The sequence below is a fragment of the Ruditapes philippinarum genome, unplaced genomic scaffold (assembly GCF_026571515.1).
Source record: "Ruditapes philippinarum isolate M1 unplaced genomic scaffold, ASM2657151v2 ctg2285_1_1_1_1, whole genome shotgun sequence".
In the NCBI taxonomy this organism is placed as follows: domain Eukaryota; kingdom Metazoa; phylum Mollusca; class Bivalvia; order Venerida; family Veneridae; genus Ruditapes; species Ruditapes philippinarum.
The window spans coordinates 144,135-216,223 of NW_026865366.1; the positions used below are offsets into that span (position 1 = coordinate 144,135).

The 72,089-nt window shown below is 32.3% G+C and overlaps 4 protein-coding genes across 5 annotated transcripts; 3 read left to right on the top strand and 1 right to left on the bottom strand.

Moving 5' to 3' along the window:
- The first annotated feature begins 4,630 nt into the window (after nucleotides 1–4,630).
- Nucleotides 4,631–19,678, top strand: LOC132728758 (homeobox protein ceh-31-like). Its single transcript, XM_060714428.1, has 3 exons — nucleotides 4,631–5,649; nucleotides 13,418–13,632; nucleotides 17,927–19,678. The coding sequence occupies exons 1-3, from the start codon at nucleotides 5,247–5,249 to the stop codon at nucleotides 18,518–18,520; spliced, it is 1,212 nt and encodes a 403-aa protein (XP_060570411.1). The 5' UTR covers nucleotides 4,631–5,246; the 3' UTR covers nucleotides 18,521–19,678.
- An 8,081-nt stretch (nucleotides 19,679–27,759) lies between these two features.
- LOC132728756 (RING finger protein 37-like) lies at nucleotides 27,760–34,772 on the top strand. Its single transcript, XM_060714426.1, has 2 exons — nucleotides 27,760–27,840; nucleotides 28,873–34,772. The coding sequence occupies exon 2, from the start codon at nucleotides 29,109–29,111 to the stop codon at nucleotides 30,834–30,836; it is 1,728 nt and encodes a 575-aa protein (XP_060570409.1). The 5' UTR covers nucleotides 27,760–27,840; nucleotides 28,873–29,108; the 3' UTR covers nucleotides 30,837–34,772.
- Nucleotides 34,773–35,075: 303 nt separating this feature from the next.
- LOC132728757 (leucine-rich repeat-containing protein 40-like) lies at nucleotides 35,076–37,469 on the top strand. The gene is made up of 3 exons (XM_060714427.1): nucleotides 35,076–35,409; nucleotides 36,019–36,103; nucleotides 36,512–37,469. Exons 2-3 carry the CDS (start codon nucleotides 36,068–36,070, stop codon nucleotides 37,445–37,447), a joined length of 972 nt encoding a protein of 323 aa, XP_060570410.1. The 5' UTR covers nucleotides 35,076–35,409; nucleotides 36,019–36,067; the 3' UTR covers nucleotides 37,448–37,469.
- A 10,095-nt stretch (nucleotides 37,470–47,564) lies between these two features.
- On the bottom strand, nucleotides 47,565–58,083 carry LOC132728760 (RING finger protein 122-like). 2 transcript variants are annotated; one of them, XM_060714429.1, is made up of 6 exons: nucleotides 57,925–58,083; nucleotides 55,172–55,294; nucleotides 52,034–52,073; nucleotides 51,556–51,594; nucleotides 50,570–50,649; nucleotides 47,565–49,795 (listed from the first exon to the last, which is right to left on the bottom strand). In XM_060714429.1, exons 2-6 carry the CDS (start codon nucleotides 55,264–55,266, stop codon nucleotides 49,633–49,635), a joined length of 417 nt encoding a protein of 138 aa, XP_060570412.1. In that variant the 5' UTR covers nucleotides 55,267–55,294; nucleotides 57,925–58,083; the 3' UTR covers nucleotides 47,565–49,632. The 2 variants fall into 2 exon arrangements, with proteins under 2 accessions (XP_060570412.1, XP_060570413.1); XM_060714430.1 differs by lacking the exon at nucleotides 57,925–58,083 and adding an exon at nucleotides 56,188–56,275.
- Nucleotides 58,084–72,089: the final 14,006 nt, after the last annotated feature.

Below are 72,089 nucleotides of genomic sequence, written 5' to 3' on the forward strand. Positions count from 1 at the left end.
ATGGTGAGACGGCACAAGTTGATCCGGGCGAACTTGGTCTGCGTTTGTCGCATATGTGGCACATATAGCCATCAGTCTAAGAACTTACCATACTTTAAATACGCTCGCGAGCAGTACGCTAATAGGTTAGTCGTCCGGTTAGCAAAATTGGTGGAGCGTTTGTCTGTGAATCGAGCGAAACCGGTTCGATTCCCGGACGGAGCAGATCACTTTTATTGTGAATGATCATGAAATATTTTCTACGGTCATTCGCACTGTACCACTGTTCTAGCATGTACGGAAGTTATCAGTTAATTGCGAGAGTGAAGGCAACTAGAACTGGTAAACTGCTTGACAGCCTTGCCTGGTACCTTCATTTTTACATGTAGCGTTACTAAGTATTCAAGTATTCAATGAGAATAATACTTATTAAACTTGGGATTATGTTAAGCATACATAATTATTTCGAATTAAGCCGAAGACATAATAAATTCTATAACTCATTTATAAATCTTCTTTCATATTAATAATGACGTGAAAACAGGTTCTGTATGGCTGCTGTTATTCTCGGCAGGTCGTTTTATCACAGGAACTTGAAATTCTATCAATATTAATATATAATAACCAATAACCCTATCGTATAATTTTATAGAATAGGGTATTGGATTTATCATTATTTAGTTTTTGAAGATTTCAGTTCGTGGGTTTATTATATCATAATGGCTTCCAACATCGAAAAGATATTGTTTGAACATCGTGTATTATCGCCTTTCGTGTATTATCTCATTTCGTCTATTTGTACAGCAATCGTTCGTAGAATAGTGATATAAATTCTTTGACATGCATGTAATCCTTTACTAGGAACTAGTGTACAAATCAATTAAATTACTATTGCGCCGCTGCCATTTAACGCACGTGCCCGAAACATGTCTGACTCTCGTCTTGGGTGAAATCACGCGTGAAATCGCGATAAAAAAGGAGATAAAGCGATGTGGAGACTTTCTGTTTTGCGTGAAACACAGTGTTTCGATACGATGATACGGCTATTAAATAAATGTTTTAATCGGTAGAAGAATGAAAGACCACCATGACGTTTCAATAGAAAACCGTTTAAAATTCCAATGTGTTCTGTGTCTCCCAGCTGGCTGATATTCCAAACAACGTTGACTACGTCATTGAAAAGTACTCTCTAAAACGTTCAACAGCTATTCTTTGAATGCATTTTTAAAGCATCCTTAATTATTTCTCATTGCTTTGCTTTCAATAAGTGTATATAACTTACACTCGCGATTTGTAAAATCAGTTGATGCTTTTGTAAGAAACAATGTCCCCAAGGAAACCTTAAAACCTTAACTTATGCACATGGGAGTAAACATTCCGTGTTAGGTCTAAATTATAAGGTTATGCGATTTCTTTATGCTGTTGTTTTTTCCTTAAGGTATTAGTCTTATTAAAATCTTAAGTATTATTATTGGTTCGATGCTATACTAAATGTTAGTAAGCTAAATTGAAGACAAATTGTTTTATCTGCTATATGCATGTTTCACATTTTCATGAATCAAAACTTTTACATTTACATACAATGTTATATTTAAAAGATGCAGTTTGTCAAGTTAATTTCACTTTCGAAAAATATAGATTAATTATTTCATACTATATTTGAGACAATATGATAAAATGTTCGTAACGGATGTAGATAAGACGTTTCGGCTACATATGAATTTATTTATTTTCATGTTTTTAGAATAAATCCAATTACTCGTTTCGGGAGGGAACAGTGCCCACAATATCCACAATATGTTTTACAGTTACCCGGTGTTTTATTACATTCAACATTCTAAATCACTGACTGCATTTATGCATTTTGGTTATTTTTTCAAATATGAAATTATCTTCTTTATTCAAATTTTATTTCATCTTATAAAAAATTCAGGAAAGATATCTCCTATTCATCAATATATATATAAAAGTTATGTAGAGTTTTCTTATGCCCTTTTTACGGCATTCAAAAAATGCATTCTAATAATACATCTATACCGAAATAAATGATCAGGTGTAAGAACTTAAACATAAGATGTGTATTTAATAGATCCGCATGTTTGTATGCATTACATCAAATTGGAATCATGATAATGACGTCATAAGTATTTTTAAATAATGATTTAGAGTGCCGGATGTAGGAAGACTAAATCTCTTAACCGTCTTCAAACTTTCTCTCTTTTCATATTAAAGGCCTTAAAGCGTTCAATTATCTGTGTGACATTTTAAACGGTTTAGCAACGCGTGATAAATTGCCCATCTACTTGCTTAAGTTGTCATTTATTTATCTTAAAGGTGCCTAAATTGGCTGATAGAGATATTGCGGGTCAATATTTTTCATAAGCGGTATACATTACTGATAAAAGAATAATCCATTAAAGGCAATATTTTCATCTTGTTTGCTCACGGATGATATTCGCAAATCATACCAATAGTCCGTGCACTTTAATAGCAGATAAGCATCAACGAAAGACATTTGAAAATCGCAAGATATCTAAACGTGCGGAACACTTAATCCGTAAAATGTGTAACCAATTACTAAAGAAGAAAAATACTTAATGACTCTGTTGCTCAAATCGAGAATTGTCGCGCTGTCAGACCTGTTTAGAAATCATGCCAATTTTACTGAGATATCAAGTGTTTTCCAAACACGAGGTGAGGGCGGCCAAATTCCATAACGCGAGAACAATTACCCTTTAAAGCTCTATTAACGTCACATGGTTACTAGACGGTCTTTCCTCGACTTTTAATAACTGACGTGTATCAACATTTCATCATGGGTCCTATTTGCCTGGAATTGATTCTTCGTTTTTTGCCCTATCAACATATGCATATGATGTCTTGTGAATTGACGGTCGTAATTAAAAACACAATATGATTAAATGCTTGCCACGTGCGGAATGTAACCATTAATTGATATGGAATGGCTAACCATATTCTCTGCTGATGAAATATACTACATTACACGAGCATTCGTTTGGTATGAAAAAAGTAATACAAATAATAGTTGATTTTTAGGAATGCATCTCTAAGGTATATTCTCGTAGCTATTTCCCTTCCTTATTAACACGTGAACATTGTTGTGCTGGTGTTTCATTTAAATTGTGTTGTAAAGCATATGCAAAGTGCAAACTTAAGAATAAAACTCACCGGCTTTGTTAAATGAACGGTTTATTTTAACATATGTCATTTGTATAAAGCCAGTATGTTGAAGCACACCAGTTCAAATATTAACTTGTTTGAAAGAATATAATAAGACTTATCATGTAACTAATGTTTCGATGGATGTGAAAATGACGTTTTGGCTATTACTAAAAAAACAACAACAACAACAAAAAACAGTTGATTCTCATATATCAAACTACAGTATAAATGTTCAATCACACAGGTTTTTCTATTCCCTGCTTTTGCACAATGTCACTTGAAAAGGCAGCCATTTGTCTGAATTTCAATACTGAAAGTTTTTTTTATTACAAATGTATCACTTTTTTGACGACATGGTAATTAAGGAAATCGTCTATAGTACTACGGTCAAAAATCATACGCGCAATATTCAAGCGCTTAATTATGAATTTGTGAGATAAACGAACAAAAACCTAACAATATTTCTACAAATGCCCTACCGATCTGCCATCGGATTGTTTCAACATAGTTTTATCACCGTCGTGATGTTATTCACGTTATCTTTAATGTTCCAAAATTGACCAATTGATTTCATTATTAATGCTATCCTTCCAAGCCGCTTGACACATGGAATTGCTAATATTTGCCGCCTCCTTTTCCCCGGAGAGATTACGATGATATGGCCTTCTTTTTGACACGACATCTTCCTGATAATTAACATTTAATTTTAAATTTATAAAGTTAGATTGAGAGCCGTCTTTATACCGGATATTCCACGTGCATAATATCGTACGACATTTTAGTTTAAAATTATGTTGTTGTTTTTTCCGTAGAAATATAAGTTCAAAAAGTATGACGATTCACATATGTCTGTAAAGTTGTCCTAGGCATGTATTGAATTGTGTTAAAGATGAGCAGTAAACATCATTCATCGGAAATGTCTAGATAGTTGCTACAATTTTTTTTTTTTTTTTGAAAGTATAAGCGTTTTTTATAATTCCAAATACTTGCAGGGTCGGGATCGCTTTAACAATTTACAAACAAACAAAGAACAAAGAAAAACAGAACAAAATCCAAAAACAATCAAGAAAAAAATAATGAAAAAAAAAATAAAATAATAAAAACACGGCCATTTTTTAAACAACAATGTTGTAGACAATTATGGAATAGTTTTAATTGCTTCGGGAAATAAAACAATTACGTGTTTATATTGCATCAATAGGTTGTTAAAATAAATGATATTTTATATGTGATTTATTTATGATTAAGAATAATATATCTGAGATATAACTTCTATATGTGGACGTACTTCTGCTTAATCATATTAATAGATAGATAAATCAAAGAGCAAATAATATTCCGTTATGAGCGGCGATAAACATACCTTCACGTCTGGAGCGCCACTCACACCTATCAGAAACAAAAGTAGGCGGAGCTTAGTTTTCTTGATTGCCAGAAATCGGCGCTAGAGAACATTTTAGAGCTATCAATACACTTCTGGCAACTCCAGCTCATTTGCAAACTAATTGATTTATAGAAATTCCTGTGAGCTCCTTAATTTCACTTATTGCCATGGCTATCATTTAATCGATCTTCATACAGGGTTGATATTGCGGTGTGGGAATTGCCCCGGCTTTAACAGTTTAACACCAATAGAATTGTCGCAAACAAGTGTTACAGTATTTTCATAGAAAAAGAAATGAGAGAAAAATGCTACCAGCAATTTATTTTCATGTTAGATTGCTGAGAGAAATCTTCTTAATTGCATGCAAGGACACTGCCTTTCCTAAATGGATAATGCTGTTTGACTAAAAACCAGATGTGCTTAATTGGTGATTTTCAGGGCGCGTGGACATCGGAAAGGACTTAAGAAACGATTGAATGGTGTCTAAATAACTCTGATGAACAATTAAAGAGGACTTTATTTCAGGAAAAGCTTTAAAATAGAAATGTTACAGACAGTTTTCGGCATCGTTATTTAAAACAGCATTTAACTTATTTATAAGAAGATAAAGGATTAATACTACATTTGTACTTATTTTCAACTTTAAGAAAACAACAGTTATAAAAAGAGTGATTTCAAGTGATTTCTATTAATACTAGCGATGGAAGGACTTATCCCATACAGCCGGGGATTCTTTTATCCCCTGCCATTGTCACTGACCAGTGTTCAGCTTAACACCTGGCATCATCACGTGTACGACAAACCCGCGAAGACCCCTACACCGTTTTTCATCTCTAACATTTTAAATCTTGATCCAGAGAGAAAAATGAAATCGGACTCTTCGGACTCAAGTGACAGATCCATTGCTAGTGTTCAGGACAGAGCTTATATGTTTGCCAACTCTGGATTTAGTGGTCGTATGTTTAGTGCTCAAACTCGCTACCCTAATGTAGTGGTTCGTGCCGGAAGTCCGGTGCGACTCGGTGAAGATCATGATGGAACCAGGGTTCGAACTCAGTCACCGTGTAATTTTCCAAGGGACGGCGTAGAATCTCCTCAGGAAGGTATCTTTTTTTTCTTTTTATTCTTATAGTATCACCTACTTGAAAAAAAACAGCGTATCTATAGCTTACGATGTCAAAAAGGGGACTTCATTCGAAATTATGTATGGATAACTTAAAAAAAAATCCGTTTAAAATTCGAAATTGTGAAAATATAAGATTCTAAATGGAAAGCACAATCACTTATACATAGTCATCATTGCGTTTTACAGATCTGTAAAATTAACAAAATTACTTCATTGCATTTATCATTTAAAGATGTCAGAATAAATTATTAAGAGCAAAATACGAAACATTTTTTTATGTTGAATTAGTGTTTACTCTTGATGTACAAACCATTTAAATTCTTGAAATCTGTTTTAATATATAAGTTATATAGAACCTATAAGGGTTCTGTAGTTGTATTTAACGGATTTAGGGTATTAGTTGTTTTTTTTATTAGATACAATATTAAAATTTTTAGATTCCATTCTTGGTGTTTCATTTAGATGTGTTAAATACTGATTTATCAGATTGGTTGATTATTTGTTTGTCTATTTGTTTGGGTGCTTATTTTTCTTTCTTTTCTTTTTTTTGTGTGTGTTTTATTATAAATGCTATTCATTTATACATGTAGTTCTTGGCAAATTATTGCGTCTAGGTGATTTTTAATTAAAACAAATGCATTGAAGACTAAGCCTTAAAGACAAACACTTATTGAATTGTGTGCTATTCAAGTATATATTTCTACCTTTAAGGCCAATACCAGAAGAGGAATTAATCAAGTACAGTTATACATTTATATTTCCCTGTTGTAACGCCAGTTCTAATATCAATTCTTCATTATTTTATAATGTATGGTATATTATAAACTAACACACCATTAGATTAAGGCTAACCTTTTTTAAAAATAAAATATTGTGTTTTCCATAGTAAACATATTGGCAAATATACAAATGAAACAGTTTTAAAAGAATAGAACAGGACATTTTACGCATAGTGCTGCAAATTGCGTGGACACCCCATCACACCCTGCCCTTGGACCCCTGCAAAATGTTTCACTATCAAAATTATAGTTATAGAGTTATATTAGTCTATAGCAATAATTTTGATAGTGAAAAAAAAATATTGGTGGTTTTGTATTTAGTATCTTATAGTAAGCCTTAGTAGTGAATTATTTTTTTTCAGGGTTGTAGCAGGGGTCCAGGGGCAGGGTGTGGTGGGGTGTCCAAACACTGATACTGTCACCTGTGGCCTTTAACTCTTGTATTAACTCTTCACCTGCAGGCGGTACTGCGACCAGTGCATACTGAGATCAAGATTATGGTCTTGCATTCGTTATGTTATTATAGAAATATTTAAAAGCAGCATGCCTCTAGGTATATGCTAATTTTCATTAAAAATGAAATGAATTTAAAAGTAAAATCTTGTGAAGTGAATAAAGAAAGTGGTTTACTAATTGCAAACTGCACTTACCATTGTGCATAAATTAACATCAACGCACTAAATGTCTGAAATTCAAATGTGGAAAAATAAATACTTACAAGAAAGTATCAGTTTATGTTGTCACACTATACACTATAGGCACTACATTTATATGAAGTTAGTGCTAATATATAATATTAACATGTCTGGTGCCATCTAAGAATATTTAGTGAGAAGTAATCGGCACTTTTACAGCTACAGAGATTTAGATAAGTTTCAATATTCAAAAAGGTTATTCTATAGCAAATACAAATGTAACTTCCAAATGTCATGTGTGGTCAAATATTACCTAATGTACATATTTTTTTTAATGTGCGCCATTCGTTGAACCACGTGACCATATTTGATAAACTTAAAGCAACATGCCTATAGATGATGTTGTAAAAGTTAGTATCAAAATTTACAAGTGGTATATTGACTACACAGTGTTTTACTTGTTATTGATCTTTGATAATGATCCGAATTTTAGTTACGTGTTAATGAAAAGGATGAATAGAAAAGGATTTTAACGCTGTTTTTTTCTAGTCACGTGACAATTTATCAGCGTAAGTGACTTCATGGACCTCACGTAACAGTGTAACGCCATATTGAGTCAGCTAGAAGGATATTCTACTCACAAATCGCAAAAACGCATTTACAAAAAGAACACGTAAAACAAATTTCTGATAATAATCAAATTTCAATTTTAAACAAATAAAAACCATCCTGTATTCACTACATTTTTTCAAATTTTGATACTAAATATTTTGCTTAAACGTGTTTCCCTGTAACCAAGTGCGCACGTTCCTTATTTTTGAAGTAATTTATAAATGGTCAATACCCAGATGATACTTTAATGACACAATGCAAAAAGTAACACTATTTACTACATTTATCAATATAAGACTATTACTAACGGAATAAGAGAAATGTCTGCATATTTTGACATTCCAAATAACCAATGTTATCTTAAACCCTTTATTTGTACATTTGGCAACATATATCATATTTCCTCATTTTCTCAATTTTCAAAATTTGAAGAAAACAACAACAAAAACAAATGAAATAAACTGCTGCTAAGGACATCAGGGCATAAAAAACCCAGTTAAATAAGGAGTGTTTTAACTGTTTTTTATATAACTTTTTATGTAACACTACGCAGGTCATTATTTTTGCTGGCCAATTTTGTAGAAATACCTTTTTCTCCATTCCTTTTGTTACTTTTTAGTATTAATTTAAAGCTACACTCCCCCCAGATGAGTAACATTTTTTGTTCAAAGATTGAACTGTAGAAGGACATTAGAAAAAGTTTTTTTAAAAAAATCAAATATTCACTATCTTTGTGACGTTTTATATGGTCTTTGTAAGATCCCTTATTTAATAATCATATTTTACCACGTTACTAAGGGTGGAAACTTTTTTTTTTATATTTTTTACAGACCATTCGTAATATTTTCTATGATACATATAGTAATTCGCTAGTGCTTTAGACGTGCTGAAATCATATTACTTGACAAAGGTTTACTGCTTTGGACATGTTCCTAAATTTTCATTATCATACGAACGCATACATTACTAAGCATTTAAAGACTACCATACCGGCATATTCGACATGCTTAGGTTTATGGAAATAAAGCATGCACTGTAATAGTGAAAATATTGTCATGTGAACAAATAAAGTAAATTTAAGCACTAATAGTCCACAAAAAAGTCCATGTAAGTTACCTAAAATGTACCAAATAAACACAAACTGCTATCATACTTTTAATATGATATAGAAATGGCGAAACAAGATAGTAATAAGTTTACGCATATTATGCATATAGTTTGAGAAATGCTGCATGGATTGTTAACACTCAAGCTCTTGATGTGATTCTTTTCTAAAATTTGGACTTTTTTAGATCGTTCCTCCCTCAGTGGACGTGCAGCTTTAAGAACTTTTCACAAAATACAAAAACCAAGTCAATAGTTTCTTATCTGGAATTATCTTATTTGTCTCCGGTTCTATATATTTTAAATCGCCAATTGATTCCGACTTATGCTTGTAAAGCTCTGCTTAATTGACCTCTCTAATTTTATATTTTGAGTTATAATGCCGTAATGAAAATGATATCTCTATAATTCTGAGAATTTAAGTCCCCGGGGACGTGATTGTGATATGGTGGTAGGCATTAACTGCTAGTTAAAATCACGCGGCAGGACTTTAATGAGCTATTTACGAAAATAATTTTGATGGGCAAAGAGTACTGGTATTTTTGTTAATTTTACAGATCTGTAAATGTCAAGAGAACTTAGCCGACTACCAATAAGTTCTATTTATCTTGTTGAAATTAATATAGTGCGTTTAATTTCGGAATGCATATATATTTTTATGGCGGAATGCATAAATTTACTTCAATAAAACTTGCCATTTGCACATGACAAGCAACTTCTCCGCATGTCGACTCCAAAAATAAGCTGTTGGTGCAAATGATTTACAAAAAAACCTACTTCCTCAAAAATTCTTTCAAGATGAGAAATAAACCGGTTAACATATTATATTTTAGACATCTCAAACTAGAATTATTTAATATCATTAAGATTATTATGCAACGCATTTGAAAATATTCTTCTAATCAACATTGATGTTATATGTTCGATTATGTTTAATAAACTGAAATTAAAATTAAGTGATCAACTTTGTACACAGAACACTTACCAGCAGCTTGATAACGAAACACATGTTTTCTGTAACAATGTCTTCTTACAACTGTAAAACCGGAAGACTCAATATGTCTCTAACAATGTCTATCTGATTTAAAGATGTATTAGGCTCAAATTTGATATTAAAAAAAAATATTGGAAATTGCTACACAATTCCTTTGTAAAGGTCAAATTAACATGTTTGGAGTATATTTATAATGTTTTGAACTCTACACATTACAGGTAGACACAGTATGAATACATAGTGCAATTACAAAAAACTGGCATTTTTTTTTAAAGAAATGGCCAACTTTGCTCGACTAGTTATTGGGAATGCAGTTTCCAATACACAGTTTGTGCATTCTATTATTCAAATTAGACAAAATTAGTAAGAATTTCATGTACTTATATAAATTTCTGCAATTAAATATTTTACTAAAAGATGAGCCAAGTATATCTGTAAAACTGCACCAACCAGCGACGATATCCGGTGTTTGACTTTACACGAGAATAAGTTCTTGCAAATATAGTTAGTACTGGCTTAACATCCAGAAACTTGTTTTGTTATTTACACCAGAATATGACTGACATAAGAACATGATATTCTTAGCCGACGCTACATGGAATCTAGGAAATAAATAACTCAATAAATATATCATAAATGAAATAAATAATTTCCAGAAAGAACCTTCACCTTACTGGAACCGGAAGTGATTAATTAGCCTAGGCCTGCCATCAGTAAACAGCTCCAGTTATCGGCAATACTCGCATCAAATACATGGATTGTAAGCCTGCAACTCTGACATAGAACCACATTAACTGTGTTGTTTTAATAGTAAACTCAGTGTACTCATTGATTAAATACTCTCAACCAACCAAACATGACTCAATAATATCATGTGTTAAAAATATAAAAAAAATTGCTTTCTTCTGCTTGACAATCATGTTCGGATGTACAAAGTTTTATTACATATTTGATTACATATTTGATAATTACAAATTTTAGTTACATATTTGATAACATATTTAATTACACATGTGATTACATATTTGATTACATATTTCTGTAAATTTTTCAAAGGTCTAAACATGCAATTCATTTCAAAATGACTAATACGTGGTTACACAGTCTGCAGAATTTTGTCTTTGCGTTTTTTAGTTTTGTCTATGCTATAGAGCTTAAAATTGTTTTATGCATTGACGATTGTGGTTTGAATCAATGCCCTTTTGTTAAATTAAGTTTGATGTACAGAATTTATTCAGTATGGTTATGTAGAAATCTGTAAGCTTATAGACACTCTCCAATCTGTTCCTGGAACCAACTAGTACTGAGCAACGAGTCTAAAGTTTCTTGCTAAAGGAAACAATTTCTTGCCCCTTAGAAGGTTGGACCCACCTAGCTAGCTATCCTTGGATTACTTGTCTAACGTGTTAACCATTCGGCCATGTCGCAACCATCTTTGCTTAATATTCTGAATTTAATGCTTGGTTCATGTTATAGGTTTAACACTACTAACTACTAACAGTTGTCATGCAAACATCCGAACATTAACAGTAAAAGACGCATGCAATCAGACATGTAAACATATTTTTATAAGAAATCAACGTTAAGAAAAAATGTATTCATGATAAACGACATATAGTGATACTTTGCATTTTTCTTGCAAAATGTGGTTGATTATACTTTTAACTACCACATTACTAACGAGGTATAAACAAAGGTGGTGTTCGTGGATGTCAGGTATATAACGCTTGTCTAAATCTATGTTCGTAAACTGATACATTTAAACAATGCTTTAAGTTTTGAGTATTGCAAACGGCCGGTGATAGGGGGCATGGTAGATCATACACGCCCCTTTATCCCTTTATCCCCTGGTCTGGAAAACTTGCTATGTTGGTTTTGTCATGACGCGGCTCATATATTATAAACAGGATGTCTGTCTCGATCCGGAAATATTACTATTGGCACGACCAATACATTAATTTTCTTTTGTTTCCTTTTGAATGACTAAATTCCGAAGTTGCCAACGCAGTATGATCCAACGCCATATTTGTCACGTGATTTCGCATTAAAAATCAGAGTTTCTAAATCCCAATGTAATAAATGAGTAAATGATAGTCCTATGTTTTAGCCATCGACATATTTGGGTCATATAGAAAATAATGTTAAATGGCCACACGTGCTGAGGAAAATACTTTTGTTGCGTTTTTGCTTTTTTCTTGGTTTTGTGTGTTTTTCGTAATAATTGGTAACAAATTGAATTAATAACGAGTTCATATCAAAAATTGTTACATAATTTTTGTATTATTATACGTTGTATTATTATGTTACTGTGTCATTGTACGGCATACATTTATGCAAAATGTTTGAAACGGCAATCAAATGAGATATATATGACTGTTGACATGGTAACAATTTAACAAATGCCAACCCAATTAACAGGAAATATGACACATTTTTTTGCAGTATGCAAAAATACTATACTTTTTATATCTCAATTATATATATTCTATCTCAATTATATATATATATTAAGAGGATATTTTTTCGTTTGAGTGAAATATGGAATATATTTTCACGAAACATGATAAAATGCCACATATTTTCACGAGCCGGGACGGCGAGTGAAAATATGTGGCATTTTATCATGTTGAGTGAAAATATATACCATATTTCACGAAAACGAAAAAATAACCTTTTTATTTAATTTCATTATCAAAGAAAAAATGGTTACGAACCCTATTGCTTGCTACGCAACTGCAATTGTACAGCGCGCAGTAACATATTAACGCGTCTTGTTTTGCACGCGATATTTGGCGCTACATTGTGACGTCACGTAAACAACTGTTTAAACGTCTGTACAGCGTTAATAACTGAATTAAAGATATTGGTGTTCGGATTAATTTTCTTAGTTAGACAATTTTCTATCATTCTAGATAGTTTTCAAAGCAAAATTCAACAAAAGTTGTTTTGCATTTATCAGATTTTTCAAACAAATTGCCGAAAGAAGTCCCTTGAAATAAATATGAGTTTTGACTCCGCCCACTTTCATATTTATTTTTCATATTTATTTCTAAAAAATATGAAATATATTTGACTGATATAACACCATATTTCATGGGTAAAATTAAATAAATATATATATATTCATATCCAATCTTAAGTCATAGTTGTGCTTGCTGGATTGGCACTGAAGTTATAGCAAAGGCTTATCAGCGTAAAGACTAATATTTACATGCAGAGCTTAGATCTTAACTCATACGTGATCATTTTTTTTAATTGACATTGGTTTGAGCGGATTTCTATCCACCTATTTCTTGAATGTGTTTAACTATTTGACCTTTGTCAACTTGGGTGGTTCCAGTATTCCTACTTGAATAATGTATAATCACCCTCAGGAAATGGAGCCTGCTGTTTAAACTGGTCTTTTGACGTCTTATCTGTGATATGCAGGCTTCATAACCTCAGATCCCCTTTCAAAATTTCAACATTTTCAGTTTTGTCGTTTTGTGCGTTCTGTAGGGATTCTGTTTTTTATTTTTTTGTAATTATGTTTCTTCCATTATTATTGCAGTATTTCAAACACATCTTCCAGTGATAATTTGTTTAAAAATTTCAAATTCAAATTTTCGGCTTTTATTTCAGAGCCAGACAGGGGTATCAGATCAGCAGAAAAAAGACAAATATCATCTGATGACGACACTAGTGACGTCAATTCATCTCAAAAGAAGAAAAAAGCGCGAACGACTTTTACCGGAAGACAAATCTTTGAGCTCGAGAAACAGTTTGAGCAAAAGAAATATTTGTCGTCTGCGGAGAGAGCGGAAATGGCGTCACTGTTAAACGTCACTGAAACACAGGTAAACGTTTGTTTTGGTTCAAATTCTATCTTTGTTCTTTTAAAAATTTTCAGTATACAAATGTAGCTCTAAACATTTGCGAGCTTTATTATATACAATGCATCTGTCTGTTTGAACATTTCTATTATTGAAAACCAATTGCATTCACAGTAATGTATTTAACTGTAAACAATTTAGGCAAATTAAAACAATTTCTGAAATAATCTTTAAAGAAGAATCCTGTGTTAACAAATGCGTATAGTACAACTGCTGTAAAGGTAGATACATTTCTACATGCATTTTATTCCCGTTTTAATACTTAAGACGACTCAATTCAAAATTCAAGTGAAAGCATACAAAAGCGATTTTCTAAATCACAAACATATATATCCCTAAAGAATAAATATCTGCAATTCTTATTTATAAAATTGAATAAAAATGTCATCTTACGAAAGACATAACCGTATTTAAAAAACATTTGCACTGCTTTCAAATTTATACTTGAATACAATTATTACCAATGCTTTGCAGCAGTCATTTATTTACTGAATTGTATTAAAAAAGTACATAATATAAAATTAAGATGTAGTCTAACGTTAAGTCAAAAACTTTCAAGAAGTAATCAAAATCGGTAATGTATTATTTATATATGTGGATAGGGTTTAATTCGATATACAAACAAACATAGCTTATATAAGGTGCAAATAATATTGTCGGTTTTTGGTTGTTTTGAATAAGGCTGTCAGTTAAAGACTTTATGCTTAGATGGACAAAGAAAGAATTCTTTGTCTAGATGGACAAAGAAAGAAACCAACATATACGAGAAGAGTTCCAATTAAACAGTCCAATATGACGTTATTGCTCTATTTCGCATTGTCCCTTTCTTGAAAATAGCAATGATTTTTATCTACGAAAAATATGACGGTTTACTTTTTTACATCTTTGACTGTTAGTTGGTGGTATATGAGGGAACTTTGCTTACATTCAGCATAATATATTTGTGCATGTTGTTAAAACCTTCAATTCATATCGTCAAGTTAACTAAGAAAGAAATTTACACATTGCAAAAACACTTTAAAATCTACGAAAATTACCAAACATATGTCAGAATATAATACATTATAAATTGTACATATATCCCAGTGTACGATACTCCAAACAAATGTTTAAGTACATGTGCATAGGATTCTTAGTTGTATCGCTGATTATACAAATTTTACTAAGTTAACAATTACAACTTTGTTTGTACATTTTATTACTGATATGATTTTTTCTAAATGCTGCACAGTTGTTTGTTTGTTATTTTTGTTGTTGTTGTTGTTGTTTTACAACGACTCATACATTTAAAGACTTTCTTCTAAAATTAGTTCATACAATAAAGTATTGCAAAATATTAAAGGGCAGTATCCGGTAGCGACTATTTTCTACAATGGTCTATTCTAATAGTAAACACCTTGCGCCATAAAATAAGTGATTTACCAATATGTCTAGACAATAGATTGGTAATTGTTGTATTAATTAACACATTCTCTTGTTTCCCTACATTGACAGGCAATAAACGTGTAATTACTTTTGCACAATATATTCAGAACTAATGACTTCGTGTTAATACAAACATGAACCGCCCTGTGCTGACTGAACCAATCAAAGTTTGATTATTGGTATTCATCACCTACATCGGGCTAGCACTATGCGCATTTATTATTTTTAACAGAATGGCAGAGCCATTTAAACTGGGATATACCTACGACAATATAAGAGGACAACGTGGCTTATATTTTATGTGCATTAGAATAAACAAAACATAATTCCCACACATTACATTATTAGACACACTATTTAAACCTGTTTTTTTTTCTTTTTAGAATTTAATACTTACTTTTTAAGATCGTATACCATCCTGGCTTGTATATACTATTATTACTATTTTTCCCCTTGTTATACATTGCTTGCCATATATTATATTGTAGAATATCATCCTGAATTGTGCATGCTTTTATCATTTTAGTTAACTTTTATATAAACATATATTAGAGTGGAAATGGACATAAGGACATACTCTTCTCAAGTTCGGCTAACTTTAGAATTGTTCTCATAGCAAAAGTGTTCTCACTTCATGGCGGGAACTGTTAATGTCTCAATTATTAATTATAAAGATTTGATATCGTGGAAGTATAAAGTATTTCAAAAGCTGGGGAGGTACTTCTTACATAAACATTTTTTTTTTTACAAAATATGCTTTAAACTAAATATGAATATTCCCAATGATTATAAAGCAATCTATTTATAGTATGTATTGTAGTTTCTCCGACTTTTATCATTAAGCTGGTAACATGTAATGTATTGGTCATAATGACTTTACGTTAATAGTATAAATATAAACCGTTCGTAAACAGCTAAATCGAACCAAGCCTGAAACAACTGTGTTGTTTTGTTCGACATAATGATTCTTTAAAGACTTGTTTCTATTTTACTTCGGATGCAAATGTTTTACTCTCCGTAATTAGTTAAGATACCACAATAAATATAATTGTATTATTATTTATATGATGATATAATAAGAAACAACCAAGAATAGGAACAATATACGTTCTATGCTGTGGGTAAAGTGTTTGCATTTAGCACACGCATGTACTGAAAACATGCCTATCATATAGGAAGGTATTTGTTTATTCAATTAGGCTAATAGCATCAGAGCATGGTACAACAGTAATAAGATACATGTATGTAAATGTTCACAGTCATTTGAAAACTTTGAAAAAGTTCGAATAAACAGTAACATGCTTTTTAAAGGGAGACACATGCACATTTTTTTATTTCTTCGTTTTGAATTTTTCATTCATTATTCTGTATATGTCCATAAAATGAGTACACATGGCAGGCACAGGAACAAAACTTTTCTCCTTATTAAGAATAAAATGGCGGTTTCCTAGCTTGACCCACGCGGGTCATGTTAGAGCGTTAAGATTTCACAATAGTTGTCACAGTGAACTCTGGAAATGTTAAAGAACATGTCAAATAATTGGCTTTGACTTGTTTTAATCATATGATATCCACAATATCTGTTATTGTAACTTCAAGCCACATAATTTGTTTTAAAACTACTCGATGATTCTGCCAGCGTCTAAATTTCTTGCAACATATATAGATATATTAACGCTTCATACTCAAAATACATCAATAAATAAGTTTGATTATTATCAGGGATATCATATTGTGTTGGTTAAAAGAAAGCATCAGTTATCATTTGTTTGTTTAAATAGTGCGTGAACATGTAGTTCATAGATAAAAGTCATTTTTTTTTCATTTGTTAAACTTCAGAAAAAGGAAATAAAACGTACCTATATTAAAAATTGAATACCGACAATAAATAATTTGCTGTAAATTTCCAACTTATCATCTCTTAGATTCCTCGTAGAGTTCTTCTTTACTTTAAAGAAGCTATTACACGTCCCGTGGGGTAATTATTTCGTATCAAATTATAGTAGATAACGGGGAAAACTGCCTAATATTCTATCATAATAGTCTTTGAACGGATATTTTATCCAATTAAATAGATCTAAGTGTTCCCAAGGGCTCACTTAACAGTTACAGCGAAGATTTTGTTTACTTTATGAAGCGATTAGTGGACTGGGTACCATTCAATACGAGTCGCTGATTCAAATGGCGAAGTATCATGAGATTTTAAAGGGAATAGTCTTGCTTTAATTGTATATAAGTTCATAATTATTCCCGTGAGAGCTTTACTGTTATATTATGATACCGCGATGTTTCCGCGTTTCTTAAGACAGTACTCACATTATACGAGTGCAATACAGTTGTGTTGCATTGATGTATTTTATAAAGGTGCATAATGTAAAAAGGCGAGGGAGTAAATAATACGAAGGCAGAAGTAGTTTTCAAGAATCGGAGGAAAATAGAACATGTGTAAAAGAATAGAGTTAAACAAAAATAACCCCGCATAAACTCGTGCACAATAGATACTCAAATGTACGCGAATGTAATTCCTTTTGCCGTTTTGTGTATGCCATTTTAGGTCTTTTTTATAAAAAAAAACTATACAGTGTATATGATTTCTCTCTTTAATAATATATCATTTCAAATTGTCATCGCTCAAACCGGTGCTAGGGGCGTGAGAGATGTTGCACTTTTTCTTTTTCCCTCATGTACAGACTCAGTGAAACAGAGTCTGCAATTTTCATGTAATTTTATTGTTTTTAATGCTTCCGATGGATCACTTTTTCCAGATATTTATCCACAATTTGTTATTTGTACCTTAGGAGTAATAAAATTTTCCCCACTTTGTACATTTCAGGTAAAGATTTGGTTTCAAAATAGACGCACAAAATGGAAGAAACATGAAAACATAACAGCAACAGAAATCCCTGAGCATAAACTTCAGGCTGCTAAAAATCCTGATGTTGCGAAGGCAATACAGAATGCCGCTAAACTAAGGAAAGCCAAAGAAAGACTAGAACTTTCCAATTCAAATACAAACAAGAAAGACTCCTTAAATCAGCCTTTAGATTTTTCAATGGAAAGCCTAGGCAAAACAAAGAATACACATGACGATTTTACGGAACGTATTCGTGAGCAAGAAAATTATGAACGAGAAGACGGGAGCATAAAATCTGAAGAAAATGAAGAGGCAGAAAAAGACGACGGAGCGGAAGACGAATGTATTGAAAATGATATTGTTAATGACGAAAGCAATCACGTGACTGGTGCCAGTGACAGAATTTCAGATATTCAAATAGAGGACACAGGAAGACCAACTTCACAATCTTATGAAAATATCGAAGACATTAACAATGATAAAAATGATGACGATATTAGTGAAACAAACAATGACTCCGTAAAACTGACTGATTATAAAGAACAATACCCAGACTCTACGGTCATCTCGTGACATTTAGTTGTTAACTTATTATCTGTTGTCCTTTTGAGATGTTAATTTATTCTATAGACTCCGTACCAAGTAAGTAAGTTTGAATTAATCGGAAACGAAACGTGACATTCGTAAATAGAGCTAGTTCTCATATTATACACGATTTAAAAATGAGTAGCACAATCGTACAAACAAACAAAAATGACAGTTTGTAAGGAATAAAACTGGAATAATTGTTTTAATGATTTATCAAACTGTACAGACCCGGAGGTACTATCATTTTGCGCATGTGCAGCAGCATTAAACGAGGCCAATGCATTAAATGAAGGCATAAATCTCATCAAGATGATGCATTTAGTCAAAATGATTTATTTTATTTATATGTTGTACCAACAATTTTTAGGATGCAAGTCATATTTTATTCAAAAGTGCATGGACTCGTATAACAATGCGGCACTATTTTGAAAAAATAAAGGAAATAATTGTGTTGTGTGGTTTAATATGTGTTTCTCAACTCGCATAAGTGTGAATATCTTAATGCAGGGCTATTTATGACGTTGTTTACAGTAATGTTCTTGTTGTTTATAGCTTATGTTTTTACTGAAACAATCAGGAAATATGATTAGGCGATCTTGATTTTATTTTGCTTTATGTTTACATTTTATTATATTATATTACACAAAATTGGTAATCATCAAAAATGATAGTTTGCATATGAACAAAAATAAATCTATATTAACAGCTTAACTAACGACAATAATTAAACAAAACAATAATTATTAAATATTGTTATTTTGGGGTTTCTTTTGTAAATAAAAATCGTGATTTTAAATTCCTCTTTAAAGCAATATCTTAAAAAGAAATAATATTTTATCGTTGTGTTTTTTTGTTGTTTTTTTTTGTCAATTTTATTGATAGTTTTTTTAATCCGAAAAATCCGAGCATATCTATCAAATACGGAAATGTTTTGAAATCTAGATTTTGATCCTGGTCGTGTTGCTGGCCCTGTGAGCATATAGGGCATGTTGTTTAATATGTGTGGTTACAACATGATTACTTTGAGGTAGTATAATGTATTATTAATATTACAGTGTGTATAGCTGATCTTAATATTTGTTTTTGACTATTTGTTTCTGTACTCTGTTGATAAATTAATTTATTATAGTAAAACTTGATATAAATATATGAAAAGTAATTTTTATGGTGTAGTTACCTCCCATATAAATGTTCCTTAAACCCTGGAGCTTCGGTACTCAGTATTCTCGTATTATAATAACGCAATTGAATTTCTCGAATTTTGATTGGCTAAAATACTTTGTATACGATGACGTTAGGGTTAGGGTTAGGGCTAGGAACGGAAACGTCCATAAATTAATCACAATTTCTATATCGTAGACGATTACCTACATGTGTTAACTACATGTGTTACCTACATGTGTGCATTAAATTTATCTTTATGGTTTATTTTAAAATGTCATTCTAAAAATAATATTCTTTAACAAAATAAAATAAGTAAAATTTACTTTACTTTTTGAATTACTTTTTATTGCCCAGCGGTCATGTAGCCGTCGAACGGCTGACGTTATTTTATTTGCAAATGCCTTTTTATATGAACTTGTCGTCAGTAACACTTTGCGTATTATAAATTCGTTATACAAGTTGCAGACTGGATATTTTAAATTCGTTATATATGTTGCAGACTGGATATACGTGAGAATACAACCTTGCTGACACAACAAAAGCCTCGGCTAACGCCTTGAGTCATATTCATCTTTTTCAGCCTATATTCTCCCGTATATCTCGCCAGCAACTTGTACTACTAATATAACATATTTGTTTTTGATCGGGCGATGGCTGCTGCAGGTCATTGCGACACACAAAACAAGTTTTCTGGTGATACCGTGCTTGACAGATACATATGAGCGCCTTACCTTATTAATACCAGTCTAAGTTTATTACTCAAGATCGCTATTTCTTTTTATATCAGGACCGTTCGTAACTAAACAGGCATGGATTTAAAGACAAATGGTAGTCCTTTTAATAGCCGAGTAGAGATGGCTTAACGGTCACCCTTTCAGCATTTCAAACTCGTGAGTTCGATCGTCTTTATAAACAAAAGATTCCAGGCTTACAGAGTGGTTTCAACAAGTCTGCAACTTTCTTCAAACCAAGCTTAGAAACACAAACACCTCCTTAATATTGCGATATCTCTCGAAGTTTTGCTGAATTTATCAGCATTAATTAGTACAAATAACAAAAGAAAATCAAAACCATATAAAACTCAAGATACTTGTCGATAAAATGCCGAGCTTTGCTGATTTAAAATTTGTATTACATTATTTGACCAATTCCTCCAACACAGCCAATTATGAAAGTTGGCAAAAATAAAAAACGCAACTTCTGGGCAAGTATACAAGATATGTTACTAATGACTGGCGGGAAAGAGCTAATTGTGCGATAATTGTCTGCTATTAAGTTTTATTAACGCACCACTTTGAAATAGATAAGCAAATCACATGTTTTGTTAGGATATATGACCTGTTTTGAAATAATAAGAATGCGTTCTTGAACACTCATCTATTTCAATCAAATACACACGAAAAGTACAGTTCGTTTGAAAATGTATACATGAATGAATTTACTGAATATATTTCAAACCGGTATTACAAATGCCAATTAATTTTTAGTAGAATTTATTAATGATTATTTAACACATTTCTTTTGCGCGCATGCTTCACAAACATGTTTCTCTTTTTTTCCGGATGCTCCTGGCGTGACCCACGTTTCAACATGTCTTTAAACGACTTTGTTTCAATCATAAATCAATATCAAACCAATTATGTAATCTTTATTCCAATAATTGTCAACTTTTTAAATGAACAGGCAACCGCAAGCCACATTGTGTACATGCATATTGAAATTCTGTTCTCGACGTCCGTTCAACTTGATTCATACCGAAATTATTCTTTTACAAAACAAGAAGACTGTTTTAACCGAGTCATATCATAGTCGCATAATGCGGTCATAAACTGCTCATTTAAAGGCTCATTTACAGATCTGATAACTATCTTTAGTGCCAAACACGATTGACGAGTCGTGTAAATTTCCCCTTTCATGTCTTAATTGCTATTTTGAATAGAAACTAGCAGAAAACGCAACAGATAATGGTCTTTTGATTCCATCTCATGAAAAACTATATCATTTCGGTAATGGTTTTTGACGATTCATAACTCCATAAAAACTAAATATGCACGATCGACGCACGCCATTTTATTCCACACGAAAATATCATGCTATCTTTTGACTATTGCTATTCACTAGAACACATAAAATTTATTGTTATTTTTTATCTGATCCAATTTATATGACTATGCGCACTTAATATGTAGGCGATGTTTTTGTTGGCATATATATATGACAAAGGGTTAAAAAAACACTTTTGCTAAATTATCTTAAAAACACTTGATAATACAAAGTTGATAGCACTGTAGCGGTTTTATGACCTAACTTTATTTATTATAAAAGCTCTCGTAAAGAGCGTTGACACGATTGGTAATAAAATCGGCGATTTATTTTACGTTGCTTTCCATATACTAGTAGTTCATTATGCAGAACGGCTCGTGAATAAAATTGTTCAAATCCGTTCGTTTACACATTATGGATCTGGAATTTGGGCATGCATCTCTTATTATCAGTATGTTTGCTATAGTGGAATATAAATAATTGCAGTGTAAACTGGTTAAAGTCACTGACTCCGGATCACGTGTCCCTTACCGCTGTAGGTTCGACACAACACAAATGTTTGTGAGGTAAAGTGATGAAAATCACGGATATCATCCACGTATACTGTGCTCCTCTTAGTTCACGGTACTTAACGCTTTGAAGCAAGAAAGAAAATAACACATAAAACTTATGGTACAAAAATTGTCATAAGCTGTAACATATAGGTATTTTCTGATGTATGACACAAGGAAACAACAATATATTTAGTCAAAATCAGTTTAAATGAGCCAGACGTAGACCATATGACGGCCATTTTGAAAACACTATGTCATAATTTAATCGCGGTAATTGTGTTTTATTTCAGCTTTTTCATGTTTCAGTTAAAATTTCTACACGTTATTTTGCATAATTTTATATATTAAAAGTATCTTTACACAATATATTTTTTCAACAAACAAGAACATTTGGAAAATGATGATTGTTTCAGACGTATGCACAAATTTAACGGACTATTGTTGCTTTTTGCAGAAGTTTGTATAATGTTGTTCTGTTTTACGTAAAAATCTATAGATTAAAAATATGTTGCACAAAAACTTTGTTGTTTAGGTGTTTGAATAAAATATGTCAATTCTGACCAATTTTAACGCTGGTCACGTGAAAATATGCCATTACCGTGAAATAAGTGATGACGCGGAATTAGTGATGTTGAGTATATAACCACTGTAGAGCGGACCTCTATATATAGGACAGTTGACTCTTTACAAAACAAGTATCAATTCTTTCAAAAGTATGACTTCATAATAATTCAAACCTCTGTAGAGCAACACCTCTCAACAACGACCAAAATAATTGTTTCTAAAAGGAGGATGCTCATGTTGTACTTTATTTGATAAAAACTGCATGAATTCCATAATCTTTGTTGCACATTATATCATAAATAATTTTAGCCACTTATTGGTATATTGATACAAATCATCTTTTTATTTCTTTAATATAAAAATTGTAAAGCCGTAAAACAGCTTCAAGGAAAGTCACTGCGCATGCGTGCATCAGAACAAATGCATTTGTTTTACAAATCGTACATTATAAATGTTCGGACAGTATAATTTTTCTTTTATTAATACATGTAACAACCGGGCAAAACAAACCAACCAACCAACCAGCCAGTCTGTCAGCCAGCCAGGAAGCAAACCATCCAGCCACTCAACTAACTAACCAACCGATTGATCGATGCATCAATAAATTATGTCAACCAATCAATAAAATCTAATCGAGGATTAAATTATGAATTTTTACAATACAGATTCAATAATACTTAGAAGACAGATATATCTATTTATCGCCAAGGTAAGTGATTAAAATGATGTAACCTAGAACGTTACAATTATGTGTGGTTCTCAGTAAAAGTGTTAAATATAAAGCGACGCGACATTTATCATATTTTCATAACAACTATGACCATTCTTATACATGAATAAGTCATGGGATTTCATGCCCCGCGTAGTGAGTAACGGTACCGGTTGTGCAAATATAGTTTAGGCACACGTCTGACAACAAATGGCTCTTCCCAATTTTTATAAGATTAAGCCACCTTGTGATGTCGTTTAGATAATTCCCATGATAAAGATTTTAAATGTCCTGAAGCAATTGAAAATAATATCAAAATAAATGTGCATATTCTGAGATGAGAATTGCTGTGCACTTTTCATCGTCTCTTGAAAAGAAAACGGTTAAATTGCATTTCTATGTGCTAATTTTGTTTCCATTGCGCAGAATTTGTTAAAATGTTTAAAAGTTAATGAATTATTCCGAAATTAAATCAATCAAATTGCAAAAAATTGTGTCTCTTTTCAACATTCATAAATTCCTGAGTGTCCGAAAATACCGTAACAACACGCTTTATTTAATTGTCTACGAGTATTTGTTCCTTATTTCTTGAATTAAATTTACCCGCTGTGTCCCTGATAAGATACCGAGAGAGAAAATTCTTAAAGCTCTTTAATTACTGTTTACTACAAAGATAAAATATTAAACCTTCAGCAACGTCTTTTTGTCAAATTCATATCCTCTATCAGGCAATGTTCTCCTGATGATTGTGATAACAACACGGCACAATAATTCCTAGCAATTCATCAATTCATTAGAATAGCCATTAAAGGAGACATATTATTGTAACTATCATTTTGCGTGACATATCATTCCTTAGATCGATGCTAAACGTTTTCTTCGCGGCACATTGAATCTTTCCTGGATAATTAAGACTTGTTAAACGTCGACAAATGCAAGTTTCTCTGCAATAAAGCCGAGTGATTTATCGTGTTAGAGATGCTGTAAATGCGAGAAGCTTCCTCCGTCTTGCTTTTAGAATTAGCTAGAATTGCCTTCTATTGACTTAATTATATTATTACTACTTTAACTGCGTACTTGTTCGTGTTACCATCTTTTTATCACATCGTTGAAATATCGGGACAAGTGCTTAAAAAACAAAGAAGATAGAAAAACCTGTATTTTTTGTAAATAAATCAAATTGAATCTAAATACACGTGGGATTATTTAGAGGAAACGTGTTTCAGATGTTAGAAGCTTTTTATGAAAAGAAATATAAATAAGGATTGTTTTAAATACATTTCAGAACATCCTACAAAATATTATACATCATTGGCTATAAACTTGAGGGGAGCGGTGGCCTAGTGGTTAAAGTGCCTGCCTCTTAACACTATGGTGGCTGATTTGGTATGCTTTTGTGCGTCTAGTTGGCGCTAGTGCCCAATGGCGCGTTGTCGGACATTCGTCTTGTAGTCCTGTCGCATAAGACAACACGACAAAGCGTAAAACGGCGCGCTCTCGTCTTGTCTCTAGCGCGGCACGCCAAACGGCGCGTTTTCGTGCAGCGTGTTGTCGCGATGTCGCCCTGTCGCTTGGCTTATAAGCCAATCCTTCAATTTGAACCGAGCGACAATGTGACATCGCGACAACACGCCGCACGACAACGCGCCGTTTAGCGTGCCGCGCTAGAGACATGAGGACAAGACGACAGCGCGACAAAGCGCCGTTTGGCGCTTTGTCGTGCTGTCGCTAGCGCCAACGCGACGCACAAAAGCGTACCAAACCATCCACCATACAACACAGGTAATATCGGTCCGCGCACCATGATTCTTCATATGACACCAGTACTGGTTAGTTCCAGTAAGAGGACCCGAAAATTGTTTATATAAGTTGCAATAATTTGTTCAGGGGAGACACAGGCAAAATTTTCATATTTTCGAATTGAATTTTTTTTTCAATATTCTATAAAATGTCCTCGAAATGAATACACTAAGCAATCACATGAACAAAACTACTTTTCTCCTTCTAATGAATAAAATGGTGGTTTCCCAACATGACAGGTTAAAGCATTTAGATTTCACAATAGCTATTATAGAGAACTATGACAACGTTAAGGTACCTGTCAAAACGACTAAGACTTATTTCAATGTAATAATATCCACAATTTCTGTTATTATTATTTCCAAGATTTTTTTTCTAGTGACATGACTTGTTTTAAAACTACTCGGTGACTATCGGCGTCTTAATTTTGTTCAGCATATAAAGAAATTATACATTCAAGCCCAAAATATGTAGTATTTATACCAAAATTCATGCTAAGACTTTTGAAAATTCCATTTTAGTGCGATTTGAGTAAATAAGATCAATTCAATATTTCTGTCATCCATTTGCTCAAGTCTCCCTTTCAATAGATATGTTAAAACTAACTTAGCCTGTTGGCGGCAACTTAATTTACTCACGCCACCAATATCAGCTGTCTGATCATGGTCTGCACTGTTCACTATTCAGTCAGTACATATTTTGAAATGTTCTTTAAAAATTATAAATGGTTTTATTCAAGTTAAATAATGGACAAGTTCATTTTTTGATAGGGTTAAAGCTTATAGTAGTGTTTCGTTATAAAGAACTTGTAGCATCTAAACAATCTATGCCGTCACAATTTGACATGCGTCATCGTGTCGTAATTGGCATTTTCTAATGCAGTTAATACTTTCTGATTGACATACTTCGAACAAAGTTAGTCTTGGGTCACATGGCTTAAATCTAGTTATCTATTGATCATTAATTTCGATTACAAAAACATTTATATGTCGGGTCTAATCTTAAATATCGGTGTCATGATTTCTTTATCCGTGATTTTTTTTTAATTGCAGAAATCTGTATAATGAACAAGTATGTCAACTTTGACATGTTTCAACGTAATGGCAGCATTTTCTAATGCATTTAAAGTCTGTTGATAGACTTATTTTTTTTGAAAGATTTTATAAATATGGATCTATTTGTCTTACCTCTTCAACACATAAAACACGCCTATCTTAATATTTGTTGCCAGAATGAGTAGTTATAAACATGAAGTCAATAAAGCAGCGGTTCTTTGAAAGTCATTTTATAAGTTCTATTTGATACTTGCAGCTTCCAGGAATCAGTATTCGGGTTTATAACAGTTACTCAGCTTTATTGCAATATAAATGGAATTTGTACATACATGTATTAATTTAGCACCATTGCTGTCCGACTTTTCTTGCTTGATTTTACTTTTCTTTAAATTCTTACAGGGATCAAACGTACATAAATGTACATGTATATTAATAATTATTATGTAAACAGTGTTATACAAGATGGAAATTTTCCCATAAAAATATTGGTGTATGTTGTTTTCGCTTTCTTTTATTCACAGGGTCTTTAAAATTCTGTTTGAATGACCCTGGTTTATCTAATAATGTCCCAGGCTCCCTTTTTGCTTATTTGTATTATCGATGTGAACATTAAGCGTCTTTGAAAAAGTTCATATAATTTCCGGAAAGAAGATACTTTTACAAAATATAGGGTGGCGCGATAGTTCAGTTTGTTTGACCACTGGCTATCACTCCTGAGGTTCCGGGTTCGATCCTGGGTAACACATTGGAATTTTTCAGAGACACTTTCAGTGTTTCCCACCTACCTAGAGGTTTACTGGTGAGAAATCCAGGTAATCCTCGCATGTATCAGTGCTATACATTGGGCATGTAAAAAACCAATGGGTCTATTCAATAAGAGCAAGTTGATATATGTGACAATATTGTATGTGTTTATGTATATTCCCTGAATGAATCGATACGAATAGCTAGGGACTGGTTCCCGAATTCCCTTGTATCTTATAGCTGTCTCACAATTAAATACAATGTATATTTGCTTAGTGTAATCGTGAACGATTTTGAAGCAGTATGATGTAGATAAATGTTTAGGAAATAATATCAGTCTCAGCGGTGTTAAATCGGCTATTTAATTAAGACAGGTTGCGTAGGAATTGATTTTTTTCGAATCAAAACGACAATTTCATTATTTTCAATAATTTAGTCTTCAAAAACATTTTGATGAAGTTACGGTGTAAGTCCCTAACCAATTCAGTGTTCTGCAGGGTCCACTATGATAAGTATACAAGTAACTCAACTAAAGGAAGATCAAGGATGGAAATTATTTAATGGTATTCTACCTTACACTAGTAAAGAATTTAGTGGCGTTCAAACATTAAATATCGTACTCAATAGAAAAAAAAACAGGAAAAAGACAGAAAAAAACAAATATCTGAAAAGGTATAAAATTTATCATGTTTATGTTCTTGTAGAGGAAATAAGGTTTATTTCGTTTAAGCAGAATCATAAGTTCATTCATATTTATTTTATATTATTCGGTGTGAGAAGCCGATAAATAGGCAATTTAATACTCTATTCGTCCTCACTATATTTCGTACGTAAAATATTCGAGACTTATTGAAATGTAATAAGTGTACAAGCTAACAGTCTCAGTCAAGAATAATTAATAACTTTTAATGTCCTATTAAAATATTATGAATTGATGGAAAAAATCTACTCATATAATTTATATTATCATAATCTATAGGGGCCTATTTAATTTTATCGTTGTAGGTTAACCATTTTATTTAAGAATTAATTCTTGTATCTATCTAAAGTATGGATGTCACAGTAAGAAAAAATGCAAACCATTTCAACAGCGACCTAATAACCGTGTTAGACTTGGAACCAACCTTACTAAATAAGATCCTTAGATTTTTAACATTAAGTGATTTAATAACTTTGTTTCTTCATAACACAATATGACATTTAAATTGTTTGTGTTTTGTTGTACTCAAGATGATTACAAAATATGGCCGAATATGCAGTAATTATTTTTTGTTAGGGTGGTACTGTACAGGATCAGATCTGGAAAATACTTTGTTGAGTAGAGAATGGTCAATATATGTATTTAATATCGTGATATTCAGTGACAGCCCTGACTCACAGACATTTAGGGTGTAAAGCTCAAAAGGCCTTTAAAATCCAAATAAAATGTATGTTTTTCAATCCCAGCACATGCCCTTATCATCATTAAAACTTAATATAAGCTGTTTTGAAAAAAAATCGTATTTCACCGTCTATAAAATGATCCAGGCCCCCAAGTGTCTGTGCCCTGACTGTAATATAATTGAAATAATATTTTGAATGTCACATGTACAAATGTATATTATGATATTGGAACTTTTGAAAAAGCTATTTCATGTAAGTGAAACTTTAAAAAGCTTTCAAATTTTTATAACAATTGGATTATTCTATTTCTCATATTTTCAGGCTACAGATAAAGGGAGACAACCTATAAGAAATATAGAATGTACTCATTGGAGCAGCTGTTTAGTGTACACAAGAACTGCAAGAATTCAGCATGATTAATGTTAACTCAAACTTATTAAATATGAAGTGTTTTGAAAGTGCACCAAACATATATAATTAAAAAGGCTCATTTTTTTCCTGTTATTATTAAAGATCTGAACATTCTGTTTAGGCTGGACCAGAATAATTAGTGAATTATGTTGATAGACTTTTGCCATCACAGTGTAAAGTCCAAGATAAAGGCAGACAAGGTGTCTTTTGATGGGTACGAGGTACAAAACCTTGTATCTAGTAACCTTGAGAATAAGAGAAAGGGCTTCTTGTCAGACCATTTTATAAAACCACCAGTTAATGTAACAGTACAGTTCCCATGTAATGTGTGTATTTATAGAATTGTTATAGATCCTGTGATTGGTCAACAAAAGTCATGTGATTTGAAAATTTTCACAGCCGCAGAAAAAATGACTGATTCCTGGCTGTACAGTACAAATAGTGATAAAACAGTGAAAACAGATGGGGTCATTTTTAATTATGTAGGAAGTTCTACACAGACAGATCCTAGTGTGATTTGCTTTGTAAATAACCAGTTTAAAGAAAGAAGTTCATGGAGAATTGAAAACATTCCAGATGTAAAATCTTACCCTTGCGTTTTACAGTTGAATGCCAGAAAGCCAGGTGGACTATACAGTGCGAGCCATGTGACAGTTTGCTTAAGTCGAAGCATAGGTGGAAAATCTGCTGCCTTAAGAAGGCTTGAGATATGGGGAATTCCAGCATTAAAAGTCCCTGTTCCTGTGCAACATACATTAAGAAATGCTTACATTGAAGTGACAGATCCAAAAGAAATCAAGGGCAAAATTGCACCTCACAAAATTGCAAAGTCTTCAGAATTGAGTAATAGTGCCAGTGCTGATAAAACGTCTTGTGAAACTAATAAAATATCAATTGATGGAGTTTCAATACCGGATGATTTTATTGATCAAATTACATTTGATCTTATGACAGTTCCGGTACTTTTACCATGTGGAAAAAACATTGACCAATCAACTCTGGACCGTTTTGTAAACACTGAGGCATCCTGGGGAAGACTGCCAAGTGATCCATTCACAGCGGTTATCTTCTCTCCATCGTCAGGGCCGATAACTAATACATCACTCAAGGCTAGAATAGATAGTTTTGTGTTAAAACACTCAAACTCATTAAAAGTACCGCAGACATTAGGGCGGTCAGATATTCATAAGATGCACAAAAGCCAAATAGTTTCAAGTAAATTGGTAACCGAACATTTCTCTGATAAATCAACATGTAGGTACTCTGTGCCTGAAATTCCTAGAAGTAAACCCCACAATTTTCCAAATGTAAACAGTACTTTCACAAACAAATCTACATCATCGCAACAATCAAATACTATTGAAATTCATCCAATACTACCTCTGAGAAATGATACATATCTAAATTTAGAAACACCTAGGTCTTCATCTCTTAAAAGGAAGCATTCTGATGTAACATTGTTAAAATCACAACCAAATAAAAATGTTGATGCTACAAAAGACCATGTGTGTATAGATTTAACTAGAGTTACAAATTTTGATGAGACAATTAAAACAACGAAAAAACAAAAGTTGCTTAGTAACAGCCATGATAATGATCTTTCACAAAGTCTCGACAATGCTTTATTATCTACTCTTGGAAATCTGCCATCATTTACAAAGAAAAATCCAAAACAAGCAACTGTTGATCCAAAAATTCAAGAAACTCAGTGTTCTAAATGTAAATCAAATCTTACAAAATCTGACGTCATAAAATACAAGCTTGTGTGCGGTCATTTGATATGTAGGTTGTGTCTTGTTCAGGAATCAACTTCTTTTGTGTGTAATGTTTGTCAGACCAAGTGCCAGTCAAGCCAGGCAGTCAGAATGTTTTAAGGTGTTTTTTTTTCATTTAAAATGAAAACAATACATAGATATTTTTAAATTGTTATACATTTATATTGTATATTAAGTGCTTATTTTGGCAGGGGTATAATTTTGTTTATATTGTTGGTAAGGATAATTGTGCCAATTTAAAACACCACTTATTTTATACGCTACCATTATAAAGATTTAGGTTTTGTTTCAAAAGGTAGACAACTTATGGCATACTTATTAATTATACAATAACATTATTCTTGTTACGGTTATGTCCCTTGATTTCTATATGTTCAAAAATTTTGGAAAAAATACATGCATTTCTTTAACAAACTTTAATCTATAAACAAGAAACATATACATATTGAATTACAGAATACATGTTTTTTATTGTTATAGATATTGTTATATATAATAAGTACGTGAAACAACTGAAAATTCTATTTAAGTTTGAATTTTTCCATGTTAAAGAATTTAATCTATTTTAATAAAACACTTAATCTTAGTGTCTAACATACTGCATAGTGCCATCCTTTACAGTAAAGGAAAACATGCTTGTCTTTATTTCTTTAACTATTCTAAAGTTACATATTCTAATGAAGGGGTAGTAAAAATGATTCTGGAAACTACCAAACTCCTCACAGTGATTACTTCCCTTGGCAGAATTGTTATCTCTGTACTGATAAGGGGAGATTACTGCATAGGAGATTGGGAAACTACAGGTGAACCCTTATTATCTCACTTAAATATATAATAGTCACAGATTGATATTTCATAAAATATAAATCTGTGGTTTAACATAGGGTTATTTTAACCTGCTGCTTTTGTTTAATTAAATTGTCTAGCTTTGAATCTAGAATATTACATTGAATATTTATGGGATTTCAATATCAAAATACAAAAAGTAAGCCAGCACACAGTATAGTCTGGTTAGACTGCATAGAAGTGCAGGATGACCTGGCACCATACAGGTCACTTTCTGTACCAGTATGTTAAAGCTGCATGCTGACAGATGAGCCAAAATATTCTTGAGAAAAAATGTACTAAATGTAAGATAAGTAAAAAAAATATAAGATTCAAGTAAGAATTTACATGTTATGGATGATTAATTAAAGTCTTATTTTGCTGTATTTATCACCGAATTTCTGCTGCGTTAGTAATATACTAGTAATTTACATACTATTTTTGCTTATTTTGACCTCATTTTGGTAATTTAAGGGGATTTTCAAGCGCTGTATGATGTGTAAACTATTATGCTAGTTGGTGCTAGCTGGAACTCAAAAACTACTGAAGGGAATGGGTTGAAACTTCACACATATTTTAAAGTACATGTATAATAGAGCAGATTAAAGAAATATCATTGTAACATGTTACTTAATTTTACTGATATGGAGGCATGCCACTTTAATGACTAAAGAAAACATTCGTTTACCAAGATCTGATAGAGTACTTTGAATGCATGTGGCAATAAAACAGTCCTATGCTGACAAAATAGAGGCAAGCTAGCCCTGCACATTCATGCAGTCTGACTAATTTTCTGTTATCACTTAGTAAAGTCGTTTATTCAGTGCCAGTATGTGAGACCATTCATGTTTTTTCATAATGGTGGATGTATAGCATTGTTACATGGGTTTATAATGCTCCCCGAAAAATAAAAATATGCTCCGTCTGTCCGTCCGTCCATCTGTCCGTTGTCTTGTCCGGAGCATAACTTGAAAACCCTTGGAGATAATTTGTTTAAACTTCATACAGTGGTAGACGGCATTAAGGGGGAGTGCAGTGTCAAAGAACCATAACTCTATTTTGCCCGGTTTTTGAATTATCTCCCCTTATAGAAAAATCTTAAACTATAAGAGATATCAACATGAAACTTTGTAGGTGAATAGATCTCAATGGGTAGATGTGCAGTGCAAAAGAACCATAACTCTATTTTGCCCGGTTTTTGAATTATCTCCCCTTTTAGAAAAATCTTGTCCGGGACATAACTCTAAAAATATAAGAGATATCAGCATGAAACTTTGTAAGTAAATAGAGCTCAATGGGTAGATGTGCAGTGCACAAGAACCATAACTCTCTTTTGCCTTACTTTGGAGTTATTGCCCTTTGTTAATTTTAACACTTTGAACTTTGTCCGGAACATAACTCTAAAACTATAAGAGATATCAAGATGAAATATTGTAGGTAGATAGATCTCATTGAGTAGAAGTGCAGTGCAAAAGAACCATAACTCTGTTAAGCCTCATTTTTGAATTATCTCCCCTTTTAAAAATTTTTATCCAGGACATAGCTGTAAAACTATAAGAGATATCAACATGAAACTTTGTAGGTAGATATATCTCAATGGGTAGATGTGCAGTGCATAAGAATCATAACTCTGCCTTGCTTAATTTTAGAGTTATTGTTCTTTGTTCATTTTTACTTTTTGAACTTTGTCTGGGACATTACTCTAAAATTTTAAGAGATATCAACATGAAACTTTGGTGGTAGATAGATCTCATTGAGTAAAAGTGCAGTACAAAAAAACCATAACTCTGTTTTGCCCAATTTTGAATTATCTCCCCTTTTAAAAAAATCTTGTCTGGGAAATAACTCTAAAACTACAAGAGATATCAACATGAAACTTTGTAGGTAGATGGATCTCAATGGGTAGATGTGCAGTGCACAAGAACTTGAACTCTGTCTTTGCAAATCTTGTAGTTATTGCCCTTTGTTCATTTTTACATTTTGAACTTTGTCAGGGACATTACTCGGAAACCATAAGATGTATCAACAAGAAACTTTGTAGGTTGGCAGATCTCGTTGATTAGAAGTACAGTGCAAAGAACAGAAACTCTGCCTTGCCTAATCTTGGAATTATAGCACTTTGAACTTTTTCCAGGGACATAACCCTGAAAGTACAAGAGGTGTACTTCCTGTGTCCAAAACCTATTCGGGGAGCATCACCCGGCTCAAACCAGGCTCTTGTTATTACAGCCTTGCCATGCTTACATGCACATAATATTATGCTATAATACTATATGACTGTTTAGCTGTTAGTTTTATAGCATACATTACATTATACTTGTATATGAAATATTGCTTTAATTTTGTTACTGTTTCTTGTCCCAAATAGACTTGATATAAACATTGTATATTACATGTAGTAAATTTTTCGTTTCATGAAATAATTGAAATGCTAAAAATTATTATTCTGCAATTTTTAGGCAGGTTTTATCCATTGAGCAATGATTTGATGCATGCCCTAATTGTCTTTAAGGCAAATTATCATATTTATTTCATACAAGCATTTTCTGGTATTCTTTTTTAAATTTAAATATTTTTGTAGCAGATATATAAAAAAAAATAATAAGTTTTATAATCAAAGTAAAATTCTGAACGCATGATGGAGAATCTGATAGTGTTTTGCTATTCTTTTCACTAGTATTTTTACCTGTTATTTGATACAGTAACATAATTTTTCTAAGGAAAGTTAGTGGCTTGTACCAGGTTTCTCCACTTGACAACAGTATTACTCATTGGCACAATTTTTAAGTTTTCATAAATCTGGAGGTTTGCTGCTTTAGTATTATTTAAGTTAAGCTTATACTCCACATTGTTACATTGACTTTTTTTATCTTCAAACATATATATTGTAATTGAAATGTCATTTTTAGCTCGACTGTTTGAAGAATAGGAAGCTATTCTGTACACTCTGGATCAGTGTCACCCTTTGGTTAAGTTTTTTGGGTGAAAGTTGGTATAATAGGCTAATACTTTCTAAGGCTCATAACTCCTACATGGATTTTGACATAATTACAGGCCTTTTTGAAAATCAACTAAGAAAATTTTACATTATCCGGTTATTCGGGCTCTTGTTTCACTATCAAGCACTGAGAATAGTCAAGCACTATCTTACTGATAGCTCTTGTTACATTTATGATAGTGGACATTATAAAATAAATTAAAATGCATGTTTGTATTGTGTTTTCTGTTTATGATCGTAGGACATGATTACAGATTATATAATTAACAAACGATTACACAGAAACCAATTAATCAAATTTAATACAGAAGTAATATCTTGATGACAAGTTTTGTCAGAGGTTTAAAAACTTCAGGTCACAAATAAGTAAAATTGAAGAGGATTATTTAAAAAGTGATTAAGAGTTTCCTCAAGCAGTGTTAACATGCATGTATATATTAAGCACACGTATTTTTATTGAATTTTACGTCCTACCAACACAGTATAGGTGACTTTTCAGCTTTACCGGTGGAGGGTGACTTCAGGTGCCCCCTCTGTACATTATTCCAGACACAGACGGGCACAAAAGTAGAGTCACCGATGTTCCGTTAACCAGCTAAATAGGTATTTCACATGATGTAGAAACCGACATCGGTGCACGGCTCGAACCTACTGCGGTTTGAAGTACAAGACCTTATCGACATGTAATAAACACACGGCAGACATTAAAGGAGATACACGAAACGAAAGATATTGTGACATAGTTTGTTATCACGATTTTGATACAATGTCCCAAATAGTACCACACAGATAATAAAAGTCTATGAAAATTATTCGAAATCGTTTAGAAGCTCACCTCAAGTTTTAATAGTAAGTTTTTAGCCTTTTTTCAGTTGTCGTTTAATCTAATTTCTTACTACATGTATGTATAAACTGCATATTATGAGCTATTACTATAATTTAGTAATTAAAGAAATCAAAGTAAAACAAAACAAACAACAAAATCATGATCATTTGGAGTTGTGCAATTATTTGTCTATTGTTGAAAAGTCTCCAGCTCTTATTAGTAAAGGTTATATATGCAAGTTAAACTTCTGCAAGAATACGGTGGTGGGTTTTGGAGTTTACCCTCCGAATCTCGACCGCAAGCCACTTTGAATCCGTCATTATAGTTCAGCCATCGAATCGTTCCTTGGCAGGCTGTCGAGCAGTTTACCAGTACTTGTTGCCTTCTATCTAGTTGCCTTCACTTTCGCAAGGACCTGATAACTTCTGTACATACCAGAGCAGAGGGACAGTGAAAGAATTTCATGATCAATCATAACGAACGACCTGCACCGCCCGAGAATCGAACCTGGGTCATTTGATTCAAAATCCAACGTTCTACCAATTTAGCTAACTGGACGTTTATAATTAACACATTGTATAATGTTGGCTAATTAAGTACTAATTAATTATCTTCTTGACTGATAGTTTCAGAATACATCTATAGGGGGCATTCACATATTGACGTCAACACATTACAAACATGACAGGAGATATTCTAGCAGGAAAGACTTTACATGTACATACTTATTATCATTCTTACATATTGTTCAAATATCTTGTTGAATTTGCAAGCGCCCTAGAGAATCTCACGGACTTAAAAAGTCCGTAATAAGCTGTATTTAATAGATAATATTATATTTCTCGTTATTGCAAAACAAGCTTTAAATGACGATGCAAAGAGTAAGTACATTGTAGATACGTACTCAACGCCATTCACAAATTTATTAAATTCTGAGCAAAACCAATTACTGAACAGCTTTTCTGTGGTTCCATTATTTCTTTGCAACATTTGCCAAAATAAAAGAACGAAACTCGTGAAATATTATGAACAAATATAAAATAAATGAATAAAGGTTTATAAACTAAATTTGATTAATATTGCGCTATCATGTTAATAAAAGGTACGTGTGTTTTTTTTTTTTAGGTTTTGCTTTATATCATTTATGTACTTCTATCGACCGGTGCTTATCTACTGGACGAGCCAATCAACGTATACTCTCACGACTGTCTCACTCCTCAATCCTGCAAAGGTTGCGGCTACTTCTCATACTCGAGTCCAGTCCAGACGCTACACGATTACCTCATAACGTGCAACAAGGCCAAGTTATCTACATTTCCGGTCGTTCAGCCGATAATTATTACCCAGGACAGCGTTATAATAGACTTCAGTGAAAACTTTCTTACAAGCATTGAAAGCAATGTCTTTAGTAACGTTCATATTCAAGGCATGCCGAAAGTGACAATGAAAATAAGCACTAATGCAATCTCAACAATAGATGACAACGCTTTTAATGGAATTGGACAATACGTAACAAGTTTAGACCTTTCCAATAATCATCTTAGGAACATATCATCAGCTTTTGGGACGCTTCCTAACCTTAAATCCTTGCTTCTGAGCTACAACCTTATAAGTTATGTTGACAGTACGGCAATATTTAGCTTCAGCAATTCGTTAACAAAGTTAGAATTTGATTTGGGGAATCTTCCCTCGTGGCCAAAGGCTTTTAGCAATTTTACTGCCTTGGAACATCTTAAAATTGAACGCATGGATAAAGAACTAAATGGTCCAAGCATTTTCGATGGGTTTGCAAATACATTACAGTCACTGTCGTTGCTGTATTTAAACCGAGATAATGGTCCAAACTTCCGTGTAATTCCGCCAGCAGTTACGCATTTAAATGTGTTGGATACGCTGACCATTAGAGGCGAGGTGTATTGCACGTGCGACCTATTGTATCTTAAAAACTGGCGAATGCCTGGGTTCATCAAAGCAGACGGTAGTTACTTCCTTGGGTGCCACAGTTCAAGCGAACTTTTCATTGAATACGTTAATAAAACACTCCGAAATAATTGTCATTAAAAGACTATTAAATCATTAAAATACACATAGTTATAAAATTAACGCATTATTTAGGCATCTAGTCATATTCTAAAATGTGTATATCTAAACCTCGAAAATTTGATCTTATCGCTAAAGAAAAAAGAATGGTCATTTACAGAACACACCTTCCACACACATTCCATTGAATATTAATATCGCATCAGTGTTAATATGGGATTAGTTTTGTTTGTTTGTTTAGTTTAAACATAGTTTATTTCAAACAATGATACAAGTACATCATGTTGTTAATACATTTACAATAATTAGATACACGAATGAAAAAGGATTAGAGCCGAAAGCTATAAAGCTTATAAAGATCTTCTCCTACATATTTGTACAGTGCAGTTAAATTATGACAGTGTTTGCAATATTGTTTGAAACAGTGAAGTTAATTTTTAACATATTTGAAACGAAAAAAAAAAGAGAAGATTTTAGCTATTGTTCAAAAGATCTTTTTTAAAGAATATAAATAATTGAAAAGAATTAGAACGAAGGTAAAGAAGATTCATTCGGATAGGTCAAATTGGCAAATTATTTGCTCATGAAAATCGGTTACTTTCACGTATATATACATGAACTGCTTGAACAATTTTAGAATTAATGTCATGGCTAAGATTCTGGTCTCTGTTTGTTTGTTTATCTTCTGGTTTGTACGCCGAATTTTTACACAATTTTGGTCGTATTTTGGCAGTCGATCCACATAACCAGCTTCCCTCCATTATTGACCATTAATTTTAACTTAATTATCAGCACAATCAAAACTAACCCTTATCCCTCATGGACTCGAAAGTGCCTGCCTGTTGGTTTATATTGTGTTTTTGTCGGGATTATTTATACCCGGCGACACGGGAATAAACAGCATGGCTAAGGATATGGTATATATTATAATATGTTCATCCATATAACAAAGGGCATGCAGCTTCTTCCTAAATCACTAATGTACTTGAAATGTTTCGAGTGTAAAATTCGCCGATCCCAGCAAAAACAAATTCTGGTTGAAGCACTGTAAAAGTATGCTGGAACAAATAATTAGTATTCTGCTTCTGAAAGTTTTGCCATTCTCACAATTTTTGTTCGACAGGATAACGCCATTCACTCAATGGACATACTGGCTTCATCCCACACATCGATGAAACGTAAAGTCAACAAAAAATCATTTGAAGCGCATCCTTAGTATAATCTTATCTATATGGATATACAATAGCTTTAATTGACAACATGCATTAACAAGTTGAAATGCAAATTAACACGATGTCAAGGGCAATAACTCTCATTTGAAGCGCATCCTTAGTATTATCTGATCTATATGGATATACAATAGCTTTAAATGACACCATGCATTAACACGTTGAAATGCAAATTAACACAATGTCAAGGGCAATAACTCGAACAAAAATTGAAAAAAAATCGACAAGTAAAAACCCAGGTGCACATCTTCACGTGTTGATCAACATTCCTGTAAAGTTCGTTGATTCTAGCTCAAGCATCAAGGAATACATAACACAACATTTTGGATTTATTTATACTAAGGACAATTACTCTATAAATTCTTAATAAATCCACAAGCAAACACCAAGGTGCACAACCACACATGCTGACCAACATTTCTGTAGAGTTTCATGACTCTACATGTAGGTCAAATGAAATTTAAGCTATGTGCGGCACAAGCTGAAATTTGCAAATTTTAACTAACTTAAGGGCAATAACTCTACAAATACTGGCTAAATACACAAATGAAACCCCTAGAGGACACAACTACTCATGCTGACCAGCATTTCTGTGAAGTTTCATGACTAGGTCAAATTAATTTTTTTTCAGGTCAAACGTTTTTGGTTTTTTTAGCTATGTGCGGCACAAGTTGAAATTTGCAAATTTTTACTCAGTCAAGGGCAATAACTCTACAAAACTGAGTAAATTCAAAAGTGAAACAGCCAGGGGCACAACTACACATACTGACTTACATTTCTGTAAAGTTTCATGACTCTAGGTCAAATAAATTTTGAGCTACATATTACACAAATTGAAAATTTGTTACTAAGTCAAAGGAAATAACTCTGACAAAACACAATCCAAAAACAACACTTCACATGCTTATCAACATTTCTATAAATTTTGTTGACTATCACAAGCACTTTTAGAGCTACATGTGACACAATATGAGAACGGACAAGGGAAATTCTAAACCCCCATCCCCCTATGGTCGGGGCACAAAAAAACAACAACAATTGAGATAATATAGTTATTAATTGCATGTACAAGACATCAATTTGATCATGTCAACAAACAAAATGAAAATGGCACTCTACTGCTTATAAATCACAAACAAGTAAAGGTGTAGCACAAATTAATTTCACATAGCACAATAACAAACAAATATAGCTGTACATAGCATGGTAACAAACAAACAAATCAATTTTCAGCATTATGTAAGTAAAAAAAACGTTTTATTGTACATATGTATATGTTCTTAATAAAATATTGAGAAATAGTAATACATACTTTCATTTTCCTTATTTTCACTGTAAAAAAAAATTCACTGCAGTGAAACTCATTTTCTGTATTTGCACTTGTGTCTTGCAAGACTTATTTCTTCTAAATTCAAATCAATTTAATAATCGTAAGTTCAGAGGAAAGTAAAAAAAAAACCCAAGAAAACTGTGTTATGAAAAATATCATATTTCACTCGTGGCAACTGTCACTGGTGAAATTTTTAACATTAAATCACTCGATAATAAAAATAAATCCAGGTCCGTATTTATACAAAAAAAAAACACAACAAATTAATATCCTCTATATATGTTTGAAATTATAGAAAACAAAATGACAGTCTGTATTCAATGTATGTACACTACTGATTCTGTATTTTATAGTTATTGACAAAAGCCTTAACCTGCTAAATATTTATAATGGATTTGCTCTGCTTTAGGAACAGTCGATTTAAAGTTTAATGGCCTTTTAAAGTTGATTGGTACATACAATGGGTATATTTTCCATAAGTATTTTACATATTACTAAAAACAAAAGAAATGTATCAGTTGCAGATTCATACAATATTTGAGCCGCGTCACGACAAAACCAACATTATGCGTTTGCCACCAGCATGGATCCAGAACAGCATGCGCATCCGCGCAGTCTGATCAGGATCCATGCTGTTCGCTTACCAACCCTTTTACAAGTTACTGTAGCAAAACTGATAGTGAACAGCATGGATCCTGATCAGACTGTGTGGATGCGCAGGCTGGTCTGGATCCATACTGATCGCAAACACATTATGTTGGTTTTGTCATGGCGCGGCTCATATTGCTTGAAAAAATGCTGACAAAGTTCTAAGTGTGCTTGTATGAACAAAATAATCTTTTTGTTCTATAATATATTATTACTAGTATCTGATATATAAATATATGTAATATCGGATCATGTATCTCACACTTGTCAACAACATCAACGAATCTACTATCACAATGAAATGTTGTTTTCTAATTTCAAGAAATTTAGCATTAGTCTAAAATGGATACTGCCATTAAGCCTAAAATTCTCTTTTTTTATAAGCTTATTATTTTTGGTGTACTATTACAATATATGAGATAAGCATCTAACATGTTTTAATTAAATGATAAATCCATTATTAAAACATTATAAAACACATGTTTGCCATTTTTACTGGAGAAATAATTCAATAATTTCTGAGGCTATAATGTGCCTTTAAGTACTTCGTGTTATTTCAACTACTCGCCAACTATTTCCATGAAAAAAACCTCATGAAAGTTTGTCACCATGCAGCACTATCAAAATAAACATATTATAAAACCGAATTGAAGCTAACAACACACTGAAATGAATCTTTTTTTTCATAAGGAAAATGTAACATTATTGAAACTGGATGCCTAACAGATCTTATGCCATAAGGGATCCATTAGGTTTCATTATAACAAATGTAAAGCAAATAAGTAAAACAATCCAATTATGCCAATTATTAAGTATAACAGATTGCAATAATACATTACACTTAGAACAAGTTTCATGAATTATAGATAATCTGAACAAAAAAGCAACAATTTAATAGTTTAATGCTTTTGAATCAACATAAAAAACAGACCAATATTTATAAACAATCATTTATTATAAAATGCCTTCAATGTAACAAATTTTTACAAACATAACAATTTCTGACTAAAAAAATACTCACACACAAAACAAAATCATTCTAGACAAGAAGTGATAAAGTAATTTTATACAAGAGAGTCATAATGGCCTAACATCATACGTGGAGAATATCATTGATCATCTACTTGAGTACAACAATATACACTTTATAAAAACAAACAGATTGTCATCATAAGAAGAAGCTAAACACAATTATTAAAGAAAAAAAAATACAGTTTTCAACATATATTTTAACAAAATGAAAACTTTGACTAGAATCAAAATCAATTTCAGTTTATATCAGATTAAAATGCAGTTTTATCAAGTTAGAGTGTATCAACTATTTTATAGTTGAATATAGAATATCATAGTTGAATATAGAATACCAAAAGTTTAACTCAGTTAATTCATTATTTACAAAGTGATTACAGACTGAATCCGACTAATTCGACAAAGGTACCATGCCTTCTTAAAATTTGTTATTCAAGTTTCATTTCTAAGAACTACTTCACAAAAATTAAATTTATCAAGGTTCAAAAACAAATGCCATAAGACAGATTGTATTTGGACAGACTGTCATGGATATATGAGTTTAAGCATAAGATATGCGAAGTGTTTTTTACTTCTTTCTATAGACCTGGGATATAAAATAACCGGACAGGCAACAAGAGTAAGTGCAACGTTACCTGAATCATAATGTCTAGTCATCATGGTGGCATGCACTGCCATTGTGTTCTTATCAATCCTTGAAAATGTTTTTTTGTTGTTTTTTTAAGTTAAACACTGTACACAAGTCTGACATATTAACAGTACTGTCATATTTAAATAGTTTAACATGATGTTATGAAGATTTATCAATGAATGCAGTTTTTATAATACCAGCATTTAAACATTATACTAATTGATGGATTGTCAACTGAATACAAACACATGACCATTTATCTGTCAGTAGTTGCTAAGTCCCATTATATTACAGCCCACTTTAGACAGAATAGAACAGTCCTTCAGTAAAATCTGAATATTATTACTTTACAGATAAACATAAACAAAAATCAAACAAAAACACCATAACAAAATACACTTACAGTAAAACATACATGGTAATGACAGTGGAACATAATTTTAAGCCTGAACCAAATATTTAATTATATCACGGTATGTACAAATTATAAGCTTTACAAATACAGATTGCAATTAATAATGCTCATGGTTTTCAATAGCCTTGCCAGTTGCCAGTTTATGCTAGAGAAATTTTATTCATAACTACATTTTGTACATAGTTACATCACATAAAACCAAAAAACAATCATTAGTATAGAAGGCTCTTTTGCTAATATTTCTATTTCTCAAAAACTTTTTATTTCTAATGTTCTGGTTTTTGACACTCACTGGCCATATAGATAAACCATCCTTTGCTTTTTTGCCATTTATAGTAAGGATAATATTTTGTATTGAAGATGAAACTACACTTTGTTTATGTTCCAATACTTTTATAACAAATTATTTCACATTGAATAGCAATTATAAGCATCTAACATACACTAAATACATTACATCAAAAATTAGAACACCGGTTCCTGCCAAAGAAAAAAAAAACATATTCATTTTTTGAGGCTTATAAGTTAAATGTGTCTTTGAACCAACACTGTTCACATTTGTCACTACAAAACAGTAAATATGAATATGTTAATTGTGTATATTATAATAAAAACATGAGAAAAAGACATCATTTTCCATGATGAAGACAGAATCTACCATATATTCAAAGGAACTGATACTTTTCTTACCCTCAATCATTATCACACCATTTTTTACTAAAATTCTACTATAAATGAGTTGTTAAATGACTGTTCAGAATAATCCATCAAAATAAAACATAACCTTGACATTTATATAAAATATAAACAAATGTACACATATTTAAAACTTGCAATATATTCATAACAGTTCAGATATTAATAAAATGCTGATATACTGGAAAATAACGGTCATAAATAATTTCAATCAAGCAATAAAATGTTGTAAATGGAAATAAATGGAATAACAGAAACTTTCCTTAATGCTTCCTTTGCAAGAAAAATAGGCTTTGTAAGAATTACAAACCCAAATAAACTTATTAATATCAACAAACATCAGTAACTATCATATCAACAAATATCAGTACTTTTTAATATAAACTATGATCCATCTCCCCCATCTTCAGAAAGTTTTTAGTAAAACCTATTTTTAGTACATTTTTGTCATGTAAATGTTGTCCACTGTGATGTTTACATTTAAGGAGATAAAAATATTATAACTTGCATACAAGCTAATTAGGGTCAGTAATACTTATGTAACCATTTCCTCATCAAGTGTGCCAGGTAACCACAATGAATACTCCTCATGTTTATTGTTATCTGAAACCCGACTAATAAATAAAATTTACTTGACTTGACTCAATATGCTGCTTCAAAAATGATAAAGTACCAGGCTTCCCTATGACGAAAATCTATTTTAGTCCTAGTGACTTTGACCTTTGCTCATGACCTGAAAGCAGGCCATCTATGTGTCTGCTTCAATGTAAGCTATCACAAATCAAATGTCTACAAAATCAGTTAACAGTTTTTATCTGAACCTAAAATGTCAGTTTTTCCAAGCTTAACAAACTTTTAGAATAACAGCTTCTATGTGCATTAGCATTCACAACCTGCTGCACTTATTCATACAGTTTTAACAGTAAAAATTTGTTTGTATTCCAGAATAAGCTGAGAAAACCTCAAATATTCTTAATTTTGTTCAGGAGCAAGTCTACCCCTGAGGTCGCTCACCTGTATAAAGGCCCCCCCCCCCAACGTTGCAGGGCCAATTTAACCAAAGGGCTTTTATTTGCACAAACTTGGTAGACACCCATAAGAAGATGTTTCATGCTAAACATCTAAGCTCTAGCTCATTGGGCTTTTTAAAAGAAGATTTTTTTAAAGTTTTTACTATACACATATAGTTAAAAACAATGACACCCCTGGGGCCGGGCCAGTTTTGACCCCAGGGCTTTTATTTGAACAAACTTTGTAGACACTTACTAGAAGATGTTTCATGCTTAATATCTTAACTCTAGCTATTTGGGTTTTTTCAAAGAAGATTTTTTAAGTTTTTGCTATACACATATAAGGAAAATCAATGACCCCTTGGGCAGTGCCAATTTTGACCCCAGGGCTTTTATTTGAACAAACTTGGTAGACACATATTAGAACATGTTTGATGCTAAATATCTTAGCCATAGCTCTTTGAGTTCTTTAAAAGAAGATTTTTTTAAGTTTTTACTATATGCATATAGGGAAAATCAATGACCCCCCGGGGCGGGGCCAATTTTGACCCTAGGGCTTTTATTTCAACAAACTTGGTAGACACTTATTAGAACATGTTTCATGCTAAATATCTTAGCTCTAACTCTTTTGGTTCTTTAAAAGTAGTTTTTTTTAAGTTTTTACTATATGCATATAGGGAAAATCAATTACCCCCTGGGGCGGGGCCAATTTTGACCCCAGGGCTTTTATTTGAACAAACTTGGTAGACACCTATTAGAACATGTTTCATGCTCAATATCTTAGCCATAGCTCTTTGAGTTCTTTAAAAGAAGAATTTTTAAGTTTTTACTATATGCATATAGGGAAAATCAATGACCCCCTGGGGCGGGGCCAATTTTGACCCCAGGGCTTTTATTTGAACAAACTTGATAGACACCCATTAGAAGATGTTTCATGCTAAATATCTTAGCTCTAACTCTTTTGGTTCTTTAAAAGAAGATTTTTTAAAGTTTTTACTATATGCATATAGGGAAAATCAATGACCCCCCCCCCCCAGGGCGGGGCCAATTTTGACCCCAGGGCTTTTATTTGAACAAACTTGGTAGACACTCACTAGAAGATGTTTCATGCCAAATATCTAAGCTCTAGCTCTTATGGTTTTTTAAAAGAAGATATTTAAAGTTTTTTCTTTCGGTTGCCATGGCAACCAGAGTTCTGCATGGAATTAAATTCTTTGAACAATTTTTAAAGGTGACCACCAAAGGAACATTCCTGTGAAGTTTGGATGAAATTGGCTTAGTGGTTTATGAGGAGATGTCATTTAAAGTAAAAGTTTACGGCCGGACGGACGGACGCCGGACGAAAAGCGATCACAAAAGCTCACCCTGTCACTTTGTGACAGGTGAGCTAAAACTAGATGCTATGAGGAATGGTAGATAACTTCAACTAAATGACAGAAGGACAGAGCAACAGAAGGAAGGCAAAGTGGTGACTTATATACATGTATAACTTATGATCTACCAGGAAATAAATCTGGTAGCATACAAATAGTTGCTATACTATAATCATAAAATATATATTTAATGCTGTTTATGGCTTATAAAAATCGCTGTTTTCTATACTAATTCATTTTGTTCTATACAATTTACTGTGTAACATTTAGTTCAATATATTCTATATCATCTAATAAACATGCTTATCAATCACTGTGGAAAATGTATTTCATTTATAAGCAGGAAATGAAAATTTCATGTACACATATATTTTGTTTGTTTGTTGGAAACATGGAATAAATCTGACACCAACCAAATTTCTTATCTATAAGCACCAATAAAAATTGATAAATTACTATAATTATTCTCAACAAGAAATCATTCAAAATGTATTTGGAAAAATATACAATTAATAAAATATAACATATCTTACTCAATTGAATCAATATGACACATATATACATAGTTACATTTAAATATCTATGCATGCAAAGTAATACAAAAAAACACAACAAAGTGGAACAAAAACCACAATAATCATGATTATCTAATCCATTATATCTCTAGCCAAGATGTTTAATCACCCATGTGTCCAGTATTGAGCCAGGCAGGCATTCCTATTCATGCTTGCTAAGTTCTCCTATTCATGCTTGCTAAGTTCTCCTATTCATGCTTGCTAAGTTCTCCTATTCATGCTTGCTAAGTTCTCCTATTCATGCTACAACTTAGTTTTAAAGATCCTGTAACACAATTTTTTTTATGGTTTTGCATCATAAATATGATGCTCAAATTAAGATTTATTAATTTTTTAAGTTCCAAAAAGCACTATTTATAAAGATATTACCAAATTTAACATTTCATGTCAATAAAGGGAGGTAATAAAAAATTTATTTTCTATAAAGTATAAAGTCAAATTTTTCAATAAGAAATGAATGCATAATTATATTTTAATGATTACATTCAAAATGTACAAAAATTTGCAGTACATATTTTACATATTCTTCAATGTTTGAAAATTATTTCACAAGGATAATTATATACATATATATAATTTCACTTAAGTGTGGTATACAACCTCAATCACAACATACAGGATCTTAAACATTTTAATACTGAATCCCCTTGAAACTAATAATGAATTTTTCCAAATTCTTAGCAGGACAAGCCCATTGCACAAACAGAGGAGGGTGTGGGGTGAAAAAGCAGCTTTAACAATCCAACATACTGTGAAAAAGCAAAATTTCACCTGAAAATGCCAATCAGTACATTTTATTTTGCTGATGGAAAAACAAAACTAAAGCATAATTATATACATTAAAACCCAAGACAAAACAACAATAATTAAAAGAATCTTAAACAACCTAAAAAAATCACCTTTGCAAAAAAATTATTATAACAAGTGAGCAAATTCAAAATGTCTGTTTCTAAATGATACCTAGTGTTATGTATGCCATATTACATAGAGGATATTTATTTGTTTTGCATGTAAGATTGAAATATAATTTCACTGAGTGAACACCAGATGCAATATTTTCACAAGTGGCGTAGCCACGAGTGAAAATATAATAGCTGGTGTACACGAATGAAATATTTTTCAATCTTATATGTAAAACAAATAAATTTTCTTTTTATTTCATGCTTTTTAAGTGATTTTAAGTATTTTTTTACTGGTTTTGCCGCGTAACGTCACGCATTCTCCTTTGTGACGTCATCACATCATGACGTCACATAATCAATTTTGAAATATAGGTCTGTAAAATTTCTTTAATTTTGTTACGTTTTTAACATGCTGTATGATGACATCGACTTTCTTTTCCTGAGGAAGCAAAATTTACGCACGACGGCATTAATTTCTGCCTGTTATTCCATTTAGTTATGATTTTCTTTTCATCCGCATTCAGATATAGTCCGGCTACAGTGAAAATTATATTTTATAAATTTCACTAGTGGTTTTTCAGAATATAATCATCTGATATATTACAATAAAACACTGGAAAGCATGAAATAAAGAGGTGTTACTGATTCATCTTTTTCTTTTACCATCATTTGCATTATACATTTTATTCTGTCCTGTCACTTGACCAAATATTTTTTCCATAAATTTGCTTAAAACATTATGAGCAGAATCTAATCTCGAATTCAACACGATCACTCTGTTTTAATGAAAATGATATTGATAAAATTATCGCCCTTATAGACACACATTCTCTGCCTGAAGGATGTAAAACAAAAATGTAAAATCTGAAATTTTTGCAAAGGATTAAATTTCACAAAATATTTGCCAAGTTTATCACAATCAATTTTAAAATTTAACAGTGTATTGAAAGTGAAAATGCGCATTTATTAAACCTTGCCCAATTAGTCTGAAATATTGATGTCACAAAAATATCTCAGTTTACACAACTGGCAAAAAATACTTAATTCTTCATATAACATTTTTTTCATATTTCAAAATGTACATGTATTTTAAACACTAGGACTGCTTTGTTCATTTTTGAAAAATTAGCATAACAAAAAATTCTGCTCCCAAAAAAGAAAAAATTTAAGAAATGATGTTGGTTCATAAATATTATATTCATATAATCAAACTTGAAAGAAATATTAATATTGATTAAGAAATGTCTGCTCCAATCTAATATTTTGCACATTGTTCAGCTTGCTTAAGGAAGTTGTTCTTTGTTATGATTTTGACCACAAATTTACTTTCAACTGTTCTACTGATTACTATTCAAACCCCTGATACACGTATATACAGCTTTCTAAAATCTACCTTAAAGGCAAATTATGCTACAGAAATGCTGTTAATTCTATTTCTAAAATGCTTTTTCACTTTTGGTGTCCTTTCATTGTTTCAAAATGTTACTCATTGAACAATTCTCTAACCATCTTTTGTTTCTTTTTGGCAGTAAGTACAGTTACAGTGATTAAGTATTTTATATGGAATTCACAATACCACTGTTTTTACATTTTATTACTTTCATAAACAATAATGCCACACGCAGTGGTAAATTCTTCAGGTGATAAATATTTAACAGCGCTAAAACTATTATCTAAACATTATAGAACTCAGGTTTTCCCTTTTCTAAAGTAGGAAAAAAATATTCGTTTCTGGGGCATAATGTGCCTTTAAAACAAATACATAATTATGCAAATATGATAATTATGTCCAATTCAGTTAGTCCACTATATCACAGCTTGTCTTAATAACTTTGGTTTTGAAAAGTAAATTTCTCCTGACGAACTTTGGTTTTGAAAAGTAACTTTCTCCTGACAAACTTTGGTTTTAAATTCTCAATCACTCTTCTGTAAGGGCTTCAAAATGTTTAATGCTCAACTCTTTGTTACAATGTTTTACACTAACATTTTCTCTAAACCCTGAATCTGGAGAGCAGATCATGAAATCTTAACTCTTCCGAAGTAATTGAATTCTGAATTACAGTTAATGGATGCTTCAAAACAATTTATCTTTTGTTGATGAAGGTACATTGTGACTCTGAATGCTGAACCGGGAAAAAGTTTTTTTTTCAATCTGGAATCTTTTACGAAAACTTGAAAAATAACTGGAACAACTTACATGTAACTTGTAAAAGTTTATGTCATGAAACACTTCTAATGAGCATGTCTTCTCTAATGTTTTTTCTCTCTGAATAAAAAAAACTTCATACGAAAAATAACACACTGATTCAAGAATAAAATTAGCACTTTTGTAGATAGAGTAAAATACTATCAACATTGTTCATCGGTTTTATTCTTCGGACACAGAGTCAAGTCTAGCGGGAGGTATAGAGAGTATAAGTCCCGTCGTCTCTGCAGGGCTGACGCGCGACGACGAAGCAGATGTATCTTTACGCACTGGTGCTTTACACATTGGGCAGTTGTTCTTGTGTCGCAACCATTCCAGTAGGCACCTATAATGTTAAATAAACTGTTTGGAATAACTGCAAGATGGCTAAACATAAAATATTGAGGTGCATATTTTGATATTTAATAAAGAGCAACTTTTTTATTGACATATGAAATCCTGTCTGTGTCAGCATTGTTTTGAATGAATATGGAATAAAGCTATAATATAAGAGACTTAGTAACAGCTGTGACAGACCATACACCACAACTTGGCTGACGAAAAGAAGTGGTACCAGTATGTTTTCTCCACATGCAAGATTGCACGGTCTTAGAGCAAGCTTGTGGGGTTTTCTTTTGAGAAGGGATTATGTTGTAAGGACTGTTTAGATCTGTTTTTGAGATCACTCAGGTCTACCAGCCCTCATGAAATACATTGTTTATAACTCAAAACTGCCAGCCCTTGTATAATACCATTTTTAGAGGAAAACATGAAATTATTCCATAATTTCACAGCAGCTGTGTTATCCAATGAAAAGCGATGTTACAAATGTGCAGCATTATAAAACTGCTTTAATGAACATGACCTATGAATCATTCTACAACACAACACACTCGACATTGATATCTATTTCCTAAATATATTAAACGTTAATAAGAGGCAAAAATCATGAAAATGTTTCATTTCTATTACCATACAAGTTATTTACTATAATTATATACTATATTATTTACAAAATATCATATCTATTTCTCTCTCTATTAAATGACAATTAAATTAATGCTAGTTATTAATTGAAAAGTCATAATTAAATATAAAGAATAAATAATCATTTTATTACTTTGAATGAAATACATGGTGGCAGGTGCATATTGCTATCTTCTCTTTCGAGAGAAATTCATCAAGGCATACTGGGCAAGTCTGAAATAAATAAAACATTTGTTATCTATAAATATGTACAAATATATACTATGTTATTACCTGTTGTCAGAAATAATATTTTCATAGCTTGTACATTCTTTATCAGTTAAAATACATGTTTAACACTCAATATTTTGAATTCTTGTAATGGATATGCAAGGCTTTGACCTTAGAATAGTACATTTAAAAGTTACGGGATTTCAATATCAAAAGAACAAACAAATTTCTTAGCTACACATAAAGTATGGCTGCTTAGTTTAGACTACACATATAGTCAGACTGCTCTTTCATTTTTAAGCGACAGACTAGTCATCTGAGGATTTCCGGCCAATTGGTTCAAACCCCGTCAGGGGCAAGCTATTGTTTCTGTCAGCAAGAAACTTTTCACTTGTTGCTTAGTACTGGTTGGTTCCAGAAACGGATTGCAGAGTGTTTCAATAAGCTTATAGCTTCATAAATAAGTATAGACTAATTCAAGCAGGTTCATGTTAGGTTACTATGTTATAAATTTGAATCAGCTTTCAAAAAGAGATATAAAGAAGTTTCTAATGTAGAGATAACAGAATAATATTAATGAATTAAAGCAGCATGACTTTTGATTCATGTTTTTATTTTTTATGAAAACTAAGAAAGTGTGCATTTCAATACTGAAACTGTTGTCAAGTGAACAAAGTGGTGAAAGCTAGTCTGTCACTCTAATTTAGTCTGTCACTCTAATTACTAATTGATCACAAATTTTTTTTTTTTTTTTTGGTAAAAAATCGATACTGGCATAAAATTTTTACAACTGCGGTCACATTAATTTAAAGATTAATGATAATTTTAAACTTCTACATTAATTAACTGCTAATTAATATAATGCTACTTTTAAGTTTGATTATATGAATATAAAATTCATGAACTTACATCATTTCTTAAATTTTTCTTTTTTGGTGAAAATTCAATCTGAAATGATAGAAAAATAAGTGTTCTATTAATTTTCATCTATTAATTTTCATCAAATAAGGACAAGCAAAAGGTGAGATTCAACATATTTATATCACCTTTTTTCACCAATCAATGCAAAGAGGTGTGATTTATATTTTTTGTACAGTTACTGTGTTTGACTTCTTCAGTTGACATTTCCCCCCACTGAGAAACAAATATCAGGAATTCAATCACCAATATTGGGAATCTGTATATAATAATGGTTGAAATAACAAGATTTTTTAAAATTCAGCAATGCCTTTATCACATGTACATTGTAATTGCTATTTTTCTGTATGAGGCTGAACAGGTGATAATATGTTACAGATGAGCCTGCTTGGGTCAGGCTCTTCTTCTTTGATGGCATTATTTTGTTATATCAACAAGCCTTAAATGATTGTTACAAACAAAAGCATACCCTTCTATACCCTCTTTCTTGTCTTGCATCTCTTTTCAGCCTGAAATATAAACAAATATAGCTGTCAGTGTTACAGTTATCTATGAAAGATCTGTTGGTTTCATAATTATTCATGGAGGATAAACACATTATGCTCTTGATTTCATAATTTATAATGTATGAAAGATAAACAAATAATGCTGTCAGTTTCATAATTATATACATTTGTATCAAAGACGAAACAATTCATGAAAGATAAACAAGAAATGCTGTCATTTTCACTATACTGTGTATATTAAAAGATAATAAATAATGCCATAATTGTTTGTTTGTTTGTTTGTTTGTTTCATATTACGCCTTTTTCCAACATTATTTCAGTCATATAGGATGGTAGTTTCCTCATCATCGTTCCTGGAGAGTTACACCAGTACTAGACTACCTTCCTCCGCGCTAAACTACCAAAGCATCTCCCAGGGATCGAACCCACCCCAGAGAGGTAACTGGATTAGAAGTCATCGACTCTAACCCCTCAACCACGGAGGCGGTCTAATGCCATAATTATTTATGGCAGATAACCAAGTTCATAATAACAATGAAATTTTAACAAATTTTAATGCTGTGAGTTACATAACTTATTAGTCTAAAGATAATGAACAGTACTGTTAAATGTTTTTTTATCACAAAAGAAAATTATTCTGCAATCTTTAAATTGCTTGCAACTTTGATTAAAGGGACATAATCATTTAAAGTTTTCATTAAATTACATCAACACTCTTAGCTGAATTTACAATGCATATAATGGACTTTCCCAGCTTTTTGATTTGGAACAGTCCATTCAAAGTGTAAAGGATTTCAATATCAAAATACAAAAGTTGAGCTACCAACAGTATAGATCCGGAGTCAGACTTCATGGATATGCAGATTATGCTTGGCTCCATACTGGTGGCTATTAAACTTAAAGCAGGTTATTAAAGGTTTAAGACAGCAATCAACCCCTAGCAAACATTTTTTTCTAAAATTATCATCCTCATTCTAAAATCCTCGTCATACAATAATGTATGTAAATATCTAAACAGATAAAAACCAAATGCTTCACAAACAAATTCACTTTTATCTTATTTGTACAGTACTAACAAGTTAAATGGTAACAGGGTCATTGACCTTTTTCGATATAAACAAACATTTCAAGATTATATATATAAGTCCTATTCACACAACAAGGTAATAAAGTAAAATTAAAATGAAGTGATGCTTTACTCAAGATATCCATATTTAAAACTGGTCAAGACATAAAAGGCCCATTAATTTTATTTCTCAAATGTATTTTATTCTCAATGCACTGTTACAGTTTACAAAATGGTACTTTTTGGCCAGTCAAAATACAATGTGTTACTCTGTTAACATTTTGCTACTTTTTTGACAAATTTTTTCACATTCACTTTTTCAGCCCTACTTTTTTCACATGATTATTAAAGCATCTAAATTGATCTAAATCCATTTAAAAAAAATATAATTAACATCATTCTTGCTTTTTCTTAAGAGGAAAAATTGTTGTCATTTAAGAGGCCTTAAAGAGACTTTAATTGACATTCATACATTTGATTTTACAAAAATTACCCCATTAAGCAATGAATAAAATATCAGTTGAGTAATTAAATTGACACTTAACCTGTTTGGATACCAAATTATTTCCCATTATTTTTAAAAAAAAATAGACTAAGTCTTCTTCAAATAAATCATATTGTACCTATAAACAAACTGTCAGATTTACCTAAAAGGTCAACATCACATGAAAAATGGAGCAAATTTCTATGCAGCAATTGATTTCTGTACTGATATTTGAACTTAAAAATGTGACCTTGAACAATGTGAAAAAAATCATCATTTGAATAATGTAATGTCTTTAGCCTGTTAAATTTTATCACAGTTTCTTGATCCACTACACACTTAAACCATCCAGACCAAAACCTTAAACTACGTAAAAATTTATTTTTTCTCCAATTAGTTCTTTGAGGATAACTTTAAGTATAACTGTTCCTTAAAAAATATGGGGTAAAAATATATTTCCCAATAGTTTCAGTGAGAGCAAATTTTTGAAGGGTACAATTTTGTTTCTCCCTGTTGAGTGAGAACTACAAATTTATTTATCCGAGATGGAAGAAAACCTGTTATTTATAGGGTAAAATTTAAGTTCAGTTACCTAAAAGAAAAGTGTACAATTTTATTCTTCCCAAATGAGTGAGACCCAGTCAAAAAGTACCATATTTTACTTTCCCTATGCACAGTGAATATGGTGGAAAAATATTAACCTTCTCCACATACCGATATTAAGCAACTTGTAATTTACAAATTTGACAGAAAAATAACTAAATAGACTTACATTACCCACAGTTTAAGCTCAAGCTCAAAATGTTACATATTATAATTAACAAACATTCATTTTAGCGATAAAAAAAACAATCAAAGCACAGAAGGCGCTGAATTTGTTTGGGTGTCAGAATGTCAGAAAGGTGAAGGTTGTGAGATTATAAAACAATTTGTTTTTGTATAGTGCCACCAATGCTTTCCAGAGTTTTAATTTTAGTAGATTGGCTATAAGACTAATTGCAACACTGATATTCGATCAAATGTTTATTTGACTTAAACAATTTGAAAAAAAAAGAGTAGCCGTAATTGGGATTTGAACTCCAGACCTCTTGCTTCCTAAGCGAGCGCGCCAACCCCTCAGCCACGATGAATTTATATGTTAACAGCCTGAAGAAAACCATATTATTCTATTTCGGGTTTGTAACAACGCTAACTGTTGTTTAACACTTGTGTAAATAATCATGGCACTTACTATAAGCATGTTTATTTATAGAGAATAAAACAATATTACAAATCTTCGACCATTTGGGAATTATTTTGCTTGAAAATTAATCCGCCTGTCATGTGACCATATTTACGCAGTGATCTCCCCTAAATTTTTCGGCCTAAGTGTTAAATATAAGGGGAAGTAACCGCTTCAAAAAAGCGGACTACTTTCGGCACCTGCAATTAACAGCATTAGAGTCTGAAATTTCGCTACCATTATTTGTTTGGTCTGACGACCCAAACAAATAAAAACAAACCAGAACATGTTCTACGAAATATGATGAAAGAAATATTAATCAAACTTACTTCCACATATAGCAGCAGAAGACCACACTGAGCAATAAGGTAAAAACACCAATACCTAACAATGGTAGTGATACAGAACCTGGAATAGTGTCCATCCCCTCACTGTTAGCCCATCTTTACATTCTGTTAAATATAGAAAAAAAAATTTCAGTAATTCTACTATATCAAAAACAGTTATTTAAATTTCTGCCAGCAACATCATGTTTATAATCTTTAGTGTCCAGCTTTATTTGTCATCCAATGAAAACGCTGTATTTCTTAAAAATTATGTGTGTTAATTTTCATAGAAGAAAAAAGTCGATACTATATTGAAATCCGTTCATAGTCGCCTTCTATTTTTCATAGTGCTTCATAGTACCGCGTAGTGACGAAATCAAGGGCCAAATAAAGCTTGACACTAAATATGTTAGTGTTCATCCTTAGCTGTTCTACAAAAATTAGAAACATTCTCCTGTCGCTATCGCTCCCGTCGAAGTTTCTAATTTCTGTAGAACAGCACGGATGAACACTAACATATACATATAGTACATGTATATCACTATATTATAATCACTATAATCATCTGTTTATTCAAATTGGGGACAATAATATAAGATTTTTTCAGTTTCATGGGTCTCAATAAGTCTAACTTATATAAACAATTTCACTTTTCATAATACAAAATTTATTTTCTCAATTTTTTTTTTTTTTTGATTTTATGGCAGTTGTAACTGAAATTTCCTTTATTTGAGAAATGGGGAAAAATATATTTTTGTTAATAGATCTATTATTTAGAATATATGACCCAATATATGAAACTATAAATTATTAGTTAGCCCTTAAAAAAACTTTAACCATGTTAAAATGATCTATTTATAGGTAAACTTTGCTGAAATCTTGAATGTTCCATCTTTGATTTGCTTTATATGTTGACTGAATTAATTTAACAATGTTAACTTAAGGTTTTATAGTTAGTTTACGTATTTTTTTACAATAAAAAAGGTTTGATAGCAAAAAAAAAAATGTAAACAACTTACAAATATCATAGAATGTCTGTGATTTACAAAAGACACACACGTACATTTCTGTTAATAATGTACTACATGTACATTTGTTTTCTATGCTGAAAACAACTGCAGGAGAATGCATTCTGTTCAATGACACAAATAAGCAGTAATAGGCAGCTAAATCCAGTTTTAGGCAGTCTGAGTTTACTATACAGGCTAAAAAAAGGTCTGTTTAGTCAGAACCCCCCCCCCCCACCCCCATCCATCTATCACCACTTAGTGTGGGTTTAATAAAATATCAATATAATTATATATTTGTATGTCCTGCATTAGGAGCAAGTTAAAAAAGTACTTTTTAATTTTTCTTTTTTTGTTGTCAAGTTTTTTAATCATAAAATAGCTACATGTAAATACAATAGACCTAAAACTGAATGCATTAAACCACTTTATCCATTTTCAGTCTTCAAACTAAGTGGTGAGTGGAGGTCAAGAAGCTAAGTGCAAATCCATGCATTAATCTGCAGGCATTATAATAGCAAGTGTTCAGAGTAAAACAACCACTGGACCTTTGTAATAATTAACTCTGGTTGGATGACACATGATTCCAAAGTTCCTGCCAGGATTCAAAACATTACGTCTTGAGTGGAGTGAGGCTGTGGGGAACAAGTGAGGCGATGTTCACCACCTTATCAACTACACTATCCCATTTTTCTAAATTCATAATTAGTGAAATTATAAATAACTGAGAACAAAATATTCAGTAGTACACACTTAAATGCCCTTTCCTGTAAATTTATTTCAAGTTCATAAAATAAAATCTGAAATCAAATTTCTGAGGTCATAACCCTTGTGAAGGTAACAATCTGATATTCAGATTCAATTAAATTTAAATTACTACTTCTTTACTTCTCAATAATTGCTTTTCCCATTATATTAATTATTTCTCGGCTACTAATGAACATTTTCCTAAAGTTAATATAAAACAAAATGGGGCAATACCCTTGAAAAGACACTTATGTTTATCACTGTCTAAATCTTATATTAATATACCACAAACACAGAATCTGTATATATATAATTCAGTTCTGGTTTAGACCCCAGGGTCTTATCTTGGATATATAGCTTTAAATTTAATGTTAATTATACTAGTGTCCGAAAAGTGGTCCACTTTAAAAACTAGGCCCTATATATTACCCAAATATTTAAGTTTACTTCTATCAAATTAGTTTACAATGTACTTCTTTTACTGCAGTTATACAGCATATATACATGTACTTCCCATGGAGGGGATTGGCATTCTTGAGATATATATAATTCTGGAAAACTGTTTTAGAACTGAAGACCTGAGCACTTATAAGCATATCATTTTAATAGCATATTAGACCTGAGACTAGCGCATATATATAAACTGCATGTCCAAAATGTTAATTCTCATGGAAGTAAACAAATAAGGCATGTCACGAGCCCAATTACTTAACTCAATTACTTAACTTCAAAAACTTGACAAACAGCTGATCAGCTTATGAAAACAATTCTATACTCTTATGGACATTTCTATTTATGAAGCAGTGTAATAATTATTCGATCTAATAAATAATGCAAAATTTGCATATATTAAACAAATAATTGTTGTAGGTATCATATTTTACACAATAGTTGGGTGTTTTTACGAAAAATGTATCCGAATTGCAATATTAGTCGGATACTATTACACTTTCGATTTTTTCTAATCCCGTTAAACTAGGCAATGCAAAGTATGTCACTTACCAATTATGAGTTATATACTTGTATGGAGTAAAACTGCAATATCCTCTGATGATATATTACCGTAATCCCCAGTAACATATGATTTCTTGACATTTTACTAAAATTTACGCATTTGATTTGCAGCCCGTGACCCAATTACGTCAATTTAGAACACACTTATGTGTCACACTGGTAAACTAGTACATCGATGAGGTGTTTCATACAGCGCAGTATACTTGGATTATTTTCAAATAAAGTCAAAGGTGTTTGTTAAGATCACCAGTATAACCGTGAAACTTACAGAAATATGATTTTGTAATAAAATCTTAGAATGTTTAAACAGCAAGTTTTCTTTTGGCGATTTTCTTTTGATGCTTTCAGTATAGATGCCTCTTATCAGAACGACTCTTTGCATTTTCCACATCCACAGACTCGTTACACGTTGGCAAAGTGTGCACTATTTCGGTTATTGGCACGGGTTACGGGAAACAGACACACTGAGTTTTTGTTGCTACAGTATAAATTATATTATATATTATATAGTTGTGAAAACAAACTATTTTACAATATGATCGTTACTTGAGTTATACTTATTAATATAAATAGAAAGCACAGCTTTTACTAAAATGAAAGCCGCGCTAAATATTTGAAAAAAAGTCTTACTTTCTTTCCTCTACGTTGTAGTGTAGATGAAGATGAAGGTAACACTTTTCCCAGGCTGTAACAGTTCACAGGCACGAGTAGGCCCCTATCGGACCTAGGAAGATAAAATATCACCAGATTGATAAAAACCCCTGTGTTCATATTAAATGTGTCAAAAACAAAACAAACAAAAAATGTGAAAAATGTTACACTTTGTTTTTGTTTTTGACACAAGTTGAACAAAGGTTTTTTTTTGGACTTTTTTCTTCCCAGGTCCGATAGAAAAAAAGTAAAGTTAACCACGGCATTTAACCGTGTGTAAACAGACCAGGTACAGTAGCCAGGATAATATTGGGCTATATCTGGGAAGATCTTTCGTCCCAGGCTATATCCAAGATTAATATAAGACCCCGGGGTCTATATAGTAGGCTCATTCCGTATTTGTAGTTTATTATTATATAACATATAGACGGTAATAAACATAATTAAGGGTCTATTCAATTCAATTTCTAAGACTGCCACATTTTATTTTACAAGACTTCAGATTTTATATAATAAAAATAATAACTGCAACAGACATTTATTGAATCATTTAATATACCTGTACATAACTACGTCATATTTATGCACTGGCGAATTGTAAACACGGCCCAACCACTATACCAGGTAACAACTAGGGATTTTGGATTTTATGTCCCAAAGTTAAGGCCCAGACATGTTGTGAACAATATGCAGTGCGATTTGAAATCACCTTGGCCATTTTTGGCGCCAAAACGAACCACTGCATTAAACTGGCAGTTCGGAGACAGACGCAAAGTGATTTGCCCGGCTTTCCACTGCCCAAAATTACCCAAGGTGGACTAGACTATAAATGACATGGTATTTAAATATAGCATAATGATCTCTCTCATTCCTCTCGCCCCACCCCTCCCCCTATCCCCCAACACCCATTACGAAAGAAATCCAAACGCCAGAGATTTTTGTTCTGTTTAGGCATGTGAGAATTACAGCACCATTTTAACATAAATTATTACTTTGAAATTCTTAATTTTAAACTGTCGTCAAGTGTTCACAGGCGTGCCTGGGATAACACATAATAGATTATTACACAATTCTAAAACGCTGAGAAAGCAATAAATAGAGAATATCTTTCTATAAATATTATCTATTTTCATCGAGGGGAATGAATATAAATATTTCTTACCATGAGATGAAAATAAATCCTGTATCTATATAAAAAAAACTTAGATTTTCTGTTAATTATATGCATTTTTCTTTCAGACGAAAGTATTGCGGCAATGAAAATACGGAAATTCTGCATGTTTCACTGTAGTGAAAAATAAATATTTACAGTGAAGATACGAAAAATGACAATTTATGCATTTATATATATATTTCAATATTTCATTTATGAATATAAAATAAAAATCGTTTCCATCCAAGTGACAAGTATAAGAGTGACTTTTCTTGAACATAATTGAATATTTTGTGCAATTATTGTACTAATCGCGCACATATTGCTCTCAGCGTAATTCCCTTTGCCCTTAGATTTATTCGACGCTAAAATGCAGCAAATATCTTCACTAGGCGAGCAGACAGAGCCGATGAATTGTTTTATTTGCAGGATCTCATTCATCAGCGTTGACGCTATGGATGGTTTGAGAGCAAATTACGGAGATGGGTGCATTGTCTGCATTGGTGAACACATGTAAGAAAAGTTAGCATCCCTATATAGATGTCAGCTTGTCTAGGTTCTATCACTAATTGTCTAAAATTTGCATGATTTGTTATGTAAGAGTTGCTTCCCTTATACCACAAATCACATTTCAACGTTTGCTCACAGTGTATATACGTTATATATACCGAAGCATGGGAAAGGGATTGTTCAATAATAACGTTGAATCTGAACAAATATGACCGTAACGAGCAATGTTGTAAGTAAACATAATTATTAATATATTCTATACTTGAATATTATATTGAATTGATGAATAGAAATAAGTAACAAATGCATAACAAATCTTGCAAATTTTAGACAATTAGTGATCATAATACTTTCAGAGAACCTGGACAAACGTGCACGAGGCAATCATAATACATCAACTCTTCCCGTATACTTTGGATAAAAGGCCGAAGATATATTACTGGTGGGATAGGAGATTATATTAATCAGATTGAATGTAATCAGGGGGAAAACAGAGAAATCTGTATATACATAAATCTGTATACACAATTACACCGGTTTCATGAACAGTTCGTTAGACAAACTCGAATACATTGCACAATTCCAAAGCTTTTCATTGTCAGCTCTTTTATATCTCTTTAACAATAGGTTAGGGAATTCTAAATTGCCCTTTTGAATTGATTTAGCAAAGAACTCGTGTTATTATGTTATCATACACGTGCTGCATGTCATAGAATGACTCATGCAGACCAATGACAGGCGGCAGATGTTTTATCCAAAGAATTTTTTTTCTCGGTCATGATGTTATGCTTCTCGAGTTATAGTTTTATGACATCCATAAGCGAAGTATAATAGCACTTGTAAAGAATAGTTTAACATAAAGTAATGATCCCGTTTTATAATTTTTTAGAAGGTGACCTCTTACCATGTAACCTCTCTTCGAGAAGTTTCGTGCCGAATCATGATGGATCTACGCCACTCAAATTAATGCATACATATAGTACGTTTGAAACCGGAAGCCCCGGTTTCGAATGCGTGCATCAAACCCCATAGTAACATTTAATTGTCCATTTCAGGTTAAGACAAAATATCTGTTGAATATATCAGACACTTGCCATGTCCATTAGATTATGACGAATAAAGGCCACGGGTACCTTAAATGATTTTTTTTGTCATTTTTAGTTTGGTGTACACGATCTACTGTGACTCTTGTGGGCTCTTTTGACTGCGGCATCACTTTATTCCAAGAAGTTGAAGAAATGACAAGAATTTATTTGTCTATTTATAATAACCCCTGAACATTTTATTATAGAAGTCGACCTACACATACATTTACATCTTGGTTTAGAGTCACTGCGGTTTTAAAATTTTAGTTACTACTTTTGTGACACTAGTCGTTATTTACTGCTTAAAGTAAGGAAGTTTAGTAAAAATGCTTTTAAAATTAACGTTTAATTCACCCCCACAACAACACACAAGCATGCAATCGATGTCCATTAAAACCGAATCGGCTTTACTTGTATCAGCTATTTCTAAACTTAACTTTTTAATTTAAAGTTTTTCTAAAATTGTTTTAATTATAATTGCTGATTTTTTACAACTGTGAACAAAGTAAGTGGAAATATGTGTGCATTTATTATTGCTAAGCATTGACAGTATTTCTGATTATTCATCGAACGCTCAAAAGTTACCAAGGAACAATCACACCAGGTTTGCCAGGTCGAGTATCTTTTTTTTCTAAAAGAAGCCACTTTTTTATAATGTTTATTTAATTGACTTATCATATGCTTTTCGTCAACATAATTATGCTGTGCTGTTATGTAAAAATACGACTGAAGTTTCATAGAAAGATATGAAGAAACTGAACACACATTTTATAGAAGGCAGAGCATATAACCTATAAGATGTACTTAAAGGTAATATAAAAAATGCCCCCAATACTATTACATAGGTGGAAGAAAATGGCAAGTCATGCACACACGGCTCCGAACAGAATGTAGCTCTTTAAACAGTCACTTATTCAGAAAAAAATATGTCCCCCTCACCAAATTGTCAATGTGGACTCCTGGAAAGTAACCACCACTTCTTCTTTGAGTGTCTATAATGATATCAGAGTCAAACTATTTCACGTTCTAACATCTGTACTTTATGGCATGGTTTGGACCTTTTCCTTTGTTCTTTGTTCTGCTATATAGCGGTTGAGTTTTTTTTCGCACCTTGTATATATCAATGTAATTTTTTCACAGAGGCTCCAATGGGGCAGTGGTAACGAACATTCCCAGTAGCAAAAAAATAAAAAAAAATAAATAAAAAAAATGGAACTAATAAAATAAAATAAATAAATACAATGAAACATATAAACAAAGATAATTAATGAAATGAAGTTTACCCTTATTTAATCAAAAGGTACATCCGCTGAATGAATTACTTCCACTAAAAGAAGCCATTTAATCTTGATTCAATATTGGTAGCACTCTAACATTTGATGTCTTTTGTATATCTTTTTTGTGGCAGCGAAAACAACTTGAAAATAAGTAACTGTAATGTAGCAAACGATTTATTTATTTACTTTTATTTATTTATTAATTTACTTAATTACTTATTTCTTTTGCAAAAAAGAAAACATTATGCCATTGCGATAAAACAGTTATAGTATATGAAACTCGTTAGTTACGAGGATATAACACTGGCTGGGCGACATCTCGGGATGTTTCTGCAAAAAATTGTCTCGGCCTAACGGCCTCGCCATTTTTAGCAGAAACATCCCTTGATGTCGCCCAAGCCAGTGTTATATCCTCGTAACTAACTCGTTTCATATACTATAAGTATAACTATAACATATCACTTCATACCTTAAAAACGGAGACCAGAATCTTAACCATGATATTAATTCTAAAATTGTTCAAGCAGTTCATGTATATATAAGTGAAAGTAACCGATTTCCATTGGGCTTAGATTGACAAAATAATTTGCCAACTTGACCCATCCGAATGAATCTTCTTTACCTTCTTTCTAATTCTATTCAATTATTTATATTCTTTAAAAAAAGATCTTTTGAACAAAAGCTAAAATCTTCGATTTTGTTCCAAATATGTTAAAAATTTACTTCATTTTTTTAAACAATATTGCAAACACTGCCATAATTTAACTGCATTGTACAAATATGTAGGACAAGACCTTTATAAGCTTAATAGCTTTCGGCTCTTATCCTTTTTCATTCGTGTATCTACGTAATAGTTATAGTATATGAAACGACTTAGTTACGAAGATATAACACTGGCTGGGGCGTCATCAAGGGGTGTTTTTGTTAAAAAAATGTCGAGGCCGTCAGGCCGAGACAATTTTTTTGCAGAAACATCCCGAGATGTTGCCCCAGCCAGTGTTATACCCCCGTAACTAACGAGTTTCATATACTATAACTGTTTTATCGCATTTTCATTTTTTTTGTAATAGAAATAAGAAAAAAATACAAAAACGTGCATTTCTCTCTCTTGTGCCCTTTCACTTTTTCACCCTCTCACTTCCAGACAAAATGAACGAATACCAGCTAAAGATGCCGTAAGGTTCCTTACAGTTTTTCAGTGGTAATAGTTCATTTAGCGGATGTACCTTCTGATTTCAGCAGTTGCATAATTATATGAGAATAAATTATTACTAATGTTTTTGCTACTGGGAATGTTCGTTACCGCTGCGCCATTGGAGCCAGTGAAAAAACTACACTGATAAATACAAGGTGGGAAAAAACTCAACCGCTATATAGCAGTTGAGTTTTTTTTCTTATATGAATCAATGAAAAAACTGTACTGCTATATATCAATACAGTTTTCAAATGCTCATTGAAAGTGTACTGAGTATAATGGGTTAGTAAGAACAAAGGAAACGTTCGAAACCATACGATAATTATTGTAAATGTATTAACAACATGATGTATCATTGTTTGAAATAAACTATGTTTAAACGTATAAGATGTTCAGCAGCTCGTTATGCAGCAGCACGTTATGTAATTATCACATAACTACCGAATTATATCTAGAAACAATACATGCCTCCTACAGTTTCAGTAATCGATCCCTTCTTAAAATATATTTTTAAAAATGCGTGCTAATGTACTTCATTTCGAAACCACTTTGATACCGAGTGACTGTGTTAAGATGGTGTACAGGATTCAGTTCAAATTGTTAATACATCTCCTGGTGGGTTAATGACCTCAAACATCTACGCTATTAGAGAAATAGAAGCAGAAGGCCCTCCTAACTTTCAGAATTAGGAACATTATAAGTTGCAGAATTAACATACCCCGCGCTGACATTATGTACCTTGTATTTCAAATTATGAAGAAGAAAAAAGTCCTTTAGAATAAGTTAACATACGAAACTTTTTAAAAAATGAAAATATACACGGAATCTTCATGGGAACATGGCAACTAAAACAGTAACTCCATTTGTTAAATTTTGTTTTATAATGGGGGACAGTAGTGGATTATCTTCCCTTGATAAAAACCGAGGTTAACCAAAATGTAAGTAGGTCCAAATATTTGGAATCCTTTGCTTTTATCGTTGAGTTTTATATAAGACAGGTTGATATGTCTTAATCAATTATTTACACATGCATCAACAAATATGTAAACCTTAAGGAAAAAATGATTAATTTATGTCAACAGATTCTACATCTTATCGCAATATCTAATCTGAATATTACAAATGATCATAATTAGCCCTAATTAATTCAGTTTGCTACAAAGAAATAGGCGATACTGGTTAGAGATCAGAACACACACAGTGTCATGTATTACAACACTTGCTTGTAACTATTTACCACCAAAATCTGTGAATATAATTTGAACGTGTTTAAGTTATCGACACCCGCAAGTCAACTTTTACATTAGCTAATTGTTAAGTTCTTTAAAAATTCAGTTAATGCTTTTTTCAGGTGATCCTTGAGCACCAAACTACCACTACTGTACCATACTATTAGATGTTTGACTTAAACAGGCCAGATGCTTATTTTATATGCTTAATTAGTTATTAAGTAACCAAATCAAATGAATAGTTTTTCCCCACAATTTCTCATTATAACACTACACCCGTTCATTTTCTTATGGTTTTCTCCATCGGTTTTCATTTTCGAAATCATGGAAACTGTTCATTTTCAATTTTATGGATATCAAGATGAAAATTTGAAGTTTACGATTAAGAACATAGAAATCCCTAACGAAAGTACAACACGGCCAAATTGAAAATGTTAAAGACTCGGTTTGACTGAGCCTGTCCACGCCCCTAGCCCCGGTTTAAGCAGTATTCAACATTTAAACATGTAATGGTAAAATTTTGAATTTTGAATTAAAAAACATCATTAAGTCAGCCAGCAATATAAAGCCTGGACAGACTTTACGGAAAGTCCAGCCAGCTCTATATAGGTGACATAGGCTCATCACAAATGATTCCTGAATTGGCAGTTATTTAACAGAAAGGGACTGTAAGCCTGGTTACATTCTAATGAGTTAATCTTTAGCTTCTTTCTGATTATTGACTGCAAAGTCAACTTCAGAGACTAGTTCTGAGGTTTTAATCGCCTCTTGTAGTATAAGATATTCTCACGAATTTTAGAAGATTGATTCGCTTTAAATACCCGAGCAAGTTAAGAAACCATATTCACACCGGCCATAGATTTCGAGGTTGAGGAACTTTCTCTTGAAAATGTGTCACAGTTAAATCGTATACATATAGATCTACATGCACAGTGCGTTAACTGGAGTGCATGTATTAGTTACCCGCACTCCCGAGCATGCCCCTTGATTGGCTCATTTTTGTTGGGATTTACTTAGTTTGAAGGCAGAGAAAGGGAAAGCGATAGAAATATCATATTCAGATGCTCGTTGATTGATTTCTTTTTTTCCTGAGGTTTCATGTTGTGACAAGAGGGAACGTGTTTTTATGTTTGACTATGATACAAAAGAGAAAGAACATCAAGACACTCGGCAATCTCTTTACAAATCAGATAGCCTCGTGTTTCGATGCTCTTTCTATTAAATTTGTCATGCTGCTAGAATATGTGAACATAAACATTTCGAGCGATAAAAAAACTTAGGGGAGGGGTCACCGATCTCATTTCCTGTACGTGAATTTGAATGTTTCCTTATTTGGGGTTATTTCATGGACAGATAATTTAAATATACGTCTGAAAAATCCCTTTTTTCCGCTTGTTATGTTCTTCACTATATTTGTGTACATTTTCAAAGTTAGACTTAATTCCATAAAATATTTCTGTTACTTTTTTATTTCATTTCATCCTTAAAATTCTTTAAAAATATACCATATTTGAAACCATTTTTCTTCGATAAATGAAACCATTGAAGAAAAAGAAGAAAAACTAAAGCTTTATAACGCGCAGGTCTTTACAAAAAGTCATAGAGAAAACTTTTCCTGAAATAACTCTTACGAAGTAAAAATGAAATTGACTGCCTTAGCGACCCCCTGATTTAAACGACTCCCTGTCTTATCCGACCTTGTTTCAGTACTCCCAACGTATTTTCCTATATAAATGGTCTGAATTTTAAAAACGACTCCCTGTCATATGTGACAAGCGACCCTAATTGTCAGGTCCCAATGCAATGTTTGGTCTGATTTAAACGACTTTCACACCTTTTAATTGTCCGTTAAATCAGATAAATAATACCTATTATAACACCCAGAGGGCCAAAATAATTAAGTCCAATTATAATCCAGTAGCAAACAAAGTCTACACACCTCTATCTCAATTACACAGTTGACATGTATAAATGCAGGTATCAAGTGACGTAGCGTCTGTTTATGGGAAGCATGACGCAATCGATGTGTGTGTAATCACGCCCGTTTAACCCACAACGAGTGAAAAATGTCCATCGGTAAAAATGTTGTGAGCAACTTCCGTTCCTCGTTGTGAGCACCCATCTTTGACGTATGACACTATAAACAAGGTGAGTTTTTCATAATTTTTAAAGATTACAGACATTCATGTAAAAGTATCGAAATGCAGTTAGCTAGCGATGTGTTTTCCGAGTATGCACATGTAAAGATATTGCCTGTTGGTGGACAATTTGATGGAAATACCGTGCGACGCAGTCACTCGGGGTAGCAGGAAAACTGGAGACAACTTCTCTTTGGACCTAATTTAACATTGAAAACGTCGATTCTGGTGACGTTTTGTGCATTCTAACCTTAAACAGATGCCCACAAGTCTTCAGCGTAAATTATTATCTGAAAGTCTTCATAGAAACGAGGATATACCCTTTTTTGCTTTAATCCTCGTTGTGAGCACCATAACCTCGTTGTGAGCGAGACAAGCGCAGTGCGTGTATGGTTTTAATATGTAATTCAGATGGTGAAAATATAATTTTCAATCTACCACAGCAATTAAAACGTTTTTGCACAGCAGCATTTCTTTGCAAGACGTTGTGCATACACCAAAGGAAGGCATATTAGTTTTGAACTGTCCGTCTGTCAGTCCGTCAATTTGTCCGAAAACTAAACATTGGCCATAACTTCCGTATTAGTAAACGAATTTGATTCATATTTGAACACAACATCCCGAAGAACAGGACCTTCCTACGGACCTGTATTTTTTCACCTTGGCCCCTGAATGGCCTTTACCTTGAAGGTCAAATTGTCCAAAAACAATTAAGATTTGGCATATTGTTTAGGCACAACACATCTTTGGACAAGGCCTTTCAGCTATCCTATATTCTTTTGACCTTGACCCCTGAATGACCTTCACCTTGAAGGTCAAATTGTCCAAAACTAAAAAATTGGTCAAAACTTCCTTATTAGCATACGGATTCTACTCATATTTTGAAACAACAAACAGACAAGACCTTCAAACTGATCTGTATTTTTTTACTTTGTACCCTGAATGACCTAGAACATCCAAAAACTTTAACATTGGTCATAACTTCTTTATAAGTAAGTGGAATTAATTCATATTTGGACACAATGCCCCTTTGGACAAGACCTTCCAACTGACCTATATTTATTTCACCTTGACCTTGAATGACCTTCACATTGAAGATCTTATTGTCCAAAATCAAATAATCTATCTGGTCCATAAATCAAAGGACAAAACGCCACTTCGGGGGCATTGTCAACTTACCGTGATAGTTCTTGTTTTTCATAACTTGGTCAGTCTTCAGCTCAGGATAAACATATGTATGTGTGTATCCCACAGATTGTGAAATTGTTGAAATATTCATAAACTCCCCGTGATGTTCACTCGTGCCACACTAGAGTATACGAAATAAAATAGCTAATTTACCTCCACTGATTAGTTCTTCTGTTAATCTGATGACTTGTGAATATGAAAAATATTATTTTCAAAAAAGAAAAAGAAGAACTATTGCAAAGAAAAACTATTGTACAAAAACGTTTTGATTGCTTTTGGTAGATTGAAAATTAATTGTATTCTTGCCATTTGAATTTCATATTAAAACCAGACAAGGACTGCGCTTGTCTTGCTCACAACGAGGTTATGGTGCTCACAACGAGGATTGAAGCAAAACAGGGTATATCCTCGTTTCTATGAAGACTTTCAGATTATAATTTACGCTGAAGACTTGTGGGCATCTGTTTTAGGTTAGAATGCACAAAACGTCACCAGATTCGACGTTTTCAATGTTAAATTAGGTCCAAAGAGAAGTTGCCTCCAGTTTTCCTGCTACCCCGAGTGACTGCGTCGCACGGTATTTCCATCAAATTGTCAACCAACAGGCAATATCTTTACATGTGCATACTCGGAAAACACATCGCTAGCTAACTGCATTTCGATATTTTTACATAAATGTCTGTAATCTTTAAAAATTATGAAAAACTCACCTTGTTTATCGTGTCACACGTCAAAGATGGGTGCTCACAACGAGGAACGGAAGTTTCTCACAACATTTTAACCGATGGACATTTTTCACTCGTTGTGAGTTAAACGGGCGTGGTAATGTATATTATGGCCTGAGTAAACTGGTTAAGACTTGTGTTTGATTTTTTTTTAATTATAAAGTGCCCACGGAAGATTTTTTAGGCAGCATATTTTTTTTATTTACCTTTCTATGACTGCATAATTAATACGGAAAAAATATTGATACTAAACCAGAAAAAGCTTTGGATATGGATATGTTGAAAGATCCTGTAACACAATTTTTCATGGTTTTATTTCATAAATATGATGCTCAAATTAAGATTTGTCAATATTGTAAGTTCAAATAAGCATTATTTATAAAGATATCACCCAATTTAACATTTAATATAAATAAAGGCCATTAAAGGGAGGTAATTAGAACTTTATTTTCTATAAATTCTAAGTTAAATTTTCCAATAAGTAATCAATGCATGTAATTTATTGATTAAATATAATGTGCACAAATATTTTCAGTACACATTTTACATATTCTTTGATGTTTGAAAGTTGTTTTATTTGCATAATTATATCCATATATTTTTTTTTGCAAGTGTGGTATACACTCTGTAACAATATCAATCACAAAACATAAAGGATCTTTAAGTCACAATGGTATATAGGCAGCTAGATGATACTTAAATTTAATTTTCTTTGAGACTGTATTTAGAGACTCCCTGTCATATGTGACCTTCTTCTGAAGATCCCTTGGAAAGTCACATATGACAGTCTCGACTGTAATATAACACAGTGACATTCAAAGCTGAGATTGTTTTTCGTATTCAAGAAGCATGTTCTGTTTATCTTGGAGAGTATCTCTGTTATATGTCTGTATGGCAAAAACATTGATGTACCCGGAACTTACGGTCTTTTTATATCCAAGGTTAAACTTGAATAATTCTATGATAATTACGGCTGAAGGAATTTTCAATGGAAGAAGAATGGAAGCGGAACTAGGACATCTATTTGTACGAGCATATATATAATAATTAAGATCGTTGTAAACATCAAATAAACACGTTTCTCAGATGTCAAAGTAAGAAAAGGGTTGTACTCAATTGAAAATGCGTTACGTCAAGATAAACCCTCAAAATATGTATAAATGGTATCGGGCCCACCGCACTGCGTTGCAATCGAATTCACCTCCGTCTGCGTTGAAAACATTTTTTTTATAAACAGGCAATAATAATTTCCCAAATTTCCAAATTATGGTTTATTTGTGAAAGTATCATTCATACGACGTGATGCCGTTGTATTATGGGGTCGTTTTGCACACAGTTGTACGTGTTTTAACCAAAATTATACAAAAGTGGCGACCCCTCGTACAACTGTACAGAAGTGTTTGCATAAACGGCAATGAATTGCACCGTGTGTGTGTAATAAGTTGAAAGGGTACATATGTAGGCTCCAGTCTCACTAAGTATTACCAGTAAAATATTAAAACATAAAACAAAATTCAGTCATATACTTACCGACAACAGCAAGCGGCCATATTTTATCCGCCGCTTCTGCGACGAATACTCCACCGAAGCTACGATGGACCCACCGCTTCTGCGAAAGCTATAGCCAGTGTGATATTACTTATAAAAGAAAACAAAAATTACGGTGAGTGAATGATGATCCAATTGTATTATACATGCAAACATTAATTTTCCGTGTTTAGATTTCGATTTGTTTGGATTTATAGTGCACCAACACAATTTAGGTCATATGGCGCAGAAATAGGAAAGATGATTTTGACTAACGTCGGGTGTTACAAACTTTAAGCAACACTGGGATCAAAACCGCGTTATCTACTGGAGCTAAGAGATGCATAGACTCGAGTAATTCGAACCCATTTATTCGCCTCTTACGATAACGCAGGAATAAACAGTGGCTGAATTTGTTAGTGCCTCAACCTTTAAGGCATCCTGTCAGCCACAAGGGAATTCCGTGTTCAGATAATTTAATGTCTCAATCACCCGCATTTTTTTTATAATCATTCTTTATTTGATAAAAACAGCCACCTCAATACATATCAACAGTGAAGAAATGTCACCAAAATACTTCCTGTATATATTTACCGTACTGAACGACAAGTCAAACTCAGGTTATGAGTAACACAGTTATGCGTTAAACTTCATAATTCGTTTGAAAAACAAAAAAACAAACGAACATATTTGACTAAAATATACGTTTAGCCGTGTTACTTATAACATGCAGGACATGTCTTTTTTCCTTTCCTAAACTCATGCTACTGCTGATGATTATTTAGCTTTCTAAACCATTTTCATTAGTACTGGTTAACTCCCGAATGAGTTTGAAAGTGATAAAATACAATTTACATACGTTTGCTACATAATTGAGTCTATATTAACATGTGTTACCTCCTGTAAAGTTAAATTTATAGATTCAAATGTATTGCATTTTAGGACCAAAAACAAATCACAAACAATATAATGTTGCTTTACTCTAGGAAAGCTGAGACTATATATATGTTTTAAAAATCTCTAAACTTCACCGCCTGACAATCTTTGTCGGCTCGCTTAGTTCAATAGGGAGAGCATCGGATTTGTAATCTAATGAGCGCCGGTTCGAGCCCTAGCCAGGCGAAATGTTTCCGTGACATCATATCTCGGACATTGCCTATAATGGTCATTTGTCTCTTACTACTGATTAAAAAACATGTAATATTAATAGCTGGTTACTTGCCGATGAATTGGTAATAACTGGTTATATATTAACTGGTCCGACCTCTAAGATATGACTGCTAAACCGATGCTGAAAATAATGCAATATCCAACCCACGCATCAGTTAAAAGCGCCTCCTTTTTATTCTCCTTTAATATATTTCATAATAAACAAAGGTGAACAGGCATCTTTTTAGGTTCAAATAGCGGTCATATATCTATCAGCATGTGATGTAATCATTACTTAAGCACTGAATTATAACTTGAAACAATAC

Bases quoted from the DNA above. Each gene is read 5' to 3' on its own strand.
- LOC132728758 (XM_060714428.1), top strand. From the start codon at position 5,247: ATGGAAGGACTTATCCCATACAGCCGGGGATTCTTTTATCCCCTGCCA. The intron at 5,650-13,417 runs GTATCTTTTTTT...CTTTTATTTCAG, and splicing joins CGTAGAATCTCCTCAGGAAG to AGCCAGACAGGGGTATCAGA. The intron at 13,633-17,926 runs GTAAACGTTTGT...TGTACATTTCAG, and splicing joins TAAACGTCACTGAAACACAG to GTAAAGATTTGGTTTCAAAA.
- LOC132728756 (XM_060714426.1), top strand. From the start codon at position 29,109: ATGTTGATAGACTTTTGCCATCACAGTGTAAAGTCCAAGATAAAGGCA.
- LOC132728760 (XM_060714429.1), bottom strand. From the start codon at position 55,266: ATGGACACTATTCCAGGTTCTGTATCACTACCATTGTTAGGTATTGGT. The intron at 52,074-55,171 runs GTAAGTTTGATT...TTTATATTTCAG, and splicing joins TTCTGCTGCTATATGTGGAA to GCTGAAAAGAGATGCAAGAC. The intron at 49,796-50,569 runs GTAATAAAATGA...TTAACATTATAG, and splicing joins CACCATGTATTTCATTCAAA to GTGCCTACTGGAATGGTTGC.
- LOC132728757 (XM_060714427.1), top strand. From the start codon at position 36,068: ATGACAGGAGATATTCTAGCAGGAAAGACTTTACAT. The intron at 36,104-36,511 runs GTACATACTTAT...TTTTTTTTTTAG, and splicing joins TAGCAGGAAAGACTTTACAT to GTTTTGCTTTATATCATTTA.